At 39.2% G+C, this 72,089-nt stretch overlaps 1 protein-coding gene across 1 annotated transcript; it reads left to right on the forward strand.

Annotated features, from left to right (window-relative positions):
- The first annotated feature begins 8,131 nt into the window (after positions 1-8,131).
- GJA1 (gap junction protein alpha 1) lies at positions 8,132-17,445 on the forward strand. Its single transcript, XM_063389897.1, has 2 exons — positions 8,132-8,382; positions 14,364-17,445. Exon 2 carries the CDS (start codon positions 14,380-14,382, stop codon positions 15,523-15,525), a length of 1,146 nt encoding a protein of 381 aa, XP_063245967.1. The 5' UTR covers positions 8,132-8,382; positions 14,364-14,379; the 3' UTR covers positions 15,526-17,445.
- Positions 17,446-72,089: the final 54,644 nt, after the last annotated feature.

Consider the following 72,089-nt stretch of genomic DNA (forward strand, 5'->3'; position numbering starts at 1 on the left):
TCATCCAGGAGGAACGGGATGGCGTGAGGAGCCCCACACAGCAGCTCATCCTGGGCTGCTTCAGATAATATGGGGTGAAACGGGGAGGAGGTGGGAGCACCTCAGGTATTTTGGGGTTTCTAGTCAGGGCAAGGATGGGAGGGGGCTCTGGGCAGCACAGTGTGGGAGGGTTGTGGGCATGTTGAGCACCACGGGTTCTTCCTGAGCTCTGCAGGAGTCTGTGCTTTTCCAGAGCTTGGTAATCACTGAAGAAAGGCAGCTGGACCAGACATTAGGACCTGTATGCCTCAGCTCTCCATATCTGTACTAGGACCTAAGCTCCGTATTCATTCTTATCTTCATTGCTGACAACACTAGGTCATCATTAATATGCTATTATATAAGGATTTTTTTCATAGGAGATAACATCTTACAGGCATTGTCTACCATTTTTCACTTAAATTCTAGACAGAATTTGCCAGATATAACCTTGGTTGTGAGAATACTGATTTAATTCTTGCATTCCATCTTCTAAAAATATCCTGTACATATGGAAAAGTTTGAGATTATTGGTACCCATTGGGAGTTTTATTGTGATCAAGCATGCAAGAACTGTGTTTTTGGATAGTACACCGGTGTCAGTTTTTGGAGCAGTTACTTGAGAGTTGCTTATTTTGAATACAGCCTCAGAAGGTTGTAAAGCTGCTGGTCTTACTATTCAAATTTAAATGTAAAAGAAAAACCTTAGTTTAATGCTCAGTACATTCCAACTAATTTTTCTTAAATTACTGAACATGCTTTCAGCATGCTTTTGATACAATGTACTTTCTATTAAAATTTAATAGCTGAAAGCTATTGTTATCTTTTATGAGATGTTTTTCCTTATGCACCTATGTTCATGTTTGCTGAACAGTGCTGGCAATAACTAATGAGCAGTTCTCAGCCTGAACCGTAGTGTCAGGTATTCTTATGTTCTTTATGCATCATTTGTACATGTCATTAAACTACTGATATACTGTGTAGCTTGACTACATTTCTTTTTCAGTTCAGTTAATCTAAAAATTTCTGAGAAATTAAATTAATGGATGTACACACATTTAAATTCAAAGCAGATTTCTGGGCCTGATGTTCTTTACTGCCTAAGAAAATGACTCATGGATTATACTGGAAGATCCCCTTCTGGGAAAATCTTATAACAGAAACTGCTAATTCCAGCAGATTAATTTTCCAGTTGTTTTCCCAAAGCTGTTCTTGTGGGAACCCCTTAATTAGTAGTATATTTTAAATCAGTTTGTGTTTTTACCAGCAGTCAACCCTATTAATATTTTTTACTTTGCTTTTATGTAGAATTTTGTGACATTTAGTTCTTTGGAGACTCTTTCATGTCCACAACACCATTTATCCTGCAGACTGTCAAAAGAAAGAAGTAATTATGCTCCTCAAGTGTAAGATTCTGTCCAACATATATGCAGCTGTACAGCAAATGGCAACAGAGTAGTGTAGGGGGAATGAGTGGGAAACCTTGAAATGTTCATGTCCTCAAACACCCCTGTGGTGCTATCATGAAACCCAGTGAGTGCACCTCTCCCTTTCAGCCAGGAACATCTCACTCACTCTGCCTCTGATTTTCAGAAATTTTCTGAAATAGTGTGCTGCAGGTCCATTCTCTTAGATGACATTAAATATCTCTTTTCTGCAGGCAAAAGACCTCATAAAGTAAAAGATAAAACTCTTTGTTTCCTTCACAGTCATGTGGGGAGGAGACTTCAAAATAGATGACCAGCATAGTCTGTCTGCAGGTGAGTGAGCAGTCACTCAGTGAAATGTGAATGAAGCCACACGTCAATCTAAAAATAATTGTATCTACAGGAAAAGGCTTCCCAAAAGCATTCTCTAATCTTGTGAAGAATAAAAAAAAACACCAAACAGTTACAATTATAATGTGATTAACACACTTTATTCTAATGCATGACATAATAAGAGTGCCATAAAATATTGATTCTTGTTTCTTTCTGTGTAGGAATTGATCAAAAAAAGGGAATTTTTTTCTAAGTATCAATGTGTAGACTAGCAATAAAAAAATATTCATTTTGACGTTCTAGATAAAAGGTCCTTTTAGTTAGACTGCAGTGCTTATTTAAATATTGAAGCAGCTCAGTTTAATTCACTGTAACCTATGACATTGCCTAGCTAAATGTAAAAATATTGTTTTATTAGTAAAACACAGTGCCTCATATTCATAAATTTACTCAAATGGTGAATGAAACTGGAATTATAAAGAAGATCAAAAATCAAAATTAAATAAAACTTGAGGATATTCTGAGAACAGGATTGAAAAAACATGGTTTCTTGAGGGGAAGGGAGCTCACCCATTTCCTCCTCGTTCCTTTGAAAGTAGCCAAACTTTCTGTTCCTCAGTTCAGCCACATGTGGAAAACTCATCAGTCTCTACAAGATTTTTAAGACTTCTATAGAAAGGCAGTTTCTGTTTGTAAATCCTGGATAAATGTATTAGAATTATGTCAAAACAGCTCTCTTATTCTAAACATCCAAAGACCAATGTTTGTTGCACAGTTTTTTTTTCTTTTTAATAATATTTTTTTATCAATAAAGATATACAAAAGTATTTTTAGCTGGGTAGTAATTTGGGAGACTTACCTACTGTGGTTTTCTCTCATTTGTGAAGATTGCTATTTTGTAGTTTGGTTGCACAACCTTTATTTATACTGCTGGATAATACTTTATGTGTGCAAATTTATTTATTTAAAGACAGTTTTGTGAAAGACAATGTTACTTTCACTCAGCTACTTTATAGTTTGAAAACATGAAATAGCCGTATTTGTTTTTAAAATCTCCCATCCTTTGGGTCCAAAGGACTTGGAAACCTCACCACCATCAATAGCAAGAAACAAAAGCTCACAAAATGCTGTAAGACCATTGCACTGCTGGATCTTTTAATGTGAAATGAAAAATATAATAAACAAAAAGATTACCTGGCATTCAAGAGCCAATATAAGTCATGTTTATTTTCACTGTGTACAGAAGGTGGAGCCAAATTCATAAGGATCTGTGAACTTCAATCTTTGTTTGAATACTTTTCTAGTGTCTTTCTGGACGAGCAACAAGTCCAGAGGGGCTTATTGATTGGAATCTGTTACAATCTTGGGATAAATACTTCTCAGAACAACTTTTCTGGTGTTTAGGATGCCTTTAATGATATTTAGAAGTTTATTGGCACAGCTGAAGAGCATTTGAGCTGTCCTGCATTATCCTTCTCCCCGTTTCCATCAGTGATGAAGGAGAGAATTCATATTTCTGAATGTAGCCTGTGAAAGTGAGCAAGCTGAGTATCTTCATGAAGTTGTGGTGAGACCTTAATGAAGTGGCAAGCACTGACCATCACAATGAACAGAAAGGAAACAATTGGCCCAAGTTTTGAGCCCCTTATTTTCCTTCTTTATGATCCTCGTAAGATTTAAAAAAGAAACTCACACTTAGTTTTTTTGTCCTGCTAGCTGATATTCCAAAATGTGATTAGAGAACAAATCAGAATAATTTGGGGGTTAAAGGATGCACCCTGGCATTAAGAAATCTTGCTTCTCATTCTAGTTCAGCCATGAGCTGTCTGTGACTCAAAAGAACTGCTGATATTCTCCATGACAAATTTTCCAAGTCCATAAAAGAAGTTACTAAGACGTAACTTCTTCCATGATAATATTTATAAAACACTCTGAGACTGTAGACAGATGACTGTACAACAGTGCAATGTATTTCCGGAGTATGGTGACCATTCTCTAGGGTGGGCTCTGATGCAAATGCATCTGTCATAGAGAACTTCCCACTTTCATTTTAGGTGCTTCAACCTGCTGTTTTTTCCAGCAGGGTCTCTTTTTAAATAGCAATTATTTTCTTTTGCAGGAAGTAAGAGCAAAATCTATCTTATGCTGATGAGGACTCCTTTTCCCCTGGGGAATATCTAGCTTTGAATTAAATGAATCTAAGAGACCAGTTTCAACAAGGAATGGAAAGTGAACTCACTAAGAGGCAGTCTTGTGATTGTCCTCCTTTTATTATTACTATTCTTAAAATTATCTGAAAATATTCTTATAGACTATGCACTGTGCCACCCAAGTGGGACCAGATACTGCCCTGAAGGATGACAATTGCCTTTACCGGTCTATTTTGAACAAGCAATGACCCTTTGAAACTTGGCACAGGGGGTGGATATGTCTGTGTTTCGTAGATTCAGGGGTGTGCTGAGTGCATCAGTGGGCTCCAACCCAGTCACCCCAGCTGAAATAATGTGCAAGCACTGTGGTCAGCTGCTTCAAAGCTGAGTTATATTTCTATAAATAATGTGTAAAATAAATAAGTGACTTAAATTCCTTATACAAGCAAAAAAAAAAAAAAAAAAAAAACCAAAAAAAAAAACAAACCCACTGGATGAAAAAAGTGTTAGTCTGCACATTTATGTGCTTAGGTAATCATGAAATACCACATTATTGTTCCTTGGATATTCTGAAAAGCTTTACCTCCATAGGGCATGAAACAGGGCCACGCATTATTCACAAGTTTGCTTTCAAAGCCAAACGTGTTGGAAGGGATATCAGTGAAAACCTGCCAAAGCTTATGTGCCATCCAGGGACGTGGATGGCTGCACAGCTACCTTGAAACACCCAAGAAAATCTGCATTACCTGTGTATATTAATCTCCATCTACTGTACTTTCAGCTCATGTTGCTTGGTCTTTGGATTCCTCTCCCAAATTGCACAGGACAAGGACAGTGCCATGCATGAAAGTACAGGAAAGTGAATTTTGCAAGCAAATTGAAAACGAGGGAAGGCATGTGATTCATTTTAAGAGCTCCACAAGCTAAGACATGCTTAATTGGAAGTAGACCATGAACCCCCCTCGTATCTGTGGGAGATTTGGTAATGGTCAAAGGACGGGCTAGCCCTCCTAATAAAACATTCGCTAGGGCTTTTCTAGGGAATCAGTTGCTTAAATATAATTGAGAGATTATTTGGAAGAAATATAAAAAAAATGTTTTTTTTTTATAAAATGCTGCACTTGTGTTAAGGTAAGAACTACAAGAAAAACAGTGGAGTGAGTTCTGTATTAACCGTGAATATCTGCCAAAAGCTGGAAATAGTAAATAATCCAAATTTTGGTTCCCTTTGGTAACTCTGCATAGAAAAGCAGCAGCAGTGGGCAGTGTGGGCTCTGAACCATTTCACTGATTTAGCTGAGGATTCAGCAGAGAGTGGACAGAAGCACTATGGAAATCACCCTAAGGTTCAGCCTCAGAAATGCACTTGACAGAGCCTGGGCTCCAGCACTGCATTTGGGTCGCAGAGCAATGTGCCCTTACAGATTGTGCTGCAGCCTGCCAAACCAAAGGCAAGCAGGTTCTGGAGTCCTTGCACTGCCAAGACTGTTCTCTTTGTTCCAAAAGGCAAAATGTCAACGTCAATTCAAGAGAATTCCCAGAAAATTCAATGCCCAAAAATGTTTCTTTTTTTATGTGAAAAGAATCTGTCTTCTACAATGCAAGGCTTCAAACCTGCAATCCTCTTACCCCTCTCTTAATCCATAATTATGAACAGATTTGCAAATATCTCAGATCTGACACCCCTATGCTTTCCTGTTGAACGCAGTTTCAGCTGAAGGAGGTTTGTGTGTGGAGACATCTGTTCCATCTGAAATGATTGCTCCTATTGCAAGGCAAACAAATGTGAGTGTTTCTTGTAACCTTGTGAAATGGTAGATCATTGCATTTCCTGAAGATGGATATGTTCTGGTAATAGGCTGTAAAATGTGATCATGGAGACATATTTCCAAACTCTAAGAGACATTTTCAAGTAATTCTTATTGGGATAGATAATAGTCCTTCCTAATTCTACACAGTATCGTGGTAGAGACCTGTAAAATTTTCCCTTTTGTATGTAAATAATAGCCTAGCAAAACCAAGTCCTTTTCTTAATATGGATGCAAAATCATTCTTCCCTTGCTACTAATGTACACATTTTTGTTTTCCAAACTGTATTTTAAGATTGATGAGCTTCTCACAAATACTGAGGGTTTTTTTGAGAAATACATCTTCTTCCTTCTTTGAAAACCATAATGTCTGAAAAATTGCAAAGCCTATACTGGAAGATAATAGGAAAATGCAAGATCAGGCAAGCTGAACCCTGTGATCTTGTGATCTTGCCAGCTTCGACAGGGAATGCTAGCTTTGTATTCTTGCATGTTATAATTCAAGGGTTTATTCTTGGCATAATTCTGCCTTCCTAAGGGGCAGTTTTCAGGGCCAACATATACGATATCCAAAATGTCCTCAGTGTCTGAACATTAACACACAAAGTCACGTTGACAGAGTTTTTGCTTTGCTCCAGAATAACCAGTGTTTTACAGACAGTAGCAGGAGCCCTGTATGTACTCATTGTCTATCCCACAGTCATGAAGACAGTGAAATGCTATGGTTTGTATATTACAATTTATCCATTCTCAAGAAGAAGAGCCCACAGTCTGTGAGGCAAAAACCTCCAATTCTCCCTTAATGTGATGAGAAAAGGCAACCTGAAAAATACCTTCAGAAAACATGAAGTTTCTTTCTGCCATATGGCTTGGACAACTGTAAAAACAAGGTGGGGAGCTGGGGGGGAAGTCAAAACTAACAAACTAATAGCCACTATCAAAGGAAAGAGAGGAAACTGAGCAAACCAGTTGTCTCCGTCTGCAGCTGGAAGAAAGGGAATGGAAGGTGATCATTGTAGTGTACTGGCTCTTTTTGTCAAACAGGAGGCAGTGTGGGCTGCTATTAACTGCTCCAGAGCAAGAACCAGGACGGGTGTGTTTAGCTCCTCGCTTCAAAGCTCCCTGCTGAGGATATTTCTACAAAGATCATGTCTTCTCTTCTCTGGAGAGATCTGGGTGAAAAACAGTAGGGAAGAGCTGTGAAAAATAAGCAGTAATATCTAGGTTGCATTGCAGAGTGTAACTTTCATTATTTCAAAAATAAAGTGTAAAGAGGACCTTTATCTAGGAATAGCTCCATACCCATTACTGAACTTCTCCCTTTCAAAGAGCAAAAAGTGTTTATCCATGCTACTGGGCCCAGAAATAGCTCTTGAGAATTACATGAGTTGAAATCCAAGTGAGACTGGTACAACCCAAAGTGTGAAACTTCATGGAGAACTATCTGACCAGGCACACATCTAGAGAAGCTCTTAAGAAGTCCACGGAGCAACTAATACTCCATTACATGAACAAGGACAAGACCAATTCCTAATGGTGTTTGAACTCCATGAGTGAGGAGCTTGACACAGAGAAATCAATTAATCTCTGTTCTACAGACAAGGTATTTTTCAAGGAGCGTTTAACCAGGGTCTAGGCAGGAGCAAAGCCAAACTAGTTTTGTTCCAATTGCATAGATCAGCTTTGAAGCACGCTTTTGTTCTGTAGAATGTGTTAAAAAATCATCAAGAACATTTCTCACTATTGAAGCATGATTCTCTGTACTATACTTTATTTTCTGAACTTTCCTGGAAAGAGTTTCCTGGAATGTGAGATCATTCCTTCATTTCTCCCATGGGACAGACACACGCACACATCCACACACAAGTAATAGTAAAAAAATATGTGATGTGTATCTCCTGTGGAAACAAACACGCTGCTCCTGGTGTGTACTTTCATGTGTGCACGTAAAGGAAATTGACCTTGGTAAACAAGGCTGTGTTCACAACAAAAAAGTAGAGAGGGCTTGGGAGGGCTTCCTCTCCTGGTGGCAGGGAGGCAGCAGCCCCGGCATGCAGAAGGGCCACGCTGGTTCCCCATTATTGCCTTTCGCTGTGTTCCTGCCTTTCCTGCAGTGACGCTCCCGGCGCACACCAGAGCCAACTTGTTGCATCTCTCCGGCGAGCCCGGATCCGGCCACCGCGCCACCCAGGTGCCCCAGTGACCGGGGGCTGCGGGGCGGCTGCTGACTGCCCGTGGATTTGTTTGGTTACATCAGCAAGAGTGGACTTCCCAGCTCTCCGACTTTCCGCGGGCTGTTTTTTTGCTGTGCCTTCAGTCCTCTCCCTCCTCCTCCCCCAGCTCCGTGCTCTCCGCCCGCAGAGCGCCCCTCCTCCCAGGCTGTCTCCCCTCCCTCTCCCCTCCTCTCGCACAGTCAGAGGCTTGAAAACTTGTTAAAAGCTCTCCCAGTGTTCCAAGTTAGAAAAAACTTTTACGAGGTATCAGCACTTTTCTTTCATTAGTGGGGAAGGAAGGATGAAAAATACAAAACAGCAGTAGACTTTTAAAGTTTAAATAGACAGGTCTGAGTGCCTGAACGTGCTCTTCCATTTTAGTTTAACCCTCCAAAGAAGTACTCTGATCCATTTTCACTGCTGATCAGCAAGGGTAAGTTGCAAGTTTTCCTTTTTCATCATTCTGTGTAATTTTTTTTTTTTTCTGAAAACACTTCTTTCCTTTTCTTTTTTTTCTCTTTTTTCTCCCCCACCCTAAGAATTCTGTGTTATTGCGTTGAGGGTTGAACTTGTTTAAAAACACACATCTCTAAACAGCTTAGATTCTCTTAAAGTACTAAGTTCCAACTTGGAGGAATTATTTGCTTTCTTTTGTCACATTTCTATACATTTCTAAAAGCGCTACACTTTTACAACTTGTAACCTTGTTCAGCCCAAGGAGGAGCTGCTGCGAAGCTGTGAGTGCCGGGCTGAGCTGCAGATTTGTTGCTGCAACAAGCGATCTCCCCCCTCCACTGCGCTCGGGCTAGCTCAGCTCCTTTGAAGAAAAAGCCGAGGTGCGCTTCACCCTCCTCTGCTGTACCAAAATTGCATCAGAAGTTAGTAACAGGGAGACCTTGCCTTGAATGCGTCCCATTCCTTCCCCACACGCTTTGCTTTCATATGGAAATCCTGATGGATTCTTGATAGTTTGAACAGAGCAGGCTTCTTAATTAGATGCCTTGTTAAATGCTGCAGCTACTGAAGTGGTGACTTGCACGTGGTCTTCCTGATAAGTTTTTTCCCCTTTTCTTTTAAAATAGATGTGATAAAATCCAGACACGGGTTATGGATTTTTAACCTGGTTTGTATATAGTTACTCTGTTTTAGCAACCTCGGTGAGGGATTTTGGAGAAGGAATGTGGGATATCATGATATGCCTTACCACGTTGGCAATGTCTGTGAAAGTTTTGGGTAGATGTAAATGAAAGTTTCTAGGAAGGACTGTACATAATCCCCGTCTGACACATTCCCTGTATAATACCTCAGAGACTTAATTGTCAAAACGCAGAGGAAAAAAATACTTGAGCAGCATCTCTTGGAGAACTAAAAACCTTTTCATGTTGCGAGACCTGGAGTGATTCCTTGTAGCAGTTGTTGCCTGCTGCTTGCCAGTAGGTAAAAAGCAGCACCAGGAAGGAGAAAAAAGAGCCTTCAGCTGAAAGACAGATCAAACAGAGTCTGTTTTATCGAGTAACACACAAACAAGAATATCGTGCGCTCATATGTGTCCTCGTATTTTGCCTTGAGATAACCAGCAAGTCTCATGAAGCAGCATATTTCCTCTGAGGATTTCCTTTGCATTTTTGAACGTGATACGACAAAAATCCTGGTAATGAGCACTAAATGGGATATGGACACCTTTTGCCTGATGTCCCTGTGTGTGTGCATGTAGGGAGTGAGTTAGGGGAGTTGCTAAGAGAAGCTTTCATCCTGCCATTTTTAACATCTGGACAGCACACTACGCGGCAGAATTTAAGCCTCTAGTCTTTGGGATGTTTACTGAAGTGTTTCCTTCAGAAACTTCAAAGCCAAACACTGGCGCTGACCCATGATACCTAAGAAGCACTCGAATGGGAGAAAGGCAAGGAGCAGGCTGGGACCAGGAGAAGAAAGAGAGCGATGGACACAAGGGATTTGATTTGTGACATAAAGCTGAATGCTTATACACACAGGAGCGCAGACAGATTCAACACTCTAAAGTTATCTCAGCTCTCATATTATGCAAGCCAAAGAGATTAATTTTATTTGTCTTTGCAATGAACCAGGGCCAAGGATTCCTGTGGGTATGGGGAAGGCTAGAGGACATTGAGCAATGCATCTGTTTCATTAGATACATTGCTCTCTTTCCCCCAATCTCTCCTTCCCATGTTACTCACTGAATTTGTCTCTTGCAGAGGCACATGGGTTGTTGTTTGTGCCATTTATGTATTTAGACACCCAGATTTCAAGATCTTCAAGCAGGAGCATCGGAGGTCCTGAGGCCCCCCTCAGGGGATTCAGCGTTCCTTCCCTTAATTCCAAAGGGAGTCAGGAGAGGGATGAATCTGAGCATTAACACAGAGGATAGACCTGACTTGTACAACTAGAGAACGTCTAAGAAAGTGCTTACAGTTGCTTTTGCAAGTATGCTTTAAAATTAAATTAGGTGTGGATGGTACAAGATGGGAGAGGCAGAGGCTATGGGATAGATCTGGGAGTGACTGACCACCAGCAGCACTGGCAGACAAAGGAAAAACCACAATTGTGACACTTTAAATTCCAGTTACTGCAACCATTTTGTGCGTAACCTTTGTCTGGCAGATGAAATGAACTGAAGCTCATCTGCAGACCTATATATGAACTATACCTTCCCAAGGGAATGTTTGTAAGGCATTTGCTTATTTTTATACAATTTTGGAAAGCTGGCTTTCCCCGTTCCAACAGATCCAAACCCAATGAGTTGTACATCTCGGCTACTTTCTCTGTGATGCATGCTACTTTTGGGAAATGCTCAAGCTGATTTACATTCAGGGTCCAGAGCCTTCTCTTTTGTGGTCTAGGTGTGTGTGAGCACAAATAAAAAGATAGAAAAAGTAGGAGAACCAAAGCTTTGGCCTGTTTCCCAATTACTTCAGCTGTACAATCCCATTTTAGAACCCACTCTAACCCTTGTTGTTCTTCCATCCACTAGCATGTGACCTTCTAATACTGTAGTCAGACCTAGGACATTACCACAGCACTAAGTTTGCTTTATTCTTCTTGGAAAATATGAACCAGATGATATGATGAATGCCGTGCATAAAAAATAGTTCTAGAATTTCTTAATTGTGGCTTACAAATCAAATGTCTTATATATGTGGTCATCCTAAACCCATGCAGATGAGTGCTGTCAGATCTCTTGCTGCTCCATGGATTTTTTCCTCTGCCTTTACCCACACACAGTAGGACCTGGAAGAAATCCATCTTTTAAAGACTGCTATATTTTAATGCTAGAGCAGCATTAGTCTGCCTCAGAGAAGGTTATGATCCTGTAAAGTATTAATCAGTAGGAACTCATGAAATGCACGTACTCATCATCAGCCATATCCTTAAACTCATGAAGTACTGAATTTGTATCAATCAAGTAGGCCACCCCGTGTCATTTAGTGGACTCATTTAAGGTATTTGGAAGTGCTAAAACAAGCTGAAGTCCAGCACGCTAAAGAGCTGTTTTTAAAGGTTGTCTGCCAACCATTTCAAACTACTTACAAAGCTAGAATACTTAAGTACCTGTGTGATACAAAGCCTCTTTTTATACCTGGTAAACAGATTTGTAATCAGTTAATAAAACTGGTCCTCAGTGCCCTGAAAGTAAACAAGTTAGATCCGATGAATGAATTTTCTCTACAACAAAGCAAAGTACTGTGTTTCATAAAGCAATGGAATCCACTTAAGAACAGGAATAATATATTTGTGCCACCACAAGGTTATCTGATTAACCGTACAATGTTTTGAATTGATGTGGGGTTTTCTATCACTGGCAAAGGCTAGCATGTAACTGATCTCTTTTTTAAAAAGTTGCTTTTCAGAACTATGTATGAGTAATTCAAGCATGGAATGTTTCCTCCTGGAGCTTATATTGCCAGCGGACACAAATGAAACTTAGCAATTTTGCATGCTGAAGCAAATTAAAAAATAGGTAGTAAATTCTCTAAATATTGCAGGTGTGGGATTAAGTAGGTCAAAACTGAAGTAAATCATATGACATTAATGAACCAGAGAGGAGTGTAATTAGAAAACAAACAACACATAACTGCCTAGAAATAACATATCCTCTGTTTTCTTAATCAGGTTTTCAATCTGAAATAACATTTAGACAGTAAAAAAGTATGTTGAGTCTGAGGAAAGTCTGTTAACCCAATAGTTTCTAGTCACTGGAAAGCTGGCTAATTAAATCAAGAAGCTGTTACTTGAAAAAGGCTCCTTCTGTCCACTTGCATTTCTAGGACATGGAGCAAATCCTTGCCTTTAAAACAAACTTCACGTGTTGTATAGTTACAGGCTGTTCTCTGTTTTAACAATCCCTGCCTGAGGAGGAACGTGGTCACATTTCATTCCAGCCTTCCCAGGGACCTCCCCACTTCTCTGCCTGACTCCTTCTCTGCCGCTCCGGCCCAAAAAGAAAAACTCACATTTTCTGGGTAGGATGAAAGCTGAGGATGGCTGAGGAGATGTGTCAGAGACAAACATGCTCTATGTGTTCCTCCCAGCAAAGGCTTCCAGTTTTAAAAGTTTGAAGTAGGCCTGCTCCTTTGATGGGGCTTCATTCATGAGAAGAGCTAATTACACGGGGAAGGGTCAACAGGCTGCAGTGGCTGAACTTCAGAGCCATCTGTTTAGGCTGGAAGGAAATTGCCCTGGGTTATTTTTCAGGGGTTCAAAGATAATTGGCATCTCAGAGCTATCAGAGCGCGTACTTTAAACACTCGTATCCCATTATTCTCTCAGACTCGGTGGCAGGAATGGTGTGTTTTTATTTGGCATCTATTTTTATGTTTGAGTTTGCCAGATTTATAATCTTGTGTTCCCAGTGACTCACCGCTTCTTGAAAGCAAGTCTCCTTGGTGCTAAAATTTCCTATTTTATGAATTATCCAAAACGCGTGTATTCTATAAATGACCTTCACTAAGGAATATATCCATGATGCAGTGGGGAGGAAATCATTTGGACATTATCAAAACTGTTAATACCAGGAAGGGATTACTCAGCACCCATGGAACAAATATCTATGCCCAGCAGCATTTACATTAAAAGGGAAACTTCATGACTATTTTTCCTTTTAAGTTCCTGATTTCATGTGATTTCATACTTTTTCATGTCAGGCAAGTTAAAATGTGAGTTTTTATGAAATTACCATTCTCCATAGATAAAAATCTATAGTGAAATTTGTTTTTCCTAGGAATCTAGAACGTCATGCAAATTATTTTCTTTCTTTTATGTCATCCTGTGTATTTCAGATATCCTGAAAAGCTGCCTGTGTCCCAGAAACATGCACTTTAAAACTCAAGTCAGGAAAGACACTTTAAACTTTCACTGTTCAACACTTGGAATGCAAACTGCAAGCCAGGAGTCGCCTTACAAACACAGCATATTTACCTTTTCCTTCTTGCTAAATCTTTTCCTTTCAAAACAAAGAAGGAATTTAAATACAAAAGATGCAAATACAAACCTGAGACTCCAATGAATTAAGCAAATCACAGATAAACAGGAAACCAGTTCCTCCAATATGGTAACATGATCTTAGTTGTGTTTCATGTATTTACTATGTTTTGTTCCTTCATTAAACTATAGGTAAAGAATGCTTTCTTCACCTATGTGATGCAAATACAAATGTATAAGCTTAGTTAGACAGCAAATGATTTTTCTGAAGTTGAGTAAAGTATAAACTTGGCATCATTAGGAGCTATACTCTTAAATATATTGCATGCTATGATGAGATAGGCAGGAGATCAGATTAATATTGCTGAATAGAAAAAAATTACGTGTATTTTGCAAAGGTAGAATTTTAGATATGTCACCCTAATATTAACTTACGGTAACCTATTGTATTTAGGTTATACTGTGGTTTGCTTTTTTAGTATCTGAAAGAGTGAACATAAAAATTATGTTGAATGATCAATCCACGCTGAAAGTGAGAAATCTTTCATATATTCCTAGCATATTTAGGCTGTGCTACTACTTTATTCCACACCCTGCTTCAGCTGTGTGTCATAGTTGTTTTTCACCTGAGACAGGTGTAGATCATTGAACTGAGGCTACCATCAAGGAATCTGAGTCAATCACAGTGGTCACTGAGGATTATCATGGACTTCCTGAAAACTGGAGTGAAATTAGGAACTTTTTCGATTGTGCTCTGAGACATTATATGTTACTTTCTGTTTTCAGTTTCCCTGACTTCCCACTTCACCTGCAGACTAACTAAACTCCAATTTCTCTTTGGATTGTGTAAAATATATTAATTACTACAAAGCTGATGCTGCTGCTCTATTAGCATTATCAGTGATTTTGTGTACCAAAGGTATTAAAGTTCTGACTTAACCCTTGCTATTTTTTTTCCTTTGTGTCCTTGTTTAGTCAGCATCCTGTGAAGATGGGTGATTGGAGTGCCTTGGGAAAACTTCTTGACAAAGTCCAAGCCTATTCTACTGCAGGAGGGAAAGTGTGGCTGTCTGTCCTCTTCATTTTCCGAATCTTGCTATTGGGAACAGCAGTCGAATCTGCCTGGGGAGATGAACAGTCCGCATTTCGGTGTAACACTCAACAGCCTGGTTGTGAGAACGTCTGCTATGACAAGTCCTTTCCCATCTCCCATGTACGCTTTTGGGTTCTGCAGATCATATTTGTGTCTGTACCTACCCTTTTGTACCTGGCACATGTGTTCTATGTAATGAGGAAAGAAGAGAAGCTGAACAAAAGAGAAGAAGAGCTTAAGGTGGTCGCAAATGATGGTGTGAATGTGGATATGCATCTCAAGCAAATAGAAATTAAGAAATTCAAGTATGGGATTGAAGAGCATGGCAAAGTGAAGATGCGTGGGGGACTGCTCCGTACTTATATCATCAGCATCCTGTTTAAATCTGTCTTCGAGGTGGCTTTCTTGCTGATTCAGTGGTACATTTACGGGTTTAGCCTGAATGCCATCTACACCTGTGAGCGAGACCCATGCCCGCACAGAGTGGACTGTTTCCTCTCCCGTCCAACTGAGAAAACCATCTTCATCCTCTTCATGCTGGTGGTGTCCTTGGTGTCTCTTGCCTTGAACATCATTGAGCTTTTTTACGTGTTCTTCAAGGGTGTCAAGGATCGTGTGAAAGGGAAAACCGACCCCTACTCCCACAGCGGTGCCATGAGCCCTTCCAAGGACTGCGGCTCCCCCAAATATGCTTATTACAATGGCTGCTCGTCACCGACCGCCCCCTTGTCTCCCATGTCTCCCCCAGGGTACAAGCTTGTTACTGGAGACAGGAACAATTCCTCCTGTCGTAACTACAATAAGCAAGCCAGCGAGCAAAACTGGGCCAACTATAGTGCCGAGCAGAACAGAATGGGGCAGGCTGGCAGCACCATCTCCAACTCGCACGCCCAGCCCTTTGACTTCTCCGACGAGCACCAGAACACGAAAAAACTGGCGTCAGGTCATGAGCTGCAGCCTCTCACCATTGTGGACCAGAGGCCTCCCAGCAGAGCCAGCAGCCGAGCCAGCAGCAGGCCTCGACCTGATGACCTGGAGATCTAAGCTTCTTGATGCAGTACTTGCTCAACTACGAAACGACGTGCATTGGAAGATGCCGTCAGTGCTGATCTTGTTCCAGTGGAGGTGGTACTTAACAGTCTCAAGCAGGAGATTTTAACAATCATAAAAAAAAAAAAAGCAAAACAAACAAGCAGACAAACTTTTAAAATACTTGCTGGTTCTTTGGGGGGTGTGGGGTTGGTGTGGGGTGGTACAGTACACATTGATATTTAATGTAGCTGGTTTAAAGAATTTAAATACTAAAAAAAAAAAAAAAAAAAGAAAAAAGGTAGTACTAAGGTAAAGGGCTGTTTTTCTAGAAAGGCTGTAAATATCTGAGTGTATGTGTGTACTATCATGTTCGTTTCTAAAGGATCTTCTGTAATACTAAAACCCAATAATAACTGAACTCACATTTGTCAGGGTGAAGTGCTACCTGAAGATGAAAATATTTTTCCTATTCAACATGCAAAAAAGTCCAGGATTGCCTCTGACCATTTCCCTGTCAAGAACATTCCACTCTTAGAAAGTGCACTTTGAAGGTAAACTTTCCTACATGGTCCTCCGGGTTGTTGGAAGGCTCCTGTGAGGACAATTTACAGTCTTTGAGTCGTTCAATTCAAATTTCAGGCATGGCCCACCAAGAAATACTTTGGTCACCTGCTCTTCCAGCCTTTCATGCAGGTGTATTTTGTGATGTGTGTAAACGGGATGGCTCCACACACGTGGAAACAGCAATGACACAGTCTTGCCCACAGCGATACTTGTGTCCTGCTACTTATGTAGAGTCTCTGTAGTATTATATAGAACACAGTTTGCTGCCACTTGCAGAATTAAGCATCAAGACAAGCAAGCAACTGCCTTTAATGAATTTTATCACACCTTTACGTGTACTAAGGGTGTATGTATGTGTGTGGATGTGGAGGTAAAGGTATACACAAAACGCCCTCAGAAGCATAGGCTGAGAAATAAACGCACACAGGTTACTTGCAGTTGACACTTCCTCATGGATGTTGTGAAGATGTGGGCCACTATGGTGTTTACATTCTCTGGTTCCTTCAATGTAAGTGAAGCACACGTTGTTATATTTTTTTAATTCTATAAAATATTTTCCATGTATCCTAAATGGATGCTCTTTTAAAAATAAAATTTAAAAAAAATCAAAAGGGCCTAATCCTGGATGTCTTGCTCTGGAAAATCTCTCTTTAAAGTTGCTGGGAGTTTTGCCTCAACAAATCTGCAGGATAAAGCCCGAGATGTAGCGAACCATGTTCTTGCTGGCATGAATGATTTTCTTTTGTAGAATTTAGGGGTGGAAAAGACCCATTAGGTCATCTAGACAATCTCCCTGGTAGGTAATAATGATGCTTGAATGATAGAAGATGTAGTACTGTAAGCAAGCTTTAGTCTTTTATGTGAGAAACTTAGAAGAAGTGCTTTGTGCTGGATTAATAATAAAATATGCCTAAATGGCTTTTGCAGTAACTGGTATTTTTCTTGTTCTAAATATTCACATTTACTGAACTACAGTGTCCACTGAGTTTGACAGTTAGGTCTTTCTAGATGGCTCTAGCAACTTTAGTGTTTACAGTTAGATTATGTTTGAAATGCAAGTGAAGTTGAAAGGATTTTTAAAGAGTACAATTCTAGCTAATTTATTTGAAATATATGCTAAAGAAATCTACCAGTTTCTTCAAACGCGTAGCCTCTTAGCTGAACACAGATTGACCAAGGAAATACATAGCTTGGTTTCATTTTGCAGCAACACAGATAAATTGTTTCATTTAATACATTATATTAATTTGTTTGACATTCCATGTTAAACTACTGTTGTCTTCAACTTCATTGCATGTATGCAACCATAGTTTGTCAGATCATGTTGTCTGGAGAACATTAGTCAATAAAGTTTTAATTTAGTATAAATACATTTTCTAATTGTCTTTTACTGTTTCATATGTCCGTATATATCTTTAGTTACAGTCTGATAATCCAAACTCATTCCTCCCTTGTTCATTTTTCCCCAGTTACTCTGCATTTCAGAAGCATCCTTTATTTAATCCATCTGGATATGCTTTGAACTGAAATTCCACAGGGCCACATTCAGACACCCTCTCAACTGGAAAAACAAGCATTGTCTCTGCCACTCCTGAAACAAAGTAATGTTCAGCATGAACAAATCTTGCCAGAAGTCTCAGAAAATGTATATTTATTTACAAACTATTATAAAAATGACAGTACTAAAAGATTGTCACATAATTTTTCAAGCAATTTTTGTATATGGCTTGATCATGAAATCATTGCATTTTTTTACATTTCCCCATATCATCCCCATATCATCACTCAAGTGACAGTCAGTTTCAGTTCCTAAAATTAAAACCTCATTTCTTCAAACTCAATAGGAGAAAGGTACTGATTTTGATCAGGTTGAGATTTTGCATATTGCCTCTCCTGCTTCACTTCTTATGTCTCCATCACTAGTAAAGTCATACAGTTCTTGGCTTTTCAGGACTGGACTCAAGATATAAGGTGGTTGAGCTCCTTTTTTTATTTGAAAAATCAAAATATAATGGTCATGTGATCATCATAAAAGTTTTTACTTTCAAATCTGCTTATTATTTTAAGTCCCAATTCTTCCCCTTCTTATTCGTGAAGATGGGGAAAAAGCAGGGCAGTGGTAGTGGATACTGTAGATCCAGAGAGATACCAGAGAGATACTGTAAAAGTACCAGCACAAGGAAAGATTTCTTGAAGTTTTCCTTAAATAATAACAATGAGTCATATTTAAGCTGACTTGTCCTAGTTCGTCTGTACAAACGGCAGGGCATTCCAAGCATTTTGTAAGGATCATGCCCTTGGAAAGGTGGACACCACAGCATTCAGGGAAGGGCTCGCCCTGAGATAAAATGTAGTGTCTCCTAGACAGGCTGATTGTCAGGTATGTCCTATGGGGCATCTTCGACAACTGAAAGAATTTAGTGCTTTGGTGCCAAGGTTCTCTGAGTGATTTTTTTTAGGAGGTAATGCATGTGTGTGCATGTGTAGGGTAAAAACATCCCAGAGGCCATTTCCCCCACCTAGATTTATTTCTGTGGACAGCATTTATTATACACTTCAAAGTCATCATAATTTTGCGTGCCATTCATCTAGTTCTTTAGGCTCTTTCTCCCAGTACATCCCTGAAGCAGCATTTGCTTTGTCTGCAGATGACAAAAAATAAAGTGTGATAGAATGCTAGCACACACTTATCAGCCACTGAAGAAAGACAGGTCAGATATTGATTTCAAACTGAAAAAGATGCAAAAATACAATCTCTGAAGGTTATTAAAAACCATAAAACTCAAATTCATATCCTGTTCATTATTTTAAAATTGTGTTTATGTTTTTGTAGGAATATTTTGAAAAAAAGGCAAATCATCTTAAGGCCTCCACCCTGTCCCAGTAATTTGAAATGTTTTTAAAGAGTAAAGTTAGAAGGAAAAGTTACAGACAGCCTAAAATCTATATGCATATCATGTAATTTCAAGATGTTTTAAGTACAGCGAGCACACACTGACGATTATTTCCTAATTTAGAAACTCAACTTCCATATTTAAAGTGGAAACTGCAGTAACAGTTTGAGAACCAGAACAAATTGTGCGAGCATACCTGTGTCACTCGCTGAAATCCATAATTTTTAAACAATGCATTGGTGTCACTGGTCCAGAACCACATCACCCACATCTGTCTGCAGCACTCCTGTGCTACTCAGCAGTCACACACTGGCTCAGCTGTGCACTACCACCGTGCTGCCTTTCCCTTAGACTTTCTCTACAGCTTGTTATTGATTAAAACAGAGAAAAAATTAGTGATGTAAAGAGTAGAGTTTTTCAAGTCAGATGTAGGAGTTCTGAAGTTACCTTGACTGGTTAATCCAGAGTTCTGAATATGTCAGATCTAAACCTCCTCCAGTTTTGATGGTATTCTAGAAACAGTTTTCTGTTTCTATTCTGCTGACACAGGATTACTTTTAATTCTTCTTGTAATTCCTCCATGATTACCACTGTTCCCTTTTCAAGAATTTAAACAAAATAGGGCAGAAAATAGGAATTATCTTCCTCCTATAGAATTTTTCCTTTCTTTTTACTCCTAATCCGAATGTAGCAGGACTGAGCGTTCTACTGAGTTTGATATACATTTTTTTAATGCACTGTATTATTCAAATAGTCAGATTTACCACAATCTCCTCGAAGATGTCTTGTCTTCTCATGCTGCTCATGAGAAGTCACGCTTCTCCAGCTGTTTACAGTTAGATCTGCCAATGAACTCAGATGACAGAGGTGGGATGGATGGCCCTTGAGGATTTCTCTGGCAAAAATCCAGTCCTTTGATAATACAGAGCTATTCCTTACATTACTTTCATTTCTACTATCAATACAGACAATAAAGTCAGAAATATGTCACGTCTGAGAAATCACTACCTAGGTCTATTATCTGCTTCAGTTGCATAAAACTATTTGAGTGTCCTCTATTTTATTTTAACTTATTCTAACATAATGGCTCCAGAAACATGGGGCTGTAAAATCAGCTCTGCAAAGGCTTGACTTCCTCTCCCTGACTTACATCATGTGCTTTTGACTGTGCCCAAGGATATATTCACACCCAGACTCTGCCAGTCCTGGAAAAGTGTGTCAGATGTAAATTACATGATGCTAGCACATCACTAGATTGAAACAGGAAGAGCTTATTTGTCCCTGTTCCTATTTAAAAGGTATTTTGATAGACACAAAGGAAAAAAAAAAAAAAAAAAAAAAAAAAAAAAAAAAGAGAGAGAGAAAGAGTACTTGTCTTCAATGTATCTTAAATACTTCCTGATCTGGAGAACTACCAAAGACCTCTGAAGCAATTCAGATGATGTCGATGTAAGCATGTTGAGCATTATCAATGGATACCACGAAAATAAACAGTTTAAATAGATCCAGCTGGTCAGCAATGTGGTAAAACCAGCCTCCTCTGAAATGGCTGCCCTCACTCTTTCCGCCTGGTGGCCAAAATGCTGCGGCTGGCTTCCTAGCTTTCTGGCATTCGCAGTGCAAAAGCACCTTGGACAAAAGCAGACGTGTTTTCACAGTGATTGTTTTGCATTTCTCCCTGTGAGTGCTGGAGAAGCTGAGTGCTGGGAGCTGGAGGCAGAGAATCTGGGGCAGCCTGTACTGGGTTAGTAATACACCGTCAAGGGAGTCACTGGTGAAAAGTAATGGCTTTTTGGGGATTGTGGCCACTCCCATCACTTAAAAAGGTCTCTGCTGCTGTGCTGAGGAAATTTGCACAACAAAATGAGACATGTGAGCTTAGACCAGTATAAAAGGGAAAATGTTCAGACATTTAAATTGCTCCTTGAAACAAGCCTCAACCACAGTGACATGCTTCCTATTAGAACTGACAGAAAATGCTCACATGAGTTCCAGGATTTCAGTCATTTAAATCAGTGCTAAAATTCTTTTCAACATCAAACATAAACAGATTGGACCCAGAAAGATATATTATGACATTTAATTTTCATTCATATAACTGCAGGGGGAAAGCTGATGAGTATAAGCTATGAAATCTTGGATGATGACTACTTAAATATGTGTAATCATACTATTTCCTCACACTGTCTTTTTACTGTAACTTGGTCTAGAGGCAAATTTATGAAAAGTAGTCTAAAGTTTTATGTTTTTCACAAAGAGGCATGAATTCTGTAAATGTAATGAAATATATTTACATGATGTCCATGTCAAATTTATGCAGGATTACTTAAGAGAGAGTGGGGTGATATATAACATGTATTTAACTCTTCTGGGTTTGGCATCTGAGGAGTCAAATCTTAACTTTGTCTCTCCTCATCCTTGTTAGAAAGATTTTTCATATCTGAAACACCTGAGAAGTTTCTCTGGGAGAAACTTCTTCTTGGGTAGGGGCCTTTGCATCCTCCTCCCCCTCCTTTTGCCCATCTATAGTGTAAGTTCCATACTGGAAAACAGAAGCAGCCCCAAATATATAAATAAATGCAATCACAGTTGATAACAAAGCGTTGCAATCAGGGAGTAGGTAGTAGTTCTCTCTTGCATGTCTGAAAATAACTCAATAGAAGAGCAAGATGGAAAATAGTTTAAGGCATTAGAAAATCCTCTGGATACTTTAGCATCTGAGAACCACTGGTCCTTGCTGAAACAGGCCTTTTCAGTCTCAGCTTCTGCTGAGTCATAGAATATTTTGCCTTTGAAGGCTGAAGTACCTTGGCTCAAAATTGGAGTTGTTCTGGAAAGGTTCAGACCTTCCCTAATGACCATATTTGCATACTATTCTCGGTAGTATTTACATATAATAGGACACCCTCCACAGGAAGGCTTCTTCAAAACACAGGCTCTGCTTACACTTTAAATTTCCCTATTCAAAGGGGAATATTGAAAATTATCTATGCATCACTACTTCAAAGTGTTTCGCTGGGAGTAAGCTGCCATATATTTGGGAGACTCATCCTAGTTGTTTCAAAGCTGAATATAAAGCCAGCTGTAAGATTGCCACCTGGGTTTTGCGTGTGGAGGCAAAGAGGTATTACTCAGGCAAGAATCCTACCTGGCCTGACCTAGCATACTTCTGTTGAGGACAAGGAGTTTCTGTTGAGTGATGTGAGATGAAAACCCTTTACTGAGCTTTACTTAGTTCCTTCTTTTATTCAAGTCCCTGTAGGGGTTTTTTTGAAGCACAGAGAGGATCCAACCATGAGTCCATGAGCCTGTGTAACTCACTGAGGTATATGATAATCCCTGAGGAATTTCTTATGGTTCCATTTTGGTTGTTCCAGCTCTGCGGACTTTGAACGGACTGTAGTGCTCAATCCCTCAATGCTAGGGAGGGCAATTGATGATGGCAAAGGGTGTGTGAGTAGAGAAAGTAGACCGGGATTTTTTCCCATAGGATTTCCTATAGAATCAAGGCAAGCTGGTCAATCATTCTTCCTTGTTCTGAAAAGTCAAGCTGCAAAAGTGTGAAAGGATTCCTGCTTTCTGATAGAGGCTTCAAGTGTGTGCTTCAAGTAGTATCCTCTTAATCTGTTTTTTTCTTCACTCCTCCCATGCAGCTGTCTTCTCTCACCACCCACTTCTTTTCTGCATGTCACTTATGCCACAGGTATTTAGTGTTTTGTACTAAAAAACCTTTCCATATGATTATTTTTTTCCTTGTGTCATGTGGTGGGGACCACTCAAATACCTTAAAATAACATGCTCCGTTAAATATCCATTAATTAACAAGCTGGTGTATATTTCATTTCTTTAGAATGAATGCTAACTACTGTAAGTTTTGCCTGACAGTTTAGGAAGTCATTTTGTATCTCACCTCATAGGAGCCCACATTTGCTTTGATCACTTTTCTTCTCATAATATTTTATAATTAAGGAAGACAGCAGAGGAACTCAGAATTCTAGTTATCTACCTTAACCAGGTGCAGTGAAAGTGTCAGGACATGGAGTTTGTCCAAATCTTCCTCCCACCTTAGTCCTAAAGGGACTCAAACCTAGGCTCCCACTAATGGTTATGTATGCTATATAAACAATAATAATAATAATAATACATGGAGCTGCACTGATACAGTGCCTTTCATCTTCAAAGTGCTTTGAGAGCCCCATGTAATTAGTTTGCCATGGAGTCATCACTGACGATACTGCATGAACCCCAGTACTACCCACTGTGAGAGTCAGAGGGAATCTGAACAGTCACAGAGACCATACATAACCTCCCTGTCACTACTGAAAGAAATTGAAAATGCTGAACAAGTATATTTTAACACTTCACACAGGAGGAGGATCCACAACCAGCAGGAAGCCAGTCTCCCTATGATAAGGAAACAGGAATGTTTTCTTTGCTGGTAATCTACTACTTCAGATCTCTAAACACATTTTACCTTGAACTATGTCTCAGTCAAGCTGGCAGAAGATCACAGATAGATTATCTCATTGCATGGAATCTTCATCTTCATGCAACTAGAATATATATATATATATATATTTTTAATTTAAAAGGTTTTGATTTGATGAATCCAGAAGGGATGCAGACATAGTAAGTATAACATGAAATAGGTTTTTACAAACTTCAATGACACTCCAGGGCAAAAATTTATCTAGAGTACACCATTGGCAATTGACAGTCCAGCTGAGTACAATTTTAATATCATAGTATTTTTTCAAGTATTTTTTGTGAGCTTACAACAGGTCCTTGTCAACGTCCAGGAGTTGGCTCTTTAAATCAGCTTAGCGTTTGCTGGAGATTATCATCCCAACATAAATTTGTAAAGAGCTTTTTCAAAACTACACCATTAAGAAAAGAGAAGGAAAAAAAAAAAGGCAGTAGGAGTCCGTTCAAACTGGTGAGAATAAGAATGCAGAGTAACAGAGCATTTTTATATAGAAGATGCTTGGATCATCTCTCAACATCACTAATTTTTATTTGCCTCACACTTGTACACTGTCTAGCATTTATTTTCTCAGCACAAAGCCTAATGTTCTTTATTTGCCCTTTCCTCATAAATTTTTCTTACGGAAGATTCCATAGGAGAAAAGGACACCGCTTTACATTGTTGTATATATTAATGGTCAAATGAAGAATAAGCTTGAGACTAGTTTTCAAAAGTTGTGGTCAGGCAGAGTTACTGGGCAGGCAGAAGCAGCTCTGCTTCCCATGTTAATGTTAATGGATACGTGCACTCACATGTCTTGATTTTTACTCCGTTTTAAGATCATTGTTTCTTTTTTTAAAATTTGGTGTTCTTCCCTGTTATATTTAAATATCACACAAAACCATAAACATAACCATATGTCAGAATGAGGGCTTTACTGATGAATGATGGTTTGGACTCAGATTATTTGCTTTTATTTTTACTGCTTATTCCATTAGTTGTAATTGAAATGTATTCTCTGTGTCTGTTACATTCAGCTTATTTTTAGCTACTCTTGGACTTCTTAAGGCAAAGTCAACACATGACCTCAAGAGTATGAGAGGTACCTACTAAAGTTGCCTTTTCTCTCTCCCGTGGTGCATCAGTACATCTTCATCAACACTGCCACTATATAACAACCATAGCATCCACCTATCTTTAAGCAAGAAATAATGTTTTGGAAAAGCAGCAAAACAAGGTAACGGGCTGGGAAAGAGCAGTGAGATTAATTATTTGGGTACTCCTTCCAGATTTCAAGCAATCACAGCTGTTTTATGTAGCAGGAGAAGTTAGCCTTCCACACCAGCTATTTTTACAGTGGTGGAGCTGCAGGTCTCGGAGCAGGAGGAAGGAAAGGGAGTGACAAGGCACAGCTACATGAGAGGTGGTGTAGGAAAAAAGGTGACAGCCGGAAAACGGATGTTTCAAAAGAAAGAGTTGCACTAAAATGGATGTTTTGTGATCTTCCCATATGCAACAATAAAAGAACTTTGAATTTGAGGCGTGGAAAGTGTTGGAGGTAAGAAACTCGGAGCTTGAGAGTCTCCAGGAATTCGTGGAGTTTCTCTGGGCCTAACTCCACTCTTTTGAAACATATGATGAATGCGTATCTCAGCCGTGAAATGTGATTTGCTTCACAATTCTGTGAGGGAGTATACAGCCACACTGAGGGAAAATGTCCATTTCAAGCGTATGAGGAGGAAACTCATCCCCCTTTTCCTTTTTGCAGATTCAGACTTCTCATTTTCAAAGCCAAACATAGACCTGTGCTTTCACACTGTCACTCCCTGTTGAGCTTTCTTTGGCCCCACTTTTTTTATTATTTATCTGACATTGCTCCCTCTTTTGCCTCCACTCAGTGGTCAGGTGTACTCCACATGTCTGAGCACGGTACGCCCCTTCAGAGGCACAGCCAGCCCCAGGGCTTGGGGCAATATTTCCACATCCTAGAGACACTGTGGCCGGTTCATCCTGGTGACACTGTGGCTCACTCAGCGTGTCCATCAGGGAAGGTGATGTTACTAAGCAGGTCTGAGCCCACAGCAGTGGCTGCCACGCTTCTGGGGCTGTCCCGCCCTGCTGCACTGAGTCACCAGGAGGCACCGGCCCAGGCTGCTGCTGGCTCAAGGACGGGAAATCTCAGGGAAGAGCACCAGGCTGCTGGGCACAGCAGACCTGCCCTGTATTTTCATCCACACTGTTTCTTCTCTTAGGTTTTGGCTGTGCTTTTGGATCCCACCTGGTCTCTGCCACATCTTGCCTTATTTTCCATTGCTCTGGGCCATACTCTGACAAGCTTTTCAAACTGCGAGCTTTTCAGGCATTCCCTATCAAATGTAAATAGAGCATTTGTAGAAACATGCAAACTGAGCAGTTGATCTGTTGATGGTTACATGTTTTGGGCAAAGGAGGAGGATTCATTTTGCAGCTTTTTAGAACTAGAGTGTCAGAAATGATTGTTTTGACACCTGTGTGTTCTTGGGCTCTTTAATAAATTTACAAGTGAATGAATCAGAAGTGTCATGTAGGTTTTTTCAGGCAACATTCATAATGAACACACATATTTCTCATAGATTTTTTTTTTAACTTCCTTTACTCACTTCTAAAAAAACCTTTAAATTGATATTCATTTTCTAAAGTTTTTAATGAAAATTTTAAAATTTATTGCAGTGACCTGATGTCACACATGATATTTAACATAAGAATTGGGACTTATCTGAGCCAATAGCAGTGATCAAAGAAGACTCAGGAAATCTCCAGTCTGAGACTGAATGACCTTTACTGCTGAATTTCCTTTCTGAAAAATGCCGGTTGTACTCCCTTCCTTTGTCTGCCCTATGTAGATAAATCGTAAAGTTTGGGAAAAGAAGATGACTGGTGTTATACAGAACTAGGCTCATGTGAGACATAGGGAAGGCTCACATTTGGAGAACAGATACAGTCATTGCCCTGGTCTGTCCACCAGGTTCACAGGGCAGGAAGATGTGGTCCACTGATTGGTCTGTTCCTGCAGAGATTTCATATGCATATCAGCATTAGAAAGCCAATTCTAATCAAAATCTCCCTGTAACCAGTAATTTAGAAGCAGATGCATGAGTTGTTCTGTTCTCTGTGCAGTGCAGGTGAAGTAGGCAGCTCAGCACCTTACCTGCCATCCCTACTGACAACATTTGTCTGCCCAAAGCATAGAGAGAGAAATTAAACTACCAAAAGGCCCTGTTATGCTTGAGCGCAGTTGGTCAGAAAGTTTTGTGTTTTCCATAGGCATTTAGTTTCTCAAGTGTAAAAATGAAAGTGGAATTCGGTGGAATGCTGACTGAAAATTGTAGCGAAAAAACATCACAATCGTTAAGACAAGCATCACTAGGTCTTTGCAGTAGTTGCTGCCTGGAATAAGCTCTCCTGGTTGGGTTCCAGGCTGCTTTAAAGGCCTCAGTGATGCACCATGGCCAGGCCTCTGGTCTGTTCTCATGGTGCGTCTTGGAAAATCCAAAATAAGTTGCACCAGATGAAATATTCTTTTCCATTTGTAAAAATTCACAAATACTCAAACCACAAACTGATCATGGAACCCAATATGTAAAATATCTTCCTATTTTTTTTTAAATTAAATGCTCTGATTGACTCGTAGGTCTTAATCAAGAATGATAACAGTTTCATGTTTAAGGCTGGTGACTGAAAGCAAGTAGAAAACAGCAAAAGGTGAAACAACTTGAGAAAAACTGTCCTTGCTATCTGTATTCATGGCATCTTTTGCTTGCTGAGGTTTTACTGTGGCACCGACAAACAAAACTCAGCATCAAAAGTTACAAACTAAACTGAAAAACAGAACCCTTTCTAGTATTGCTTCATTATTAAGCAGCTGCTTCACAGGTGGAGAAATATTGTGCACAGTGGTTTTCATGCCAGGTGCCAAGCTCACCACAGGTAGCTCAATGAGAGTCTTGTATCTCCGTGGAGAATCTGATTGGAGGGAAAGCAGGTGGCTGAAGTGCAAAGAGAAAGAAACAGGTCTGACTCCTGCTGGGAACTCCTGCTGCAGGGTGGTGAGACTCGGCTGTGATGCTTACGTGCCTGAAATCTCGCCAGCGCTGGTCATCTGGTTGCTCTTGCCCTTGATGGATCAGCTCTCATCCCTCCTGCACATACCTTTTCTAGATGCTTTGAGTTAGTGCTACCTCAGTCTATTTTTAACAGCTACATTTTCCATGATTAGATTTTAATGCTATTTATTTATTTAAACTGAACCAAACAATTCCACATGAGCTGAACATTCCAGTGGGCATCACTCTTGGCCATGCAGAGGATTCCAAATAGAGTTTAAATTACATTCCTTGAATGGTAGAAAAAAAATCTGGGTCATGTGCCGAAGCTTGGTGGTGAGTAACCAAGTCATTCTTTCACAGATTGCAAATACCTTATTAAGGAAAAATAAACAGGTTGAAGGTCTTTCAGTGGCTGCACTGTCTATACATAGCATTTTCCCCTCATATTTTCCCTCTTCAGCTCCTGGTTGAATATGTATTGCTTACTCTCATCGTCTGCTATAATTGAGGCAGGCCCTCTGTATTTTCACTGTAGTTAAACGGAACGAAGAAATTAGGATAATTAGACTCAGTGTCTCTGTCTTGCGGTTTCTTGCAGATATCTGCAAGTATGACGTTTTTAGGCCCCTCCCTCCTGCACGGATAGCAAAGGCAGGTATGAAAATTTGACATCTCTCAAAAACACCTTTTCACAGAAAAAAAGATCATCACAATTCTGTGCCACAGCTGTTTCTGAGTCTTTGTGCTAGGCTTCCAAGGCTTTCTGGTAGGAAGAGAGAGTGTGCTTCCCAGTTGCATCCATGTTAATAAAATAAATCACTTGTGTTAAAATTAGCAGTGGGCAAACTGTTTCCGTTAAAACAAGAATTGTCCTGGATTGGTGCCAATCCTCAAAATAAATTCAAGCCAATCTTATTTTTATGTTTTAAAAGTAATAAGATGTAGTGAGCATGCAAGTATATATAGACGTACTCACAGAGAATTGCTCAGGGATTAGAAAAAGATGTATTTCGCATCTGGAGCCCTAGTTTTATGCATGCAAGCAACTTTGCTTGTGTGAATTATCCCCTGGTACCATACACTATTTCCTGTCTAATCAGGCAGCAATATGTAAACAAAAGGCTTTAATGCATCAGGGTGCTATAACCTGCAGAACATCACCATTTGTGCATCTAGTGAAGAAAGATGACACTTGGTAACAGGACAAAGCTGGCACCAATTAAACCACGTCCAGCACATCGACTTCACTTTCTGGAAGCAGAGTCATCCCCAAATATTGTGTTAGGAAGTACAGCCAGCCCTGTCTACAGCAGGAAGTGACTTCCAAGTATCACGGGTTGCATATAATTTATTGCTTAAATTAAAGCGGGGGGATGAAGGGTGGGAGGGATAAGGCTTCACTGGGCTGTGGCCTCAGAGAGGAAGATCAGTTTGGTTTACATGGGGAGCACAGAGGTTATTTTGAGGAGTTGGAGGAAGGAAGTGTTGTCCATGTACATTATTTCACACATCATAAACTTCATTTCTTGGGATTTTTTTTTTAGCAGCCCAGAAACATCACTCCCATGTGAGGTATAACAGCACCAAACTGTGAACATAAGGCTTTGGGCTTTTGTTTGGATTATTTTGTTTTCATCTTCAACCTTCATCTTCAATGGCTGCAGGAGGTGTTTACTCCTGCAGTCTTGTGCAGGTGTGATAGTCATATGTGAGGTGAGGGTGTGTGGAGGCCTATCTTAGGTTTAGACTGACTACCTAAACTTTAATGAAAATTGTTTCACTGCTTAGGCAGCTCTGACCTGGCCTGCGCAGTGACACATAGTGCCACCTAGTATGATTTATCTTCCTAGGAATAGGTCAACAGGGATATTGTACAGGGTTTATTATAACCTCTCAGGAAAATTAAAAATTTTTACAGGCTCATACACATTTTCACAACAATTGTATTTTTTTACACCAAACTTTTGTGGCCCTCCACCTGTCTTGTTTAGATATATCTTCTAGAATGGAAACAGAACTTTACAGCCACCTTCTTTCCAATTCACCGTGAACATGCTTCACACATTTCTGTTCTAAGAATAGCAGTGTGTATCTGGGCGTGGATGAGCAATGGTGCTTGCTAGAAGGGGCCCCCAAAGATACAGTTCTAACTGTTGGATTTGTATGATAATGTCTCGAAAATGCCAACACACATGAAAAGTAGCTTCTGTGGCTGTAAGGAAATACTGGATTAATTACTTGAGATTCATGCAAGTATTGGCAAATCAGTTTTGTACCTGCTCTACACGAGTGAGGACACCGAGAGATGGGCTCCCAGTAGTAAAAGAGCAGGATCTGCTTTGGGTCTGGATGATGTCATGATATCCTGTGGCTTACATCCTAGTAAATCAGACTGCCAGATTATTCTATACATCAGTATTATCTGCATTTGTACACTTACCACTCTGAAACAGTCAGTGCTATGAACCAGCTTCTTCTTGAACAGCTCTCATTCCTCTTTAGTATGTAAAATATATGTAGAACATAGGATGTTATTTATCCAAAAAGTAATGAAACACAATAAAACTGCAAGAGACCAATTCCTAAAATTAAATTAAATCCTGCCCAAGGACCTCTCTGGAACAAGCTGAGTTACAACCCTTCAAATGCATATTAATTGGGATATACCGTCTAGTATTTAAGGGAAGGCATGGATTTGTTTGGCCAGAGTGTTCAGGTGATACTTAGGGTCAAAACCTTCATGGGCCTGATGAAATTTGTGATCAACTGATAGAAATGTTTACCTTACAATAAACTTGAAAGACTGTCCTGCACAGGAGTGACACACAGGAGTTCCTTGTTGGGCAGCTCTGTGAAATCAGCTGCAGTGTCTGTATATATTTTGTCACCCTCAAGCGCCTTGCAAAAGTGTGACAGACTTCTGAGGCATTGCCCAGAAGAAAGGCTGGTACAGCAGTTGTCTTCCTTGATGCAAGCATGCAGAGGAAGGCATCTTCCAGGATCCTGCCAAAGACAGGGTGTCATGCTGCATCTCTGATGGGCTCTGCCGAAGACAGGTCATCGTATTGCAGCCCCTGAACAACATCACTGATCCCCCATCGCCCTGTTCCATGGTCTGTAGGACTCTCCCACAGTGGCAGTGGGCTGGTGCAAGCTGCATTTGTTTGGTCTTGCACAATGAAGATCAGACCAGGCCAGTGAGGAAGACCACCTGCACCAGACTAGGCAACAAATCAGTCCAAACTGAGCAGTCCATCAAGGAGGTCCTTATGCTGCCTGTGAATGAAGGCAGACTGGGGAGTCCCAGGGGGATGAGGCTGAGCCCCTGCCGTGCTCACTCTCCAGTCATGCTAGTAACTCCACAGTGAGAACATTAATGTGTACTCCATGGTTAACGGGCTACCTACTCTGTTTGACGCTGTGGACACATGGGAGAATTAGGGGAAAAAAAACCTATCAGGATCTCTTTTTTCATCTCTGCAAACCCAAGAATTATAACTATTTATCTTAGGTTCATTAGGTGACTCATTGTGTTACGCATTTAATATATTTCACATAGACAATGTTACATCTCTTTTCAATAAGTAATTTAAAAGAACTGTTCATCTCATGCAAGACACAAACAGTCTGTCTGTAAGCCAATATCTTAGATCCTCATCAACTTTGTCACATTGTCTTGTTTTCAAATTTCTCATTTTAAATATATGAGTCAACATAAATAGCTTTGAATCTTTGTTACCTTATTAACCAATGACGGGTGACTCTAATCATAAAATATTTACATAGACAACAGTCTTGTGCTGGTAACGTATTTTCACATTACTTAGTAATTTAAAACATGTCAAACCTTTCCAAAGAGTAGAAACAATCCAAACATGAAACTGATGTTGACCTTAAAAGGCTGCTACTTTTTATTTTAAGTCAAGCAATAATCATTACCACAGATAATTCACTGTGCATTCTTCATACAACTCTTTATCAGCAGTGCCCACAAATAGAACTCTAAATGGTAAGAGATAAAGTAGATGGAAAGAGATGATGTTACATCAACAGCATGATTTGTTAAGGAGTTTGTAGAAGACCATATGGAAATATATAAATTTAACATTTAATACTACATATTAATGAGGTAAATTAATTATATATAGGTCTGTGTCTATGTGTATACATATAATTTAATATATAAGAAAAAGTTTAAAAACTTACTGAGTTGTGAGTTTGACTGAACTTGTATCTGATCATTCTTTGCATCATAAGAGTATGCATGAGTATGCAAATGCTTCTATTTATATTGACTGTGTATACATATGCATGAAGGTTTTAATATCATTTATGTGTATGTTGGATATAAGTGTTTTTTTCTCTTTTTTTCTGTTTTCAAATCCTGCTTCTGTTATTAGGGGACCAGGTGATGGTATAGAGAGCATTTAGTGTGTGTTCTGGAGTGCAGCATGGGTGTACTATAACCTTGATGACCTAGACTTGTTTAAAATACTATCCTCTTGTTTCTCTCATGGTGATCAGCAGAAACGAATTTTGGGTCCCAAAGTCACAGAACACAGCTGTGGTATGAGCTGGAGTTGGTGAAAGAATAGATAAATTTAACATTCTTAATTATCATGTGGATATTTATATAATACACAATATTTTCAGTGTGTTCAGTGGCAAAAGTTGGTATTCCCCATGTCATGTAATAAATGACATGTGTCTCCTTTGGCAGACACTTAGTCCATTCAGCCAACTAACTATTTACAATGCTTAACTTATGAAAAAAGGAAAGAACAATAACACATTTCACAACAGTCTACTGCTTCTTCCTGTGTTTCAGAATGCTTTTCCAGGGTGAGCCATGTAACTTTGGAGCTGTTCACTAAAGGTAATATCTTAATCACACCGTTCCCTGCAGACTGGAACAGATCAAAGAAACAATAAAATCTCTGTCAAGTACAGGACAGAAAATCTGATCACACCATGCCTCTCAGGTGACTGGCAGGTGCTGAAGATTTTTGGGGCAGCATTTGCGACTATTTGCTCTGTTTCTGTACCTCAAGTTTGTTGTACACTTTAATGTTGAAAAAAGTCTTTTACAAGGTTTTCTTTTTCACTTCTATCTCTGTATTTCACCTGTAGTGGTATGGAAATTAAATTCTAGAGGATGTAATATATTTCTAGACATGTAGACATGAGTATTCTCAAGAGTATGAGTATCAATATCTAAAGCTGTAGAGGCTGTGAAAATTTTCACTTTGGATTTTGCCCTTTTTTACCCCTCTCTTTTAAATATTTTACTATTATTAGTCTGGCTTTTACTGTTTTTTCATCTTGACCAAACAGCCCATTAAATAATTGAAGTATAGGAAAATATTCATATTTGCTTCAAAGTTCTTTCAAAACTATCAAAGACATTGTTGTTGGCCCTAATATGTAAAGTTACACTGTCTGTTCTGTGATAAACCAAGTCCACTCACATAGAACCTGGTAGAAGGACAGGGTGCTTGACGGCTATAGTGAGAGGGATGAGGGAGATAGTAAGGCATCTGCAGTGATTTTTTAAAAAATACCATTGCTTGACCCAAAGACAGAGAGCAACGCAGACTTCTCAGGTGTAGGGGTGTCAGTCTCTAGGATGAGACAGGCTAATCCCTCCCTGCAATGGACTTTTAATCTTAGTATTACTATCAATGGTATATTTCTATTTTTTATTTTATTTTCATGTCTGTCAGAGACACTGTTTCACACAATGCTGGTAAATGTTCTTAGGTTGGAGTCTGGATGATGAGACTAGTAAAGTGTTTAAAGGTCTTTGCTGGATCAAATCCTTGGAAGAGAACATATGTGGCCACTCTGATTTTTCAAAAATTGTATGTTATCTTATAAAATTTATGGTCTAGAAAATATCACACTGAAATAAAACTTCCTGCAGAGACACGTATTGTAATTGTGGTGTTTAGAAGGGAAAGCAGTTATAGAAGAGCACAATAGCTTTAGATGCAGAATAAGGTAGAACTGTGTGCTCAGATGAACTTTTTTAAAGGCTGGAGAACATTTTCAAGTACCTATTAGGTCAACGGTGCTATTTTTCTAAAGAAAAATCCAGTTTTCCTTACTTTGCTTATCATTCCAAGCCTATTCCATGTGGTTGCTCTTGACTTGGCTTGGATTTGCAAGTTACAAGCCAGATTCCAACAGAATGCAAGGGTGACAGGACACTGGAACAGGCTGTCCAGAAAGATTGTGGAGTCTCCTTCTCTGGAGATACTCAAAACCCACCAGGACATGATCTTGCAAAATCTGCTCTAGGTAAGCCTGCTTTAGCAGGGAGTTGAACTACATGATCACCAAAGTTCCTTTCCAACCCCAACCACTTTGCAATGCTGTGATTCCATGACTCCGTGGTTTTGTGATAGTGTGAATTGATGGTACACTATCTTATTTCAATGTATAAAATCATCACATAGGAAGAAGCCTAGTAAGTATCCTTCACAGCAGAGTTCTCCTTGTTATAAATTAGGAAGGCCAAAGGGTGCTTCTTATTCAACATGGCAAGAGTAAGACGTGGTGTGGTGTAACAGGGAGATTCCCATCTGTGGGGAGTCAGAGTGGCACAAGGAGGGGAAGGTGGGACATAGGGCAAGGAGTTTGGAGCCTGGTGCAACTTCTGTTGGTCATGCGTGATAAATGACTGCAAATTATTATCCCTTGACTTTTCCTCTAGTTACAGGTAGAAATTAAATCCTCCCAATATATACTGAGTAAAACCTGACCCAGTAAAGCAGATGCCATTCTCTACCAAAATATGTGGGGATTAGTATCAGGAGGTTTTCATTATTGACTGAGTGGTTGATGAATGAATGCTCCCCAAGCCAGTCCCAGCCTTCTCTTTCACCTACCTGATTACTTCATTTGAAGGTCTGAAACCTTTCATACCATCTCCCCAATGTTTTCCAAGTTACCTACTGAGGGTATGACAGGGATAAAACATGGGGTTAAAACATCTTGTCCTAGTCCTTTCTACTACTCCAAGAAATACCTGTGATAACTTTGTTAAAACCTTTTTGAGCTCTGGCAGTTTACAAGGTAAGGCTCAACCAGTCAGTCTACCTTTTGTTGTGAGTTCTTGAATGTGGTGGAGTCTCTTGGAATAAGAACTTTCTGGAGGAGAAGAGTGGTGGCATCAGTGGTTAAAAACAAAACCTATGTTAAAACAGGTAGATGAGTAAGACTGCCAAGTGATTTACTAATGCCAGGATATAAGGCTAAATTACTTGTTCTTACTTATACATGATAATTTGGTCTTTGATTATATGTTCACATACTGTTTTAAGAGAATCCTTGCCTTATTCAGTGTACCTGATGTGCTGCACTCATGTAACATCCTAAAAAATGTTTATCTGCATTCTCCTTGTTCAATGTGTGGCTGGATGGCTGGATGCCTTATTTACTGCATTCCCTTCTAAAATTAGAATTATAAATTTCCTCACAGACTTTGCTGTGGTGTTTGTGGTGATAGAATAGAACTTAAAAAACTAATTACTGCTTATCTTTGCCAGACTGCTGTGAAACAAACTGGATTTATTTCCACTTAGAGATGAGGAAACAGAGCACAGACAGAATAAGCTAAAATATATTCTCTGGTTTTGAGTCTGATTTAAGGTAACTAAGACATTATTTTTAAGTACCATATTTATTACCTGTTATATATTATAACAAGAATTGCAGGTGCTACCTTCCTAGATTTCCTAGGAGTGGTTCTAAAATGCATTTGAAATGTACTGCAGCAAACACTCTTGAAAACACCTTTCTTATGATTGTGCTTCTTATGATTGTGCAAGGTTTCTTTTGCTACAGTATTTGAGGTCCTGACAGCAGAACTAAACATGGCTGATGTTCTGACTTCTGCATATAGGGATAGTCTGTGTTTAGTTTTGTTCATCACTTTAGTGCTATGTTGCATTTAATGTCACCCAGATTTCCCACCTATATTTGCTATTTGTAAATATTTTTATTCTGCTTTTCCAGAGTTTCCAAAATATGATTGTTATAACCCTGAGAAAAGGCCCCAAATCTGCCAAATGGATAGTGGAAAACAAGTAACAGACGACTTTTCATCAATATCTGGCCCTTTTTATGGCATCAGGGATGTTTCTCTAATATGTTTTCATACAAATGGTCCATTCCTATATGCTTAAAAAGTTGAATTCCTTAAGTATAAGGTACTTGCAACCATTGTCCATAGGAAAAGTGTTTTCTTTCCTTTGAAGTTTGAATTCATTTTGGAGTAAAATTTGAAGTCAATTTGAAGTCAATCCAAAAGTCACAATGACCTTTGGATTAAGGCAGGACAAGAAGTCTGTGGGCTACCACAGGAAGAAGCACCACATGGTAAATGAACCAGCATGAAGTTGACTGGTAATTATTTTTTAACACAGTTGATCTGGCACTGTGATTGATATCAAATCAGGGCTTTGGACTGTGTGGCAAGTATGAGGAACCCTAAAACTGGATTCTCAATTTCATGGAGATGTGGCCTGGGATTTTACCTTGTGTTTTACCACAGATGAACTAATGTGTGTCACTGGTTTAGATCTTAATAGCAACTTCCAAACCTCTCTTGGGCAACTTGTGTTGGTGCTTTGTCACCCTCACAGTGAAAAAAATATTTTCTGATGTTCAGGGGAAATGTCCTGTGTTTCAGTGTGGGCCCTTTGCCTCTGATCCTGTCACTGGGATCCACTGAAAAGACTCATCTCCATCTTCTCTGTACCTTCCCTTTGGGTATTTATGTATATATTGTCAAGAACCCTGTGGGCATTCTTGAAGCTGAAAATTCCTAGCTCCTTCAGCCCTTCCTTATAGGAGAGATGCTCTAGACCCTTAATAATTCAGAGGTTCCTGTCAACCTTTTTCCAGCCTTTTGAGGTCCCTCTTGATGACAGTATGACCCTCTTATTCATCGGCCATTTCCCCCTGTTTTCTGTAATCTGAAAAATTGCTGGGAATACACTCTGCTGCATCATCTAGACAATTCATGAAGATGTCAAATAGGATCAGAACAATCATGGCCCCTGGGGTACTCCACTAGCTACCAACCTCCAACTGGACTTCACATCACTGATTACCACCCTCTGGGTCTGGCAGTTTAGGAAGTTTTCACCTCACTGTCTGCTCAGCTAGCCCATACTTCATCAGATTCTCTAGAGGGATCCTATGGGAGACAGTGGCATAAACCTTTCTGACGTCAAGACAGAAAATAGTCACTGCTCTCCGCTGGTCTACCATGGCAGTCATCTCATCACAGAAGGCTATCAGGTTGTTTGAGCATGACTTGTCATTTGTTAATCCGTGTTGGCTATTCCTGATCTCCTTCTTGTCCTTCGCATGCCCAGCAATGGTCTCCAGGATCAGCTGCTCCATCTTGTTCCCAGGGATTGAGGCAGGCTGGCATGCCTGTAGTTCCCTGGCTCCTTCTTGAAGGTGAAAACAACACTTGCTTTGCTCCTTTGGGCAGCCTTTGGGCAGTCTTCGGGCACCTTTCCCAATCACTATGACCAACCAAAGATTATCACGAGCAAATCAAAAACAATTGAGAGTTTTGAACAGGCTTTAAAAGAGTACAGCCATTAGATGAACATAACTTAATTGTTCAATTTAATCTCAGTAGCCCTTTATCCAATGAAGATAAAACTGAAAGTTTTTACCATTACAGTTAAAAAAAAAAAAAAAAAAAAAAAAAGGAAGATGGGAAAAAAACCCAAAAAAATCCTCATAGTATAACTGTAGAATTGAAGTGATTTTTTGGCTTTAAATTTCATTGATTTTGGTGTATTTGTTGTGCTGTGTTGTGCAATTCTGATGACCTCAGCACAGATGATAAAAATAAAACCTGGTACTTGCTGTTTAAACCTGAACAAATTTTGTATTTGCGTTCAAGTTTAAACAAATCTTGGTGTTTTTATTGAAACAAATTGATTGTGAAAGGACTGTTGGAGCAGGTTATTTTCCAGGCCCTGCTGATTCTGTTTTTTATCAATATTTGCTGAAAGTAATCTAATTCCTGCTGAGCTGTAACCAGAAAGATACTTCACTGTCCAAATATTGACAGCAGTTAGGAAAAAAGTTGTAGTTTCTTCCTTCTTGTTCCAGTTTCTTGTCTCTTGAGTTTGCCATTTTATTATAGACCTGCATTTGTGTATAAAATAAAAGATTTTTGATCATCTTTTGTTAATATGAGTAATAGATGACACTTGAAAGTTTGTTTTTGTCTAAGGTTTCCTTGAGTTATCTGAACCTTATTTCTTTCATTATAAAACTGATCTATCTGATGAGATTTCTGTAATTCCTGTCATTTCTTATGACAATGAAACCAACCATTTTCTAAGTGATTTTGGACACTAGTGTTCTGACTTCATATTGAAAATAAAAAACAAATAATCTTAGCTATTTTGTTGGAAATATACATGAAGATCCAGTATAGAAATGTCTGATTGTACCAAGGAGCTGTTGCAGTGAATATGCAGTGATGCTGCATCCTTTAGCAACATCACACATGCTGAATGATAACATCCTGTCTTAATCATCTTTTCCACTCTTTCTATGGCTCATTGTCATGACATCATAATGAAGAATTTTTGAATTTTCTTGAAACTTTGATATAGCTGCTGCTCCCTGACATCTTTGGTAGGCAAGATGGTGCCAGAAAGAGATGTACATACAGTTCAGAGACAGGAGCTCTTACATTTCTTACAACAAATTACCCCAGCCTTGAAAATCTATTTAATGCTCTGTGCAACATGCACAATGTAGGTGAATATGTAAACTAATATATAGAGAGCCTTCTAACAGACAATCAGAATAGAACAGAACTACAGAATCATTTAGGTTGGAGAAAAACTTTATGATCATCAAGTCCAATTGTTAACTTAGCACTCCCAAGGCCACCAGTAAAGCCCGTCCCAAACACCACATCTGCATGGCCTTTAAACACTTTCAGGGATGGTGACTGCACCAACTGGGCAGCTTTTTCCAGCACTGAACAACCTTTTCCACAAAGAAATTTTTCCTAACATCTAACTTAAACCTCCACTGGTTCAAATTGAGGCCCTGTGCTCTTTTCCTATTGCCTGGGAGAACCCCCATTTCACTACAACCCCCACTTCACTGCAACCTCCTTTCAGGTAGTTGTTGAGAGCAATAAAGTCTACCTTGAGCCTTCTTTTCTCCAGGCAAATGTGTTTTGTATTCAATCCTAGGGATTTTCAGTGGTACTCAAGGGTGGATTTGCCTTTCTGTCTTCAAAATACTTTCCTCTACACTAACCAAGAAGACAAATGCACTACTGTTACTTTTCTGGAAAAAAAAACCCAAAGGACAAAATTGAACAAATAACCTTGAATTCTGCTTACAACATCTTTTTCTTTGGCTTACTCAGAGTATTTGGCCAATTCTCAGCTATTCAAGAAGGTAATTACACAAATTTTAGCCACTATTATTTAGAGTCATACCAAAAACTTCTTTATGGTTACTTGAGAGCTGTGTTTAAAATGTTAGCATCCAGTCAGCAAAAATAAACTGTGCATGTGGTTCATTTGACTAAGCTCACAAAAGAAATAGTGAAGAGTCATAAAAAGGCCGTAAAAACCATAAGGTCATAAAAACATCAAAATTGTAAATATATTATCAGAAATGTTTCAAAACTACCTAAAGAGTAGCTAGATGGTATGCACTACTATAAATTTCCTTTGCTATGAATAGATACATAAACTTGACTGATTAACCTCAAAGGAGTGTTATGGGCTTTACAACAGAGACTTTATTTCAAAAGTACATATTTAATGGAACTGTACACACTGAACAGTTTATTCAGTCCAAGTAGGAGTACCAAAATCTGGCCATTCATGAATTAGGGTCAGATCAAGCCTCCCTTTGACCTCAGTGGGAGTTTTGCCATTTGCTTCAATGAAAGTGGAATCAAGCTATCAATGCTTTAAAATGGTTCAATAGAGAGTGTTATTGAAATGCAAATGTACGTGTTCTCTTAATCTGAACTTCCCATCTCCCCATTCAGAGCTGCTTGTAGAGAGTTTTATTATGGGCTGTAACTCTGGGACCTGTGTTAGACAAAGATTTTTTTATGTTCATTAGAGAAAAATCCTGTAGTACAGAGAAACACAACTTCAAATTTTGTATGTATAACTGTAAGCAAATCTAGTGAGTTTGGTCTAAAAAGCAACCAAGCCTTGCTGTATCACCAAGGCTGAACAACAGTGAAGTTAATTATGCTGTTGAGTAGAGTATGTTCACTTAACGTTTGGTGTGAGTTGACCTGCTTGGTGTAATGAAAAAATCTTTCAGGTATTCAGTCGCTAGGCGACATATAACACTTAAAACTACTAGAGCTACAAAACTCTTGAGTAGTGAAATCAGAAGTTTGAGCTCATGTATTTGATATAACTTACTGCTAGCTCAGTTTCATTATTTGTAGATCGAATGTCGTCATCAAAAATGAGTGGCTAAAACAAAAAAGGGCTCCATTTTGTTAAAATTAAACCACGCCTGTCTTTCTCCTGCCTTCCACAAACCCCATTCCTACTGCAAATGCCTGGCTTTCTCTTCCTCCTCACCAGCAATAGTAATTACTTGCACCAAACCAGTTTCACTGGGGAGCAGACACAACCTGTTCGGCTTGCTTGAGGTCTTGAAATGCAGTCTAGAGAGCTTTCAGCTGCAGCCAGCAGGCCAGCCTACATACTTCTTCTAAGCCCAGTCAGGAGTGGACACACTTACACACAGTTGTTTGCTTGCCCAGGCAGGAAATGCACACCTTCTGACTGTGGCTTTAAGGCAGAGTCTCACATCTCAGCCTCTAAGGAGGTCAGATGTCAGCATCACTTTCATTGGGAAAAGACCAAAGGAATTATTTTGTGAGAAGTATGTTATACAGACCCACCTCAGGTATTTCTCAGTGCTCTTTGAATACAGTAACTAAGATAAAAGAAGGCAAAGCAACACCTTACCCCCCCCAAAGAAAACCAACAACCCTCAGCTCCCCCAACAAAACACCTACCAAAAATTTAAAATCTAATTGCAACCACTTCATGCAGTAGTGATGGAAGAAAAGAGCTGAATGGATTAGCTCTAACTCTTAACTTTTTCCCTACTAGGTACTGATTCAGTCACATCACTGGGAAAGGCACTACTGTTCAAGTTAGTCTGTCACTATTGCATATGGCAATTGTTACAAATTTAACCTTTGTTCTGGGTATGTAGTAAGCTAATTAAAAAGACACAGAGCTTGCTCATTGTTATTAAAGCACTAATAATAATATCTCTTATTTCCCTATCAGTAGTATTTTAATTGCCAAGGACACATGGCAGGTCACAATGCCACCTACACATTTTTCAGGGACCAGAGGTTGCATCCTTACTGTAAATAAAAGACACAATTTGCTTACTCTCCCATAACTATCCATATTGTTTAGTTTTCAACCTTCTTTCCTGCATGGGCTTGGCACTGCTCCTCAGGTGTGGCCTAGACACAACTTGGAAGAAGTACAGCCAACCACCTGCTATTGAGTGCTGAATGGCTGAAGTTACCATGTCCAAGGCTGGCAGGGAGGCAGAAGGAGCCAAACAGAAAGTGTGAAAATTATGAGTTCACATTTATTTTTGAGATCAGAAAATGATCCCTAAGTAGTTTTGTTTACTTGTCTAGATTCAAAGTATAAATTCCCACTGTCATGATACTTGCAATTCCTGTTAAAACAAGTCTTGGTCTTTCAATACCAATAATTCTCTGAAAAGAAGAAGCAGAGGTCAGAAAAAGCTTTCACAGGATTATTTAAACAAACATATTCATGCTACTTATACTCTCTTTTTGTACTTTTGGCGACGAGTCATTTTGTGCAGGTGAAGAGATCTGTAAATGCATGAAAGAGATTTTTTTTTTTAACTCTAGAGGATGCAAAAGATCCTGGATAGCCCTGGGCCACAGTGAAATAGAAAAGACGTCATTTCATATGCTTCAGTCAGCACACATTATCAAACTGGAAAAAATTTTGGGGGCCCTTTGTGTGTACTGAGCACATTTCCAGATGATCCATAAATACCTGTATGCTTGCACCTATGACTATAGAGCAATGTCTTTCACCATCATTTGTTTTAGATGCAGTTGAAGTAATTTTCCTCTTCCTAAGATCCAGTACGAGTCCGTGGGTCTGAGAGGAGTGCTCTTAGTGCTACTTCTGATCTTATTAAAACACTGCTCACAAGCAGTGCAAGTCTTTGTGCTTGTCTTGGAAAACTCCCCACTGAGTAACTTTGCTGAGCAGGATTAGTCCTGCTTAGTTTATGAGATCCAGCATGATCACAGCTGTGATGATGTCACACCTAGCCAAGAGAACAAAGCAACCATGTCTTGCATATATGTCAACCTGGTAAAAAAAGAAAAAAGAAAAACAAGTGAACTAATTGAGGAGGAGGTTTTTTTCAGGGTTTTTTCCCCTCTATAATTAACTACATTTTGTTCACCATTTTAAGGGGATTTATTTTTAACTTTGGTTGAAACTCTTTTGTACAGAAGTCTGTGTTATATGAATTCCAGGTTTTGCTAGCAATGGATTAAGTTGTGGGAGACTCTGACCTTGTGATACTACCCTGTTTCTGCTAAACAAAGTCCAGTATGCCAAACAAAGACGTAGCAAGTAGTTACGAAATGGCACGGCTATTATACATGCTTTTGATTCTCATTGTCTGGTGTTTATTTTGGGATAATTCTGTTTTGAGACTGGAAGAACCAGACTGTAAATAAAAGAGAGGCCTATGATAGATGCACTATGCTACACACTTCTCAAAAGACTAATGGAAGGCTCTTCAGTGAGTGCCTAGGAAATAGGAAAATTAATTTCAATAGTGAAAGAAAAAGGTAAGAATATTATGGGACACCATAAGAAGTCAGAAAAATGGTTATTCATCCACTTGCACAAAGCCTGAGTAATTTGCTGTTGCAGCTCACAGTCTGTGTTGTTTCCCTGCTATGTAAAGTTTCTAGGTCACCATTCCTGGTGTTCTAAACCACACAGCCTCACTCCCAACACACCTCCCTCCTGCTGGACAGTGGGAGAATCTCTGTGTATCTTCCAGGACATGTTGGGCTAGCTGGTACGGCATTTCAGCTCCGGACTGCTCTCCCATATTACCCCACCCATGAAACCAGATGATAGGAAAGGAAAGAAAAGGGAAGGGAACACGTCAGACTGAAAGTCAAATGAATCCACAGACTTAAAAGAGTGTAATATTAACAATAATACAAAATCACAGTCCAAGAGACACTAATGCCATTTTAACATGAAACTTTTGTTAGTGACGTGGATTCAGCTCTTAGTCATAGAAAACCAGATAATCTAAGTTATCTACTTGTAGTTTTATAGCTCTATAAATCTTTGAGGCCAAATTCTGTCCTTCTACATATGCAGGACTCCATTTATTCCATGGGGAGTTGCACTCCTATATCAGAGGGGAAAATCTGCTTATATTTTCTAGATAGCAATAGGAAAAAGGGGAGGTCTTTTACTTTTAAAAACATTTACTGTATCCTAGCAATGTGCAGTGATGCTGTGCAAGCCTGACAACAGACAAATGGTTGAGATATTAAACCTTGAAGAAGACAATGTGATAATCTTTGGGAATTTGTAGGTAGGACAAGTTCAACAGTTCCAAACACTGATTCTAGGCACCAAGCAGCTAAGACAATATAGAAGGAAACATCTTAAACCATTATGTTGAGGTTGATGCAAACCTCAAGAAAATCTGACTGTCCAGAAATATAAACAGACAGGGGAATTAGGAGAAGCATTTTGTTCCCAAGATTTTGTAACTCCAAAAAATTATATCTACTTTTTTTTTTTTTTAAATCATGTGTAGGCTGCATTTGCAAAACCTTAGCTTGAGATTGTTGTTTTACAGCTTAGTGCTTAAGTGATTTTAGAGTTCTTAAAAGCAACAACTAAACTCTCTCCATAAGCAAATAAAGTATGAATCAGCTGTTTAATTCTCCAGGATAAAAAAATTAAGCAACAGGAAGAAATGTACTAAAAGAGCAGCTTTATGGTCTTGTTAGCTACAACATCTAGCTAATTAGAGAAAGCATTCTGAATTTAAGCTTTGCTGGAATGAGAAATTGTTGTTCACAAAGGCACAGTATAGCTGTGCATGGAGCCTGCCACTATTTATGATGCCAAGTTGACTCTTGAATGGGTTGTGCAATTACCAGAGGAGAAGAGAGAAATGGGAATCTGAAGATGACAAACACTGCTGGCTTCCACGATCTCAGCTTCTTTCAGCCACGTTTACCAACTTACAGAAACGTGAACTGCGAACAGAGTAAAAGGAAAATGACACTGCAGGAAGCTTTTCTATTGAAGCCTTGAAACAATTTCATTTCCATCCTCTAAACCACCACAGGATGTGTTCTTCCTCTTTGTGATAAGGTTCTACCTCTTCAGCAACTTGCCTTCTTCCAGTTATGAGAAATACCATTTAATCAGAATTTATTATTGCTCATTAGGTGCTCTACCAAAATCTTTCAAAGGAAGTGCATCCCAAAGAAATGTGCTAAGAGGAATGAATGAAAATTTGAGAAATATCAGACAGGAAAAGACTTATTTATACTCCTGCAAATGCAGCATCTTGGTTTATCTTCATGTTTTGTTGCCTTGGATACTTCTGACTTGACAGCATCATACTCTGGAGCTTGGCTGTAGAGATGAAGGGAAGGAACAGAATTTCCAAAGGGAATTGCAGCACATCCAACTGTGGTGGCAGGACACTCTGCTTGACCCTTTGAGCAGAGCTGATGCAACTTTTGAAACAATTTCATCTCCTCTCCCTGCTGAAGAGTCCAGCAATCATAAACGAAAATTGAGAGAGAGGAACCTGAACCAGGTATTTTGCATACCCCAGGAAAGGACTCAACTTTTGACAGGGATTAGATGTTAGTATTATAAAGGATATTTACAAAATATTTGCCAAAAAATATTTCTCATATCCAACTGTCTTAATATAATGACCAAATAATTTAAAATGTACACTTACAAAAAATAAAAAAAGTTGCAGTATTCAAGACTTCTTTATTATAAAATCACTTCGGAGAGATGAGAAGAAGTTCCTTTATAAAAACCTTAAAGGAATCCTCTAGCTGCTGTACATTTGGGTTCTTGAAGAAGAGATAAAGGCGTGGTTTTCATTTACAGATATTTTTACAGCTACTGAATGACTGGTTTGAAGACATTATGATTGAGACCCTATCTCAAGACAAGTCCTTACTGCTGCCTTCTGCTGCAAATGAGAGCAATATCTGAGGCCCTTTTTTTACTTAGATTGCTTTCCTTCTCATGAGTTTACCAATGAATGGGTCATTCTCTGTGCCCAGTGATTTTGTGGTAACTCGTTGGTTTAGAGTCCTCCAGAATGATATCTTTAATATAGTGATGAAACTTCTTCACTGGTAAAATATGTGGGCTAAGCCCAAAACCAACACTAGCACATCTGGGGTATCTATATTTTCTGGCATCATTTTCCAGTAAAGCCACTGGAATAATAATTATATAATATAATAGTAATTAAATATCTAGCTGATATCATAGCCAGTCTGGATAGCTGTTTTATCAGATGTTAAATAGCAGGAAAACATACAAAAATAGCAATGGCAAGCTCTGCTTTATATGATAACCTCAGAATACATCATACAAAATAAGACATTTTTAGCTCGTACTGCTGGTTGAAATAACATTCACATTTATGTGGCAGTGAAGTCACTTAACTGATAGCAGTGGAATCCTAGTAATTGATTTCTGTGAATTCCCTGAGATGCTCTGCTGTTGAATATAGCTATACCTGAAGGAAGCCATGATGGAGACAGATGGTATGCCAGTGAGGTGGCATTTTCTTCATCCAGTGATCAAGGAAATGTGTTACATCTGACAATGCCAAGTCAGGGACTGCAGTTTCTTTTGCCCTCATGTTTTTCACTTAAATCTGTGTCTCATGGTCCATTTCTAAGTTGCTAGTCATCACAGCCAATCTAATTGTTATCCTTCTTATCACTGACTTATGGATGAACGAGATTAATCACAGGTCATTTAATCAAGCCAGATCCTCTAATTTCTGTTTGTATTTGGGATTTTTGATAAGAATTATCTGCATTAGTTCACTACTCCAGCACTGTGTCCTGTCCATTTACAGCAGACATAGTGCCCCACAGTGCCCAATGTCTCTGGACAGCAAATTCTTCAGCATTGTCATGGGTCTGCCACTTCCTTTTCATGTAAATCTGCTGTACCTTCATCTGCCACCTGTTGAACAGGGTTAATTAAACCTGTCTCATATGCTGGGGCTGCTGAGTAGGCTTAATTCCCTGGGTGTGTCTCTACTGCTGCTTTATTTTGGATGAGGCTTCTGAAGTTGACTTCTTCATCTGCTCTGATTACCACACTTTGGTTCATCTTGGAGCACATCTCTCCACATGCTTCTTGGGTCCTGCCTTGTGCTCAGCTGGAGAATGCACTCCAGCTCCACATCTGATGCTGTTCAATCAACAGGGATGGAACAAAGCTAGTCCAAGCAGAAACCTTCAAAATATTTAGCATAGGGGATATTGAGTCTCTAGCAATAACTGTTTTGCCCTGCAGGTCCATTCCTATTGTGCCATGGTTTATAATGAAAGCATAGACATTATTATAACTGATAGTTGCCTTTGTGATCTTTGGATGAAGAGAACAGCAAAAGTATGAGGTTTTGGGTGCATTTCAGAGAATAAATGCAGCCTTTGTGTTTTAATCCTAAATTTGGCTTTATTTCACTGTACTATTTCAGTGGGAGATTCCATAGTTTATATAAGAAAGTTTACCTTAGAAGATCTAATAGCAAATGGAACCTGCTTCTGCACTTATATAAATAAAATCTGTTCATGCTGAGCTCATTCTGGTCCATGGACATTAACCAGCAATGTTTATTTTTTTATACCTGGCAAATTTCCCTGAAATTTTCATTTTGAATAGATGCAGAAGGTTAACACTGGTAGTTTATTTTGATACACACTATGTACACATTCTCAGATACTAAGCTACACCTTGGGGTTACAGTAAACTTAGTTTTTATGTCCTCCACAGCAATGTTACCCTTACCCCACCATATGCTTGAACTGAAAATATAAATGCAAATGAACTCTCATACATGTCATTCCCTTGGAGCACTTCTGTGTTTTAGAGCACGCAGTTTTTACTGATGCTGTCTTGTGGTTGATTCTCATTCCATTCTAATATCTTTCACTCTGATACAATTCTGATTGTCTCTGCAGTATTACTTTCAATATAAAGAAACATATCAATAAGGAGGCTGACACAAATAATTTTTGTTACTTGCTCAAGTCTCTATTTTTTCTTTTGTCCTGTACAAACCTGTTTTTTCTGTTTACCATCACTATTGACAACACTATAGAAATCCCTGGCTTTTTGCGTGGTGGCAAAGTATCACTCACTTTTGTGCACATTATTTTCTAGGCCAGCTATGCTCAGTCAGCCCTTGTACCAATAAAAGCTCTCCATGTCTCTTAGCCAGCAGAAGGTACTGAGGAATGATGCAACAAATAACTTTTCACTGAGATAAGCAGGTTCCCTCTGTGCTCAACACAAAGGTTTTCACTAACTTGTGAGCTGGATCTAAGCATTGTCACATCAAAGTGAGGATTTTAGTTCTATTTTTAGGATGGCATTTGGCTAGAGCAGGGACATTCTTCTTTTGCTCTTGTTTTAATTAAATAACCTTTAAGACAAGTGAGCAGGAACATTCAACCCAAAGTAATGCTTTCTGTTACTCCAAGAGGGAGCAGTGTGAATGCATAGCATTTATTAAAGACTTGGCTCTTCTTGGTCTACTCAGGATAAATGACAATATATTACAACGATAGAGGTGGGATAACCAATAAAGAGAGGAAATATTGCTAATCCTTAAACTAACTAGCAAGATAAACTGCAATCGCAGCTTTAGAAGATGTTTTATGTTAAACAGTGATCAAAGAAAATCCAAAGAATGTAAACAAACATAGAAAGATTTTCTTCTTGTCAAATTAGTGACTACTGGTTATCATTCATCCCTAAAAATTCACCTACGTATTTGTTAACAGTAGTCCTAACATAACTAAAATGACTGCTGAACCCTTGAAACAGGAATCCTCGCTTCACTTGCAGCTGCAAGTTTCCATGTAGTGGCTGACTAAATATCTTCAGTAGTCTTCTAGGGAACCATTAGTAAGGAAAATACATATTATTTCTCATGTCACTGTATTCCTTCAGTTTCTTGGAGGTTTCAGATCTCAGTGTGTGATGTGGACACCTTTCTTCCAGTAAGGTCTATGAAACTATATAATAACTGAACACAAACACTTTATTAACAAGAACAGACAGGCACATGCACCTTGGAATATTTAACCAGCCACAAAAGCAATTACTGAATCAGCAATAAGTAGTTTAAACAAAATATGGAATACCATCGAAGACACCAGGGTGAAACAATAGATATTGTAATTCCCATTAGTAAAAATGGGAGCCTAATAAATTATAAATGCCTAGAAAAATAATGCTGTTACCAAATAAATCCTACAATGCTACAGCATATAATCACTTTGTGGATACTTTGAACATTTTTACAGTGATAAAAAAATGTTGAATTGATTTATCAGGAAAAAAAAACCATCGCGTTTTTCTTTGAGCAATTAATTGGCCAAGGGGATAAGGATGAAGAATAGATTTGTTAGATCTTGATTTTAAGAAAGATTCCCAACAGTCTTACACACTTTTCTGGAAAAGAAACTGGAAAAATGCAGTGTAGATGAGTTCACCATAACATGTATGTGGATAGATGTCACTTGTTAGTCTAGTTCTAATAATTATTTTCATGAATGGCTTGAAATATGAAGCAGTGGATCTTTGAGGTACACCAGCAGATGGGAAGTGCCAGCACTTCAGAGAACTGTGTTAGAACCTGGAGAGACAATCTGATACGAGTGGCACAAATTCAGAAAAAATAACAAATGTAGTTTGCCACAGATATCAACTGCATGAATACAGCCTGGGAGATGTTTGTGTGCTGTGCAGGACAATAAAGAAACCTGAAGACTACACAGCCCCTAAGCTAAGTAAGAGTAAGCTGCATTACATGAGAAAAGATGAATCTCACTGCAGAACATCCTAGTAAGACTGCTTTATGTTCTGTTTTACTCTGCTGACACTGGGGAGACTCAGTTTGAGTACTTTGTCCTGTTTTGGGCACACTATAAAATTATAGATAAATATATAGAAACAAACTGGAGAGCGTTCAGAGGAGAAGAAGAAGAAGTAGTAGTATGGAAAACACACTGCATGAGGAAAGATCAAGAGAACTGGTACTGTTTAGTCTAGAAAGAGAAGATAAGAACAATGTGCCAGCAGCTTTCCTGTATACAGGGCAAACTGTTCACCATGTCCACAGCAGGCAGATAAGGAGGTGATAATTTAATTTGGAGCAAAAAGTTTTGCTGCCCTGCTGGGGAAAATCTGTAAATTGGAGGGCAGTGCTATGGTAGAGTAAGTAGGTCTCCAACAGAGCTTGCAGAATCCAATGCACAGGACAGATTTGTGGAGGGGTGAGGTTTCTCTCCAGCATGGTCCAAGGGACTGAGGATGCCTGAAAACAGAGGCAACATTTGTCTGACAGTGTGTTCAGGTTTTCTGTCATTCAGCTTTCTAACAAGAAAAGAAATTCACACTGGATTTCAGCTTGTAACAAAGAGTTTTAGTATTTCTCCGATCTTTAAGGGATATTTATTTACCCAGTTTCCATTATTTCAGTGTCCTCTCTTCTTGCTCAGACTGCTCTCCAAAACTCATAGCAACGTGTATGTTGCTATCACTGTTTCACTTGGAGTTTATTGCTCACACTCCCATTTTGCGTAATGTGAAAAAAAATTCTCACATTTAGGAGTATGCAATATACTGATAACAGTTTAAAAGGAAAATATTGACATTAGTCTGGCTGTGATAGTGTGAGTAAATATGTAGCTGACTATTTAGTAGCTAGGTAGTCAAGAAATACTGTACAACCCAAAATCAGATGCATAACAAGAAGATTCATTTCCCTTCACTCCTTTCCTGACTCCAGAAATAGGTACTAGCACAGAAACAGAGACTTAGCTGCTTTCCACATGTCTAGACATGCCAGTGTTTCAACTCATCTTACTTCAAATGCCCCTTTAAAATACATCTGTGCTGTAATGCATAAAAGGAACCTGCTGTGCAATAACATCTTATGTAAATTGTGACTTGTGGTTGTTGCTACAGCTCCACTAAGCATTACAAGCACATTTCATCCCTGCACTTTAACTGGCCATTGCTTGTCTTAAACACCTGCCTTGTGTTTGAGATTGCAAACTTTTCAGGTCAGAGTTTACCTGATGTCTGTACAGTGCCTCACACATCACCCTCCTGACTATCATTCTCATTTGCACTCCAAGTATTATCCACACTATCTATTTTTGTTCTACAAATCCAAACTATATATAAACTCTTCTTTATAACATCTAAAAGTTGACAATTCTGAGTTATCTTCTGGGGCCTTTATTAATCCACCATGAACCTTTTTATTACAATCTTAACTTCCTGTCCTTTGGCTACAGCAACGCTGCCCTACTCCTGTCATTCCAAGAGGTTTCTGCAGTGCTTATACTCCTGTTCCTATGGCCCTGCCTGCTCTTCCACTGGCTCCTCCTTCACCACCACATCAAATGATCTACCCCTTGCTCTTCTTAGGCTGTCTAATGGCTTGCTGCCATATTCCAAGCAGCCAGTTCTGTTCTCTCTTGGCCAACTTTCATCGCCCACATCCTAGATTTTCAGACATGTACTTGCACATTCCCAGCTCAAGGTTTCTCAGCAGAGTAGGCAAAATTAAATTTTGCTACCCCAGCAAGTTGACTGCTGGTGTGCTGGCACTGTTGATAACGCTTTTTAATAGTTTCTTCTACTCACTTTAGTACTGTGCATATCAATCTCCTCTCTTCCCTACTTTCCCTTTTCCTCTCCCAATGCCCTTTTAGGTTAGAAATTTATTGGGGAAGGATTCATTTATTTGTTTCTTGATCCAGCACAACAGGTCTTGGCCAATGACTGGAACTCACAGGTAAGTCATTCAGTCTTCATTTGCATTTCAAAGTTTCTGCTTTCCATTGCAACACACATGGTTTTTAACAAGATCAACAAAGTTACTCCCAAACTACTGATCATTAGGCATTTCGTTTTCTTTTAACACTAACAAATCCAGCTCTCATTTCCTTTTCAGTTTAGTCTCTCAAAATCTGTGTCTTTTAAGAACTTCATAAGACTTTCAATTTTTTCCTTTTCTTTGCTGATTAATTTGTCTTTCTCAACAGATGATCCTTGATTCATAGTTTGTCCTGCTTGGTCATTTTACCATTCCAAATTATATTACCAGCATTTCACCCTGTAAATCATATAATCAAATCAAAAGTACTGTCAAATTTGAAGAGCTTTATGGGTTTAGAGGAATTGTCCACATCTTTCATAGGGAATTTCACTGGAGTCTGTGACGACCTCTATGGTTGTAAAAATCCTGGAGCATCTGTATCTGGAGCAAGAACAGAGGGATTTCTGGATTTCCCATTTTACTCTTCAGCTACAGAGAACACACTTACTCAAACAGATGATTCTGTCACTAGAATGAATCCAGTCTACCTTTTACTATTGCTTATCTTGTTCAACTATTATTTGAATACTCTGGAGAAAAAACACATAAACCTCTAGAAGGTCAGCAGCATGCAGGTACCCTCAGCCATGCATCTTTTTCACTCCCAGTGATGATGATATAGAGGCCTGAACACCTGGCTGAAATTAGCACATTCATAAAGGTCATCTGACTGAAATTCACAGAGAGCAAAACAGAAGCAATAGTTTCAGGAAATGGAAAATATCTGGCAGAGCTAGCCACAGCACTTCTCACCATGGGGAGTGCTGCTCTGTCAAATAGCCAGCTGTAGTTATCTTCTTTATGAATTTTCAGAAGCCAGTTGTTGCAGCGAGTGGCAGAAGTGCTAGAGCTACATATCTGGCGACTTGGTCACAGTGATTTTCCCTGTTGGATGGGACTCCTGGCAACCTTCAGCATACTTACTGCAGCCTACTGTGCTTGGGAAGAAGTTGCATCCACACAGGAAGGAGTTGCATGGCAGCATTTGTGCCTGCAGCAAGACCGGAGATCTCACTGCTCTGCTCGTTTTGCCGGATGACTGCTGTATGACAACCCGCTTTGAAGTCCCAGGTCTCCGTCTGGAATGAAGAGTCTCCAGGCAAGGTGTACCTGCTATGTGCAACACAGCATGTGAGCTGGTAATAAGGGTTCTTAGTAAGAACTCTGTTCATTTATTAAAATATAACCCCACATGTACAGGCAGCGGCAAATGAAAAGGAGGACCAAGCAGAAAGTGCAGTTAGCATTTTACCACTATGGCACACAGATGAAAAAGAAACAACCTAACCAGAAGTCAGGAAAGACCATACTTGGTGAGTCTTGTGGCTAGGATACAAAGTTTGTGGCTAGGACAGAAAATGAGAATTATCTTTAACATATAGAAGGTTGGACTTCATAGGAAATCATAAGGATTGCTTTGGAATTATGAAACTGCTGAATTTCTTGGTGTTTGGCCAAGTCCCAAAACCCCTACTTCAAATTTCACTATCTGAAGGCCAGTTTGGTTAAGGAAGGAGACTAAACTCAAATTACTTGGGTTAGGATCTTCTCTCTTCTTGATCACCTTGCCATCCTATAGAAAATTTTTGAAACATATGAACAATTTCTTGAGGAAAATAAAGCAAAACAAAATAATGTTTTTTCTTCTGCCTTTCCTTTTTTTCTCAAATACAGGTAAAATTGTTAAACTTGGTAAAACTCATCATTGATTGTTGGATAAGCACTATAAAATATATCTGCAATATTTTCCTTATCTATAAAGATTAGTAAGGCATTTATGTATTTGCTTTCTACTTCGGACTCAGTTTTGAGACCTCAAACGCCACAGGTCCAATCTCTTGGTTTGAAAGAAGGCTGCTTTAAGAAAATAAGATTAGTAATCCCCTATGATTTTTCAGAGAGCCACAATGTGCTCATTAAATGAGGGGACTCATCTATCTTTTTCCAGACCACTTTTCCTAAATATTTTAATGATCCAGTTTTACTGGCAATAAAATTACTGGGAAAAAATGCACTGGTGGTAGTTTCAGCATATATTTGTAGTTCTGGAAAGAGTTTCAAACAGCAATTTGAACTGTACAGGAAATCCTCAGATGTGAGTGTGAGCTAAAAATGGCACTGCTTGGGACAGTGGTTTGGTGCAGAAGCACTGGGCAGACTAAAGATTTTATACTCAGGATAATTTAAAAAAAGGGAAAAAAGCTTTGAATAAAAAGCAAAAGAGTCAGAGATTTAAACATAGCATGAAAGTTTTATATTTTACTTAATGCAGAAAAAAACCAAAATTGTAATAAACTTGAAGATAATGAGGGGTTTTTAATGACAGAAACCAATTAAAGGCCATCTTTAGACCATTTTAGAAGAAGGTTACTCATTAAAAGGAACTATAAATAAGATTTGAGCTGTAAAAAATTGCAGAGAAAAGTCTCATTAGTGCTTGATTGGACACTTTTAATTTATAGCATGTCAGAAAAAAAATCAGAAAATTAAAAGACTATGGGTAAGAAATACGACAAACAAGTAGCAGTTTATGTGATGTGGCTGTCTACATGAAAAATTTTCATCATTTTGTGTTTTGTTTCATCATGTGTGGAAACTCCTAATAAGCCCAATTTTGTGAAGATGTGGATTTTTCAAAGCAGAACTGAAGAGTTCAAAGACTTCAATGTGGGTACCAGATGAAATTTCTTTATGTCAGATGGAACAGGGATTGTATCAATTCACTAGTCCACTTGAAAAGGCTTCTAGAGAAATGTTCTTAACCTAATTCAAACACAGATTAGAGATAAGGGTAAAAAAAAAGTTTTATTAGCAAAAAAATGGTGCTTTAAAGGCTTTAAAGGCTAAAAAATGTCAAGCATTGGGTTATTGAAAAAGTGGATGTTGCTAGATACTAAGAGAGGTACAAATTTGCAAAGAAAACCAGAGCAATAGCATTTTTTTTTTCAGGTATGTAAAGAACAAGGAAAGAAGAGGCTTCTCATTAAACATGTGGCAGTTATTAGTAAGCCAGGGCAGAGCACATAGGTTTGGCCCTTAAAATAACTGAATAATTTGGCTCTGAGTTTGGTGGGAAGGATAATGTTGGGCATGAAGGCTGGGGTGGAGGAGTTAATAAAAGCCGACTACAGAGATGAGGAGGAAAAGGTGTGGAAGACTTGGTTGGTTCAGAGCCTCCAGAAAGGTCAAACAAATTTTTGAGAGCAGACAGCATTCTGTATTCAGTACAGCAACTGTGACTGTCAGTATTTTAAGAATATCTTCATGGCACTGAATTCGGCCCTGCCAGGCACTACTGAAATCAAACTGTGCCACTGGGCAGTTGGAAGGAGTTTGGTGCTCCTTATCCCACACAAAAGCATATATATTTCAAAAACACTTCTTCCACTGGCATCCTCCCTGGTGTGGCCAGTGCCTTGGGTGAACATGAAAGCTGAAGTCACTTATAAGCAGCTGGTAAAACATTAAAAAGAAAATCTACTTGCTGCCTACTATTTGTATTTCTTTAAATGATCATCCTAGCTGAAAACTGTGGACTGTAAATGTACAGCCTTATTAGAATTGCATATTTTAGGATTTTCCTTTAAAAGAAGTAATTCAAAAGTTCTTTTAGAAGGAAGAACCTGCCTTAAAGCAACCATGCAACAAAATAGTGAAGAAATATTAAAAAGAACAGCAAGTACAGTGGAGTAATTTTAACAAATAATAGAATCAATTAAGATAAAATAAATATAAGCAAAGCTGAAAAGAATTATGGCATAAAACACATACATGAATATTATGATTAATGTAAAGGGAGATTGCATATTCTGTTATAAATGTTTAATGCCTTTATTTTTAACACTGTGGTTTACATTATGGATATAATAGCCTTTCAGAAATGGCAGATAAATGACAATTTCAAGTTAAGAATTTTTCAACTACTTAAGGAAAGTTTGAATGCCAAGTTTTCTTATGATTTTTATTGCAGTATATTTACATTAAAAGCCAGAGATATATAAACTAGAGCAAAGAACCCTTTACTCAGAAATATAATTTGTTTGGAATTCCTATGGCTCTACTCTCTTACAGCAATATGCATATATTTAAATGACAACAATAAATCTTAAGAATAAAATCTCAGTGCTAACAGACAAAGATACACAATATTTTAACATAACATTTTATTTTGAAAGCTAGTTTTATAATTCAATAAATACAAAAAACCATGCAAACATTTCTAAGAGCCTATCTATTAAAAACTCCCCTCCTTTCCTTTGATATTTTTTGTGGTTACAAACTAATAGTCAGCTTTATACATGTTTGCAACTGTATGTATCCTCCATTTCTTTGAATTTTTTCCATTACTATGGGTTGTATTTCATCTCTTTTCAAGACCGGAGCAAACAAACTGTTGATCTGATAAGAGACAAAACTCATTGATGTGTCATGGAAGGTGAGCATGAATTTTTCCAGATGGTTGAAAAATATTTGCTAGAAAATGAAATAGGCATTTTTGGAGAGCAGGTTATTGCTATGAAATTCAAAGCCCAGTTTGGGAGACTTTTTGCATTAAAATACCAACTCTTTCTTAGGACCATAGAAATGTAAAATAGGCACCGTTGTGATTACAGATATTGTGAAAGACACAGTTTAAACTTCATGGCCCCACTGAAGTAATTCAGTTTCACAGAGATCTTCAGCTGGAATGAATTAATATGATCACTGAACTGAATTTTTCTGTGGAATGAATTTTTCATGGACCAGCTGAGCTGCTCTGTTATGATGGTGCTGCAGAGTGATGACAAGAATTCAGAGCAAAGTATTGTACTGAACAACCAAATGCAAATGATAACAAACTGTCTTGTGTATCTGCAAGTGTTTGTGTGCTGCCTGGAGTGTAATATACCTTCTCAAATTTTATGTTTCCTCAAAGTACTTGATCTGGAGTTAGGAGGGATGCTACCATGAACTGGAACTCTCCTGGTGTGCTGTGACATAATGACATAATTCACCCCTGATATGAAAGTTCATGGTGAGGAATAGAGAGCTACTCTGCTTTTGATCAGTCTGTTATGCTGTTGTCTAAGGCATTACATAAAGCCTCTTGGGCAGAGCAATTAAACTAGTCAAGGCACTTGAACATGACTGGTTTGCTGGAAGCGCTGTGAGGTGGCCTCAAGGGGTCACACACTAGATTTACGATGATCTAATTCAAACTCGTGCAGCTGCAGGACTTTTTATAACTTTACTTGCTTTATGCTGCCTTATGTGTGGCTCCATTTCTCTTGTAACTGGCAGATTAGCTTGGAGGAGGATCTGGTATTGTGTTTCCAGTGTTTTAAATAGTTTTTGTTATATTTGGAAATTGCTGAGCTTACATTAGGATAAGAATCTCTAGAGTGAAAAGGTAATGAAAATGACAAGCAAAGTCGATAAATTTACCTACTCCATAAGTGGTTTTGGTTTCCAAGTGTTTATAAGCCTCTGGCCAGAGTAGTTATCCTTAGCTGAGGCTGATGTTCCCTAATTAACTGCTTCTATGGGGATGTCCTTCAGCCTCCCTTTAATGAGCATCTGTTATGCAAGTACGGGCAGTGGCAAGACAGCTGCATTGCTGTGACATCGCACTTGCAGCAAGGGGGACTTGTGCAAAGGGCAGGGGGATGATTCTGCAGATTTTCACCTAGACTATACTGCAACTCATGTCTAATGATGTTGGGTGTTACTTCATCACTGACACCAGTCTTGATGAGGAAGAAACAGCTCTGATATTCTGATATTCACACACTAAATGTTGTGTTCTATATTCAGAGAGGGCTGTAAAAATGAAAGTCAAAATGAGGCAAAAGTATTAAAAAGCACAAAACTCACTATTTTTCAGTAGATTGTCAGTCTGGACTTTTTTTCTGGAGTGAAGGAGTCTGTGGAGTTGCAGGGGCAATCTGACATATGCAATGAGGAGCTAAGAGCAACACAAGCTGCCATCCATGCCTCTCCCCACCCCGGGTGAGCATGGAAAGGACTGAGAAAGGTAGATCCCTTGTTGCCAAAGAAAATTGAAAAATTGATTGCAGTTTGTAGACAAGGCTACATGTTCAATCAGTATAAATGCTGTCATTGCCAGTCTTTGTTTAATATCTTTTAAGCCGTAGATAAACTTGTTAATTGCTTTCCAAGTGAGTTCTGTTTGCAGAGGTTTTAGTGCTCTTAAGGAAGCAGTCTGTAAAGATTTAATGGGATCAGTGTAAAGAAGAGGCTGGTATCAGTTTCTGTGTTCATTGATCTCTGTATTTTTTGTGGAATTAATTTGAAGTGCTTTACATGTTTCTGTTTTATTTCTTGAAATATTTCTTGCTCATGTGTGCTTTATGAAGTTTTCATCTGGAGTGATTAGTTGGAGACTAGGCTACAGGTAAGGTATGGGAGACTGATTTGTTAATGAGATCTGGTTTTCCAAAACCCTCCTTCCTGCTCTCACAGGATAGAGGGTGTGCTGATAGGTTGTATAGCCCAGCTGTCATGATTACTAAGGTGACATCAGAGCTGTTGACCAGAGATCAGCCAAACCCTCCCACCTCAGGGTAGCTTGGTAGCTCTAAGATTAGCTGAATTTGACCAGAAACTTAATAATGCTCCAACAATACGACCTGCTCCAGGCAGGAACTTGGTCTCAGTGCCATTTAGAAAATTAGAATTCCTTGTTTATACAGTCTGTTTTCTTATTCTGTGCAGTACAAGGATAGCTGAGTCTCTTTTAGGTGAATGGAGCTAGTCATACATATAAAATTTTAATTGTAAGTATTTTCAAAAAATTGCTATGGGATTAAAATGTCCATTTCTGAGTTCAGCTCAGTTCAGTAGTACTCATGCATGACTGCTAACTTTAGTGGAATTTTCTGTGGCATGGATGTTTTTTCCAGCCTGCTTGCTCAAGAGGATGATAAGAATAGGTAAACACAAGTGTTTTGCTAAATAAGAGTAGTACTTAAATCATTGTGTTGAGTGAGTGCCTCCAAAATAAGACTTATGTTTCCCACGACCTTGTCCATATTATTGAATTTTCACTTTCCTAGCAAGATAATGCTTTGAAGACTGGAGTAAACAATTCAAAGTCCTTGAACACAGATTTGTAGGCTGGCTTTGTTTTTTCTTTTGTATTTCATGGGATTTGCATTTTTTTCCGCAGCTTCATGTAATGGAAAATGTTAGCAGAGCTGCCCTCAGATGGTAATCTGTATTCTCCACAAAATCAAGCAGTTTGAGTGAAGGCTGGAGAATGACAGTAGAAGCATCTCAAAATGAGCACTGAGTAACTTCAATCTATTTTGTCCCCCATTACTGGATTACCTGGTGCAGAGTGAGCTTGAGTCAATTCTCAGAAACAATTGTAAAAGTGGCAGAGGTATTGAGAGAATAAAGCCTAAAAGCTACATACCATCAGCTCAGCAATAGCTTGAGGTAGCAGGCTATCTTGATACCCAAAAAATGTGGAATCCAGGGCATTGGTTACCCTCAGACCAGACAGCCTTCACTTTCACATGCATACATATCTACAGACCTGTAGTCATAAAGGAAACAATATTATAAAGGAAATGTGATGAAACTAGACTTTCTTGCACTCTGGGAGAGATCAGGATGAAATGTAATAATAGCACAAATTCATTTTCTCTAAACAAACCTCTGATTAAAATGGATGTATAGAAACAGCTGAGCTACTGCTTGTGATGGTGATCCACAGCCAGGCAGGCTTAAGTCAGCATGAAGACAGAAAAAGAGTTGAGTTGCCTGAAGTTCCCCAAATTTGTTCATTACCTGTGAACATATATAATCCTTCTTTTTTTTGGGTTACAGGAACAAAGTATCCCTAGTGCCCCCCTAGCTTAGTGGAGAAGGAACCCGGACACATGGGGCAAATGCATTTTTGTAAGGAATCATAAGTATGGACCTCTAATAAAACAGAACAATGAAATATCAGGTAGGTCTTTTGGACTGCTGATTATAATTTAATGGTAAATGATAAAAATGTTAGGTGTTTCAGAAGGACCTGAGAATGCTCAGAGATGTGAGTAAACATTATCTTAATAAATACACTTGTGAGAGTCACTGATTAGTATCTGTGTCATTCCCAAACAAAAAGAGCACACCTGGGTTAAACAGATACAACTCTCCTTGAAGTTAGTGGCAGCAGCTGTGATAGCCAGAGCTGAATGTGGCCTAATGTGACAAATCTCTGAGAACTGAACAGAAAATCTCTATTACCAGTCTCATTCTTTAACCACAAGAACATCCAATTTACCAGGAAAATGTATCCCCTTTTGTATAATCTGACAAATGTGTCTTATTCCAAAGAAAAATATTTTTTTGGGGACAGAAAAAAAAAAAAGTGTGGAGAACTCCAATCAGTATTACTTAATCTTCCTCCCTTCATCTGTATGTTCTCAACTCATTGATATTGCACAGGCTGCAACAGAACAAACAAATCAATCAGGCCATGGCACTGTTACTGGCTCAGCCTCTCTCCAGCCAATGATAAGTTACTTTTTCCCTCCCCCTTTTTAACAAATGCATTTTTTCCTACTGGGAGAAGCGCCTGCCATCAATCTTACTAATGAGAGCGTAGGTTGAAGCACTCCACAGTGCCATCCTTCCCTCTCCAAACACCCCCATACACCTATAGGAAAGCTAAAAACTAAGAAGTGTTTTCCCCTCTGTGCTGGGATCTTTCTTACAGGGCAATCAATCAATAAACAATAGTACTGGAATTGTAAGGTAAAATGGACCAGGAGAAAAGAGACAAAGAGGGCAAACTGAGGCTTTATTTTCAAGCAAAGAAATCAAAGTCTCTTCCAAGCCATGCTCTGCAGCAGGACCCTAGCTTTTGTCTACAATGCTAAGTGGCTGCTGCATAGTGCTGCTTTTGGTGTTAAAAAAAATGTGATTTTTTTTTTTTTCTTTTTTGGTGGATTTCCCCTTTTGTTCTGGTGAGCTCTGCCTGTTTAAGAACTGTCCTCTTCTTTCTTCATCTTCTTAAGAGCTACCTTATAAAATGTCCGAAGAATAAATTGTTCAGCTAATTAACACCAATCTATTTTCTTGTTGTTGTTGCTGTTGCTGTTGTTGTTGTTGTTCTTCTTCTTTTCTCAATTTTAAACAAATCAAAATATATTTTAGAGCTAGAAAAGTTGGACTATTAGACTTACAGCTAATTTCTTGTATAAAAATATGTGAAGAGAGACTAATTCATAGGAAAAATAGTGTAATCTGAAGAATTTGGTGTGTACATTATATAGGCTCATGCATAAAAGATTGTATTTATTTTTTAAAAACTTTTCTTTAACATGTGTAACCTGCTCTGAAAACTCAAAGTTCAATAATACCTGCTGTAATTTATAGAAAACGCGCAGAATCCTAACACTCCCCTCTGCTTTCCAAGTAGAGAGTGAGTCTCTCCTGTGTGGTCTGAAGCACAAGGCATGTGTTTGTGAATCTCTGCTTCTGTGGATCCAACCAAAATGTTCCTGCACTCGCTGGTTCCATAGCTCCACAGTTGCATGTGCTCCCACTGGCTGCTGGAGGTAAGCTTCACCCTGTGGCCCCGCAGAAAGAAGTTACAAAATACAAAGTGGGAATTAGATTGTCTGAGGCAACTCTTGGCTATTACGTGTGATGAGCTAAGGTCTGGTCACAGAGCACTTTAGCTAATGTCTCCTCCACCTTGCCCTGTTCCAGTCTGGCCTGATTGTTCCTTGGAGCTTCCAAGCTGTACTTCGCTACGATGAGAGCAAATCACTGCCCGTTCCAAATTTTCGCCATGTGGTTTTGCTTCTGTTCTGCAGAATGTGTCCAGCCTAGAGATGGTTTTCTTTCTCAAGCAATGTTGCAAGTTATAGTTGGATTCTAAACCTACATGTGTTTCAGAAACCCTGCAGATGCCAAATTGATGTGGCTGGTTCTCAGATTTTCTTGCCTTGGACTATTTTTCAATCAGTAGTCCTTGTAACAGCCTTCACTTGGTGATTGTTTTCTGAGTGCCTTGGGAGTCACAGAAACTGAGGATCAGCATCCATCAGCTTTAATTAAAGCATAGTGCCCCCCTAGATACCTTTGAAAGGAGAAGAGTAGAAGTGAACAAATTTGAAGTGTAGTTTTTCAGTATTGGCCAACCAACACATCACAAAACAATGGAAAGATCTTGGACACAAACAATGTATTCTGCCTGAGATTCTGTTCTCACACATTTCTTGCTACATCTTATCATTGCCCACAGAAAAGGCATTCTTCATAATAAGCAAAAAGAGGGTTATAATCTGTGGTTGACCTTTGATGGAGATAATGATACATTTTCTTTCAAAATCTGTGTGAGAGAGTTATTCATAGCTTCATGAAAATGTACTGTTTAAAAACATTGTTTTAGTTTTAAAAAAAAATCCCATTTGATTATAGTTTACAAATGTCACAATCCTACCCCGTACACAATAGGGGAGCTCTGTTGATGTGGAGATTTGACAAGAACCCCTATAGAACAAGAAGTTGAAGAGGCTGGGATGAGTTTTAAGTGTAAAATAAATACATAAAAATAGAACCAGTGGAAAGTTCATGTTTTTAAATTTAGAACTGGATCCATCAGATAAACATATGAGTGGAGAAAATCATCATAAGACTTTGTATGCTCTGAGGTATTTCAACCGAAAAACTCTCCCTGGATCATCTGACACAAGTTTGGTGCATTCAAAATTCCAGTTGAACTTCATATAATTTATTTTTATCAAGGTGTTTTTCTCATCATATAATGCATATTGTCTGCCTTTCCTCTTGGAACAATGTTTTACATGATCTGTATAATGATTCTGAATGGCACAGCTGTGGTCAAACTCTCCCTGTAGAATCAGTCAATATTAAAATCAAGGTAGAGTTTATTTGAAGATCCCGACATCAAACTCTTCATTAATAAATCCTGTTCAACTCAGAAACTTTTTTATTGTATTCAAGCATTCCTGTTAGCAATTAAAATACAAGTAAATCTGCTGGGAGACTGATTTTCTGGGCAAAACTGGTTGTAATATTTGTTTTCCTCTGTTGTTCAGACTTGTTAATTTTCCTGATGTTCTGCAATACCTCCTTCAGCTAGTGGCCTTTTTTTTTATATATGGCATGACAGCACAAAAAACTGCAAAAGACCAGTTTGTGTTTGCAGTGTAGTAGAGCTTTACGTGTCTGGCAGTCAATAGTGGATTTCAATGTTTAAACATATTTTTTAAGTGCTGTGTTAGCTTAAATATTGAAAGGGATGCTAGGAGAATGCAGGTTACCCATATGCAAATTTTCATCACAAACAATGATTAAAATGAATTTCATAAGGAAAGGTCTATTAATGAAAGAGTTTAGGAGCTTCTGCATTATTAATGCTTCTTGTTAAGCTTCTGGTACACTCCAAACATTTCATTCTTATGAACGCCTTAAGTATTCAGAGGACCAGGATGGGAGGAAAGAGGAGAAGAGAACTGAAATTTTGTGTGCCTGGACTGTTTAGGAGGTGGATTTTGAGCTCTAGGATAAACAGTAGCCATAAGTGACTGCAAAAATAATGAGCATTAGGATATCTGCTAAGACAAATTTTAGGAGTGATTAAAATGTCAGCACTATCACCCAGTCTATGTAAATAGGGCAGACTGTTCAGGCCTCTGGGTTGCTGGATCTGATATTTTACTGTGACATGATTTACAGATGTTCTAAAGAAGTATAAACTAGGTATGAGATCTTACCACATCATTTTCTGGGAAACATGGCCTCTTGCTTGAAAACTGGGGCAGAATTTATTTAGGTTTGTAGAAGAACACACTTAAGTACTTTATGAGCAGGGATAGATTTCTGAATCATTGTGCTGGGCAAAGACTAATTAGGTTTGTAATATACTGTGTGCCGTAGAAGTAATAGAGCTTTTCTGACACACAAACTAAAGCTAGAAATGAATTTATTTCAACACATGCTCCTCTGTTTCTCAGGGATACAGACATCCAAAAAAGTTCATCATCTTGTATTTATGGTAGTTTTGTTTAGGAATAAGGTTAAAAATAAAAAACTATCAAACCCTGATGAAATATCCTATGTAAGTTTACACAGACACACCACTTTGATGGTCCTGGAATCCATTTCTTATTCTTTTCCAAGACATATGTGAAAAATCTTTTGTTAAATAAAGTTATGGTTTTTTCCCTTCTTTTTTGTCAGGATGCCGGTCACAGACAAATGCAGCATTTTAAAAAGATTTTTTTCCAGGCGTCAGGATAAACTCAGAAAAAAGGGCAACCAAGAGTTGATGGGAAATGATCCACCAAAATAATCATTATGTGGTGCCTTTTCATGCAACAGAAAATGAAGGGTTCAGTTTTCTCAAGCAAAGAAGGAAAACAAATACATTTGTGCAGTTTCTCAGCTGCTGCAAATAGATTCAGCTTCACTGACCTCAGCAGCACCAGCAGGACCTGAATTTCACTTTATTATTCACATTATAGTCTCACCATGAAGATATAATATGGTCCAAAAGTAGAAGAGAGATTGTAAGGGGAGAACCTTTTCTCAAGGACAGGTCACAAAGGCAAATACAGGGCAGAGGAGCAAAGAGTAGTTAGCAGAAGCTTTCTGCTGACACTGTACCACAATGGAAGGTTGTGACTCTCAGGGCTCAAATGCCAGCACTGCGGGTGAGGAGTGTGGAAGCACCATCCAGAACAAGCACAAAAATACGGAGTTGTGATCCTTCCAGCGGCAAAATCCTGGATGAACTTTCCCCCCTTTAAACATCACTTTTAATTTTACTCTCTCTTGGGCCCCTGGGGCTGTGCTTCTACAAAGCAGAGCACAGACTTTCTCCATACATGTCCAGAGCTGTCCCAGTCTTGACAGGAACAAGCAACTCCAAGTAGTGCCTCCTGAATTTTTTCCCGTGCTGCAGCTCATTTCCAGTGGGGAAGGTGGGTGGAAAGTTTTATTGCTGTCTCATAGGCTGATATGCAGGCTGCTCTTCTGAGGGTCGTGGGTTTGAACCCCTCAGGCTAAGAAGGGAAATTCTTTTCCTTTTGGGATTGTATATTTGGGAAAAAAACCCAAAACACCCCCTCCCCCCCACACATAAAAATCAACCCAGCCAAAAAACCCTTAACAGGTAAGAATCAGTGTGATGGGCAGCTTTTTCTTAAAGATAGTTGCAAGGAGAATATTGGCGATTGATTGAGAGACAGGAAGACGGTGATCAGAATTCGATTTTACTCAGGTTTCCCAAAAGCTTATATACTATTTCAGACAGGTTAATAATTTCTACTACAATAATCAGGTTAAAAATCACACAGAAAATTCATGCATTTTGCAACGATTCTTTGCTTGCAGAAGTTGATTGAATCTTCTCTCTTCCCGTAAGCAGGTTTAATCCCATCTTCTGTAATTTTCACGGTTCTGTTTGTTCCTGCTATGGCATCTTGGTTATCAAACCAGCTATGCTAATCAAGTCTGTTTGACTCTCTGTCTTGTGTATTCCCATATGAGAGCTGTTTGGTTTTTTTAAGGAGTTTCAGCTCCTGGCTTTCTCCAGGATGGGAGAGCAGCAATGACGGAGATGGCCTCTTACCCTGCCCTTAGCACTCCCTAAAAAGTAGGGCTCAGCAGCTTCCTGCAGAGCCTACTGATCTCAGGCAGGTCCAAGCTTAGCATGTGGATAGTTTTGGATTTCTTTAAGAAGCTGGATTTCTTTTCTGACTCTTCTCTGAAGATATAAAGTGGTAAAGATTTCACTTCAGGACCTAAGCTGGCAGCCTGAGCTTTCCTGGAGCTTACCTTTATGTGTGCCCTGGGAAAGAAGCTGGGATTAAAGCCAACACTTAAATAGACCTTCCTTTTAAAATCGTTGTGAATTCTTGCTGGATAAAACAGGGGCAATCCACAAATTCAGTCTTCTGTTGCAAATATATTTTTTGTGAAAATAGGCACAAAATGCTTCATCTATGTTCTTTTATGTGCAGCATGCATACAAGGTCTGAGTCTGCTGTACTGGAAAAAGTCAAAAATCAATCGCATGTAAAACGTTCATCATACTCTACAGCTGCTGTATATTTTTCAACCTGTGTCTGAAGATCCTTCTGCCTCCATTAACAGTTTTCACAGATTAATTCATCCATGAAAGAAGGCTACATTTTTGCCACTTTGTCTTTTACCAAGAGTACTTTTATACAACTGGTGGTCTGTACTCTAAACTGATTTAAGTCATCTCACCTTAATAGGTTTGTTAGTTTTTGTTTACTTAAGTTCCTGCACCAAAGTATCTGCTGCCATTTCAGGTGACCCATGTTCTACAGTGTTCTGAAGGGAAAACAGCTCTGTTGAAAGGACAAGGTATAGTAATTTCTGATGGAAATTTCATGAAAATTGAATTATTTTGAAAAGCAAAATGATCATTCCTCAGCTGAAGTGTTTGTTTTTTTTAATATGTCATTTTAATAGTGTGCTCTTTCTCATGCAAATATAGTGCTTCCTAAAATTAAAAGTGCTCAATATCTCATTTATGTATGATCTAACATTCTTGCAGGCCTTCTAGTTAGTTCTACACAAAGCTTCCAAATGTTGCACTTGATGATCTGAGAGGTCTTTTACAACCTTAATTATCAAATTCCACTTCTGAAGGTGTGAGATTATGAAGGATGTTACACAAATCAGTTGGTCTGTAATCTTACATGAAGAAAGGGGCAGTGAGTTTGATCTGTCACTACCAAAGCTAGATTGTAAGTCAGTTTTATAAGAGCTACTTAATGTCAAACAAATAGAATAACAACAAACCTAGTTTAAAACCTTATGAAATACCACTTTCTCATCAGTGCAGCTAGCATATTTTCTTCATAGAATGAAAGAAATATGGCATCACATAATGGTTTGGACTGGAAGGGACATTTAAAGATCATCTAGTTCCAACCAGCCATGGGCAGGGACGTCTTTCACCAGACCAAGTTGCTCAAAATCTTGTCCAACCTGATCTTGAGCACTTTCAGGGATGGGGCATCCATATCTTCTCTGGGCTGCCTGTTTCAGTGTCTCACCACCCTCATAGTATAGAATTTCTTCCTTGTGTTCAATGCAAACCTCCCTCTTCCTGCTTAAACCTAACTCTAGTCCTCTAAGTATAGCTTTAGTAAAAAGTGTTTCTTACAAGCCCTCCTTAAGTACTGAAAGGCTACAATAAAATTGTCCCTGAGCCTTCTCTTCTCCAGGCTGAACACCCCCAACCCTCTCAGCCTGTCTCCATAGGAGAGGTGTTCCAGCCCTCTGAGCATCTTCATGTCCCTCCTCTGGAATTGCTCCAGTAGGTCCACATCTTTTCTATGTTGGAAGTCCCAGAACTGGATGGAGTACTCTGGGTGGGGTCCCACAAGAGCATAGTAGAGGGGGAAATCACCTCCCTCAGCCTGCTGGCCACACTGCTTTCTAAGCAGCCCACAACATGATGTTGAAAAATATTTTCTAGGCAGTAGAAACATTTGAAAACAATGGGCTCTTTGGCACTTTCTTTGCGGGGAGAATTCCCTTTCAACTGAAAAAGCCATTTGCTGCTTTTATTGTTATATCTAGGTATCAGCAAGGCCCTCAAACTTAAGGTGTGCAGGTGTTCAGTGCATAAAAATAACAAAAGCACAACTGGGTAGTGTATGAAGGAGCACAGTTGCAAAAGCTTCATATTTCATTCCAGCCACAGGCCTGGGCTTTTTCAGGGCTCTCGCCCTTAATGGGTCATGCAAGGACAGTGCTCTGCAGGGCTGGACATCTAGAAACAGGCTGGTCATAGTCCTCAGCTCTGAGAGGTTACTCAACTACACAGGGCACTAGGAGTAAAGCAAGAGGAACTGACAGAAGCCCTGCCCGAGCTGAAATGCTCTAGAAGTGCAAAGGATTGCTAGAGGAAGAATAAACAGTAAGTCACTGTACATGCCAGCAGCACCTGCCAGCTCAGGAGAAGATATGCAGAGCATAGTCTCATTTCAACAATAGTTGGTTCTGCAGCATTAAGCATTTAGAAAAAGTTTCAGTTCAGTCACATAGAGGAGGCTAGCATAAAAGTTTGATAGTGAAATGCAAAACATCTGTATCCCTAGAGCTGCACCAAGATCCCTCAGCTACTTTTAAACAGGTTTTGATATTGGCAGCAACCTGGCCATAGCAGCCCCAAGATCAGCAAAGGCTGATTTATCCTTGCCAGGGGGAGTATTTGGACGTGGTTATAGTGTAGTCAACTTCTACAGCAGAAAAAAAGTCATGAATTCTTCAAACCACAGGAAAAACAAAACATGTATGACTACTGTACTCAGAGAATACTGAAGCTGAAGAGACAGCATTGCTGCTTCTTCATAGTGAAAAGGGTTAAAATTAGATGAACATATCCCTTATAAATGACCAAATCAAAGTTAATTCCACAAACTGTGTTACATAGTTATTTATAGGGTGTGTATGGATCCCTAGCATTAGTAATATACCCAGAACAGCTCCTGAGGTAGCTGTGAATGATTTCCTCCAGCCAGGCCCAGCTCTTGTCCTCGCCCAGTAAACTGCACAGGACGCACTTGTAAACCTGTTCGTGCAGTGCCTGCCCTCTCAAGTACCAACCCCAGCTCTGCCACTAGCCCTGCAAAAATTAATTCTCTGAGTGGGACGGTATGTGGACTTCTTTCCTACCTGTTCCTGTCTGTCAGTTAATTTGTTTTAATGAAATTTTCCATTGCTTTCACACATCCCAAATGTGCTTCTGAAGATAATGTTGGCAATGATATATATGTATTGTGTGTCACATATTTCTCTACAGAAATCAGCTGGCAGACAACTTGTGAGTGCTCAGATCCCATCTCTCTTGTCAAAGCTGTATCCCCATGTGGGGTTAGGCAGTAGATAAACGAGGCAAAATGCACTGTAGATTGCTTGGATATGCAGACGTTGATGTAGCAAGTTTTACTTTCACTGGAAATATGCCTAAGGAAGTCAAAGAAGCACACTGAAGATCAAGAATTAATCTTTGAACAATGTGCTTGGGAGCCAAAGGACTCATTCAGGGTTATGAAGTGAGGTGGTGGTTTCGCTTTATGGGCCAAGGAATACAAGCTATCCCACGAAAATGCACACAAACTGAAGAGCACTTGAGTGTCACATATGTCTTCACTACTAGAAACTGGAGAGTCACTGGAGACTTCCATCAGTCAAGGCCAAACAAAAAGCTCATTGTGAGCTGGGGTCCCAGAGGCTGCTACCGCTTCATGAAAATTTTCCTGGGAAACAATGGCTGCTAGCAGAGCTGGGCAGCCCTGGGCTGGAAGGGTTGTCACAGAGATAAATGCATACTGCAAAGAAATATGCAACTTGTTGTCCAAAACCCATGAAAGAAGAAATCCAGTTCAATACTTTCCTCAAGGAATTTGTCAGACAATAGCTTCACAAGCTGCAAGGGGCAGAGATCCTGGGCCATGGGAAATGAGGACAAGCAGTGTCCATGCTTCTGTGGGGTTATTGGGTGCCTGGTGTCTCCAGGGGGGTGGCTGCAGCTGTGGCAGTGTGTGGGACTGCAGGGCAGTTGGGACGTGGAGCATGATGGATATCATATGTACTGGAAATGCTGCACTGGAATGCTGGTCACTGTTTGATGGTGGTGTTCTTTTGCTTCTCTTGGGAGAGGAGTTGTTGAGGAAAATCAGCCTTCATGAGGCCCTTGTGAGAGCCAGGCAGGAGGAGTGCCCCCCAGAAGCTCCAGTGGCAATGTCCACTGAGGAGAGGTGACATAGGCACTGGGTTAAACTCATTGCTGCCACTCTCCTCATCATTCCATGGAGAACCACTGGAGAAACCCCTCCTGTATGTACTCCAAAAGACCAGTTATACATTTGACCTAGGACACAATACCCAGAAACTCCTTAGGGGAAGGAAAGGGCATCGAAACCTCCTTTGCCTCCTCCCACGAGGGCCATAACCCCTCAAAGGTTCATGCTGGCTCATGTTCTCCACAGCCCTTGTGAAGCTGTGGTTGGCTCCTATAGGATGGAAGAGCTTCAAAGGGCAGGTTGGAGAGCACTTTCACCCAGAACAGCCCCAGCCTTGTGGCAAGGGTGTGGGTTTTGATTTCCTCAGGCACAGGAGGGTGTAAACCCCAGCTTTCCCACATCTAGGGTAAAAGCCCTGACCACAGAGCTCTTGTATGCAGCAGAGGAGAGCAGCAACAGCTGCCGCTGCGCTTCGCAGAGCAGCAGCTCTCTGTGTTTTGGGAATGCTCATTGGCTCTACCCCTTGGGCAAGAAGGGTGCAGGTGCAGGAAAGCTGAGTTCATTGGATCTGACGGTGCCAGAGTGTGAGTTAACTAGGTGCCATGACATGAGAGGCATTTCTGAACATGCCCACTGCAGAATTTCAGGAGTCTGGAGAATTTTAATGTGAAAAGCTGGCGCCTCTGGAGTTTAGGCGCTTCCAGGGTGTGGCAAAAAATTAGCAGGAATTTAGAAGACTGCAATTTTGGATGTAGGTGCTTCATCCTGGTAGAAATAGATACCTCCTTTCCTTCTGTCAGGCTGGACACAGTCCCCTGAATTTGCAGTGTAAGTCCTTGCTGAGTAGGAAATTTTTTTCTCCAATTTAAGGAGTATCGTGCCTGGAAAAAGAGCAAAAACTGTCAGCAGAGATGATGCCACAATGTTCTGACTCTATAAGATTTATGAGGCTGTGGGAAGCTAGTTTGTTTGAATCATACATAATTGCATGTAACATATTAATATAGTTGCAGAGTGGGAGTGAGTTTAGTTTTATCCATTAATTCAAAAGACTCTCCTTGTGAGTATTTGGGAAAAATAATTTAGCAAAATCAAACATAAGTCAAGGTAACTTAAATTAGAAAAAGATCTTCCTAAATGACTAAAAATGAAATGAAAAAAAGAGGAAGAAATAAAACTAGGTCATAATCTAGCAGCCCTCTTCTACATGAAAGGTTTCATAAAACATATGCATACCTCTTAATATATTACTGCAGAACAATTGTTTCTAGTTTTTTGAAGATACCATGTGTCATTTTAACCCTGATAATAAATGATGCATTTAGCAATACATGCAACACGGTAATTGATAAACGCTTTAGGCACAATGCTAGAGCCAGCTGTCTTTGACACTAACATCCCATCTCCCAGACTCAGTGTTTTGAGAGGCAAATTTAACCTAATGCCCAAAGTCCATACAGCCAAGTGGAAAAAATATTACCAGCAACAACCACCTTGTCAGCTACTAGTGTTCCAAAAGTTTGATGTTTTACACTGGAGGCTGATTTTATCTCATTGGCCTTAGCTTATGCAGGTATTCCTCTCTGACATCAAAGAATTTCTTTTGGTTGTAAACAGTAACAGTATCAGTCCCTAACTAGAAAAGTTCCTGAGGATGAGAAAAACCCCATCTTTTTTTGCATCAAGGCTCTATATTGTTACAAAGAGATAGAGAACTCCCTGAATAATGGAGATGAATAAGAGGGTTGCATTTAAATGAGAGCCTGAGAATTGTGCTGAAAGAAGCTCAGCCTGGTTTGCTAGAATCGGCTCTTCAAAACTTGTCCTAAGAAGCTCATATTCCCACTGCTACATCATTTCTTTCTACTATTGCCTACTCAGATGGAGGATGGGAGGCCCCCTGAGCCTAATGTTGCTAATATGTCAGTATTGATACTGTGGGGTTTCCCAGGTTCTATGGAAAAGCAACAGACCGTAAGGAAATGCTGTTATGACAAAGTTTTTATATGTTAAATGGAAAAGATGCATAAGGAATTCAAAAAGGCAAGGAATTAGAAAGTAAACCTGAATCACTGACAGAGCCAGGACTATAATATAAATATCCTGCAGCCAACTCAAAGACTGATTTTTTGGATATCTCTGCCTGTCATTCCACATCTGTTTTTTCCCAACATATAGCATGTGATTTGCCCAATAAATCTGGTTATATGTCCTCCCTTTCATTTTTCCCTATCCTGAAACAAACTTACAATTAGAACTGGCTGGGAACTTTTGACAAAGTCTTTTTCCACCAAAAAAAAAAATCCCAAACAACACAACAGTGGAGATTTAGCTGGTGCAGAATTTATTGTCAAAATGAAAATGAATCCACACTATAATATGTATTATTTACCTATAAAATAAGGCACCTGGCATCAAGCCTATTACCTATATGAGGAAGAACAAGGATTTGAATCCATTTTATAGGATGCTCTTGATTCATATTCCATTGATTGTTTCTATTGGTCTTCCTTAAAAAGAGAAAAGATAATATAATCTAATATATAATCTTAAAGGATTATTTGTGCAGCACCATGTCTTTTTTAGCAACTGTACTTTTCTGGTTTAAAATCTACAAGGGGATACTTTCCTAAATACGTGGATTTTAGAAATTCTACCATATAATTGTCCTGAATAATTATTGGCCTGCAAATTACTTGCAATTAGTGTGCTCTGACTGTCACGTATTCAAAAAGAGAAGTTGTTTTGATTATGTAAGGTGGGAGAAATAGGTTATACAGAGCACTTCCATTCTGACTGGCTGGGGTCTACACTTAGATTCAGATTTTCGTTTTGGAACTCACATTCTGCACACTCTCAATGACTACTAGTCTGTACTTTAACTTTTCTGTTTGAAAATGTCTGACAGTAAAATAATTTGCTTGAACAGAAGTGGATATAAACAGAGCCATTTTTTTTCTAGACACTTGCCTGATTACTTTTGCAAATTCTTTTTGCAATGATTTCCCAAACTGTTTAATATCCAGATCAAGCACCTTGTACTTAAGGATGGGAATGCCTTGTGAGAAGATATTAAGGAAGCAAATGCAGATGTAGAAATAGATTAGAAGCAATAAGATGGAAGCCAGTTTATCCAGATCCTCTATCTGCCTGGTGGATATCACACAGAATTTGGTATTCTGGTTTTTCACCCCTCACCCCCAACTGCACGACTTGCTCTGCAGACTCTAGGTGTGCTGTACAGCTGGGAAAGTGTAAAGAAAACCTAACGCTACTCTAGTGTCTCTTTGGGACCAAACTGGTTCTTCATGCCACTATGGAAAGGCAGACATGAGCAGACTCCACTCACACTCATGCCAGTCCCAGAGTGGAGAGCCTGCTTCAAAAGCACCACGGTGCTTGAGCAGGAGTCACTTGGCACCCTGAAAGAGACCTGGCTTTACATCACTTGGGCTCTAAGTGACTTTGTTGAGCAGGTTGACTGCTCCAGTGTTATTTATACCACATTCCCCATCTGATG

This window comes from Prinia subflava, chromosome 2, assembly GCF_021018805.1.
Source record: "Prinia subflava isolate CZ2003 ecotype Zambia chromosome 2, Cam_Psub_1.2, whole genome shotgun sequence".
NCBI lineage: Eukaryota > Metazoa > Chordata > Aves > Passeriformes > Cisticolidae > Prinia > Prinia subflava.

What these genes read in the sequence shown, in the direction of transcription:
- GJA1 (XM_063389897.1), top strand. Translation starts at nt 14,380, where the DNA reads ATGGGTGATTGGAGTGCCTTGGGAAAACTTCTTGACAAAGTCCAAGCC.